This window comes from Lycium barbarum, chromosome 11, assembly GCF_019175385.1.
Source record: "Lycium barbarum isolate Lr01 chromosome 11, ASM1917538v2, whole genome shotgun sequence".
Lineage (NCBI taxonomy): Eukaryota > Viridiplantae > Streptophyta > Magnoliopsida > Solanales > Solanaceae > Lycium > Lycium barbarum.
The window spans coordinates 43835729-43907817 of NC_083347.1; the positions used below are offsets into that span (position 1 = coordinate 43835729).

General features: G+C 36.3%; 3 protein-coding genes and 1 long non-coding RNA gene across 13 annotated transcripts; 2 read left to right on the forward strand and 2 right to left on the reverse strand.

Annotated features, from left to right (window-relative positions):
- Positions 1 to 3764: 3764 nt before the first annotated feature.
- Positions 3765 to 6704, reverse strand: LOC132618259 (uncharacterized). The gene is made up of 3 exons (XR_009574032.1): positions 6549 to 6704; positions 6096 to 6296; positions 3765 to 4005 (listed from the first exon to the last, which is right to left on the reverse strand). It is a non-coding gene; the product is annotated as an uncharacterized LOC132618259 (long non-coding RNA).
- Positions 6705 to 7832: 1128 nt separating this feature from the next.
- On the reverse strand, positions 7833 to 14806 carry LOC132618754 (inositol-pentakisphosphate 2-kinase-like). 10 transcript variants are annotated; one of them, XM_060333763.1, is made up of 10 exons: positions 14581 to 14800; positions 13812 to 13902; positions 12808 to 13011; positions 12222 to 12369; positions 11669 to 11709; positions 11462 to 11572; positions 10632 to 11231; positions 9853 to 10014; positions 9038 to 9100; positions 7837 to 8621 (listed from the first exon to the last, which is right to left on the reverse strand). In XM_060333763.1, exons 2-8 carry the CDS (start codon positions 13884 to 13886, stop codon positions 9871 to 9873), a joined length of 1323 nt encoding a protein of 440 aa, XP_060189746.1. In that variant the 5' UTR covers positions 13887 to 13902; positions 14581 to 14800; the 3' UTR covers positions 7837 to 8621; positions 9038 to 9100; positions 9853 to 9870. The 10 variants fall into 10 exon arrangements, with proteins under 10 accessions (XP_060189740.1, XP_060189739.1, XP_060189737.1 ...); XM_060333762.1 differs by having other exon boundaries at positions 7841 to 8621; positions 13801 to 13902; positions 14667 to 14806; XM_060333761.1 differs by having other exon boundaries at positions 7842 to 8621; positions 13801 to 13902.
- A 28477-nt stretch (positions 14807 to 43283) lies between these two features.
- On the forward strand, positions 43284 to 48422 carry LOC132619781 (uncharacterized). Its single transcript, XM_060334577.1, has 5 exons — positions 43284 to 43787; positions 46308 to 46496; positions 46607 to 46757; positions 46908 to 47193; positions 47312 to 48422. The coding sequence occupies exons 1-5, from the start codon at positions 43284 to 43286 to the stop codon at positions 48420 to 48422; spliced, it is 2241 nt and encodes a 746-aa protein (XP_060190560.1).
- Positions 48423 to 48512: 90 nt separating this feature from the next.
- On the forward strand, positions 48513 to 52657 carry LOC132619782 (uncharacterized). Its single transcript, XM_060334578.1, has 5 exons — positions 48513 to 48644; positions 50616 to 50656; positions 51194 to 51388; positions 51456 to 51735; positions 51959 to 52657. The coding sequence occupies exons 1-5, from the start codon at positions 48513 to 48515 to the stop codon at positions 52655 to 52657; spliced, it is 1347 nt and encodes a 448-aa protein (XP_060190561.1).
- Positions 52658 to 72089: the final 19432 nt, after the last annotated feature.

Sequence of the window (72089 nt, forward strand, 5' to 3'; positions counted from 1 at the left end):
TGATTTCTAGTTTACATACAATTTTATTATTTTTCCTGTAATTTCTATTTCATCTAGTATTTTTATTATATTATCTAGGTCTTTTTTATTTTTTATTACTCCTATTCTTTCTATCCCTGTTTTAAAATTATATAATTTTGTTTCTATATCTATTAAAGTATAATCTTTTTCTATTAGATTTTCATCTTCTAGTATTTCTGCTTTTTCTAGAATTAAATTCTTTGTTTCTGTCTTGTTTTTACAACATGTATTATTTTCATGACAGTCTTTACAGCAACTCTCTTCTTTCTTTTGCAGGGGTCTTCTTATGTCGGATTCTAGTTTCAGTCTTAAGAGCTTGTACTGATGTATGAGTAATATTTTTTATAGAAAAATTATTCCATCTCTTATAATCATCCAACTTCCATTATTATATAACATAAAGTCTACATTTATATTTAAGTCTCTTACCCATATTTTATCCATTTTATAACTTGATTTATAAAATTCTGAACATGTATTTATGAAGCTAATGTATGCTTTATGAACATAATGCCTATATATGTTATGAGTTCCATCCATTTGCATGGCTGCAACTGGTTTTTCTATGATTTTTATTAAATTTGGTGGAACTATCCTTTTATTTATTATACACTTTGTGCATCCCGAATCTGCTAATGCTAATGTTTCTATTTCATAATCGTCTATTTTAATTCTTGCAGGTATCTTTATTGTTCCTAATTTTTTTATCTTCATTACATACTAGTGCTTCATGATCCTCTATACTCATTAGTTCAGCTTGAGAATCTTCTGGTATTGTTTTTAATGGTCGCATTATTGGTTGTATATTGAATAAACTTATTTCTTCATTTTCACTATCTTCATCTAATTCATTTATTCTTGTTTCTAATGTTATTATTCTTAGGTTGATAGTAGGGTCTTCTATCTTCTTATATTTTTTCTCTTTATTGATTTTTGTTTCAAATTCTTTTTCTATACACATTATACATCCTTCTATATAACAATTTTTACATTTAGCTCCCATTTACAAAAGAAACATGCATTACTATCTAGTCCTTTATTTCTTTCGAACTCATGATTACAGTCTTCCGATATATTTGCTAAATTATCTATTTGAATTAATTCTAAATCCACTTTTTTTGATCCTATTTCATTAATTAATTCTTCTACTTCTGAGTCTGATGAATCTGTTTTAATTTTTTCTTCAGTATCTACACTTACTATGGAATATATACTTTCTGTGTCTGACATGTATTCATCTATATTTATTAAAGTTTCTTGAAAATCTTCAATCAACTGTGAATTTCTTGTCTTATTATTTATCCTTTTTTGAGCATGTATTTGCTAAGTGTTCTACACTTCCACAAGTAAAACATTCCAGTTTATTTTTATAATTTCTTTCGGTTCTATATTTTCTTACATGTATATTTCTGTCTAAATAAGGTTTTCTCGCTGCTGACTTTCTGAGATAATATTTCTTTTTATTATATTGAGGATAATTTCTATTATATTGAGGTCTATATTTTCTATGCTTTTTCTTTCTATAATTGTCTTTATCATAGCTCTGAGTAGAGTAAACCACACTTTCATAAAAATTCATTTCATTTTGTTTTAATTGTTTTTGTACTTGTATATAGGTACATTTTTCTTGTAGTATATCCTGATGACCCGTGCAGGTCCATTATATGTTGTATTCTATGTCTTATTGACCATTTTAGGTTGGGGTTTTGTACCACTCCATCTCTCTTATTCTGTCTGTCTTCTATTTCTCTTCCTAAGGCTCCTGGTAATTTATTAAATAATTTTTACCTAAATCTTGATCAAAAGAATTTCCGCTAATAGTACAATAGTAAAAATAATCATTCAAAAACTTCTTAATATGAAACCAACTACTTATACTTAATTGTTGTTCTAATTTTATTATTGCATTTCTTTGTAATAGTAGTAATCCACTATTTGGGTCGGAAATACTAGTTCGAACAGACTGTGACGCAATAGTTAAATTCTATCAAAAAATAAATGATAAAAATAGTAGTAGACGAAGATGGCTAAATTTTATATATACCATTTCAATCTATAACCTAAAGTTTGAACATATAAAAGAAAAAGATAATAATCTAGCAAACCAATTAAGTAGATTAAAGATTACTACTAACTAATAATATGATTTCTTATTTGAACAGCATGAGACTATCAAGTTCTCAGATAGCAGATAAGGGAAAAGGCATAGCCTCAACTCAAGACACTTACAGACAAAAGGTATTAAGTAACCTTCATTTTAGACTCACATCTTCATTAGAAAGAAACGCCTTAGAAAGAATACATTTTGGAGCTAATAATTTAGTATTCTTTCCACCATCCAATTGGGACTTTTAAAGTATTGCCAGAATATGTCATAGACAAACAACAGACATATTTAGTAGACAATTTATGGATGTGAGGAAAGATTCTAAACATTTTATAGCCACCTTAAATGTACTTTGTCAATATTTCACAGACAAAAACTTAGACAAAAAAATTAAATTTTATGTTGTAGTCCATGGTAAGACTAATGGTGTTTTTCAAACTTGGATAGAAGTCTTAGACTCCACTAAAGACATAAGAAAACCTCTTTTTAAAGGATTTAATGATTTCACTGAGGTATTAGACTATGCTAGAGGAATGTTGGGTCCAAAATACTATATTCCTCTAGCACTTAAACAAGATCCAGATAAAATCCATCAATATAACATACAAAAAGACACAGACAAGGTGATTTTTTGCGATCACTGTTCTACCATGACCGAAGCCTTCAAAAGATTACACCAGCAAAAAGAGACACTAGTCCAAGAAAAAATGAAACTCTTGGAACAAGTGAAGCTGTTAGAACACAGACTACAGGTAGTCAAGTTCGACTTAGCACAATCTCAGAGTTTTCCATCTCAGACAAAAATGGATGAGAGGGGTGTGCATTCCCAATTAATGCAGTTAGATCCTCCGTATCGGATAAAGATACAGCTAGTCCGGTTCAAACTGTAGCCGGTAAAGACTTATCAAATCCATTGATGGCTATCACTTTGCCAAGTGAAAATGAGGGATGTTCATCTCTCCAGACAAGACGAAGACTACCAAAGACACTTACGCAAGGAGCTACTTCTATAAAGAAAAGCACACTTATTAAAAAGAAAAAGAATGAAAAAATAAAAAGTAAAGTTAAAGAGACGTTGGGTCTTTTCTGCAATTAAAGTATGTATTTTGTTAGTAAAGTTATATAGGTTTGCTCCCATGGATACTAAATGTTGAAATTCCATTGGGAAATTTTCTTTGTATGCTTCCCGTGAAGCCTTGGCTGATTCTCCTAAAAATGTTTTTAGATATTTATACATTATTTCTGCGTCTGTATCATTATAAGTTTTTATAGTCTGCTACTACTATCCCTTTCCAAAGGTCTATTTACTAAATTTCATCTTTGTGGATCATGAGCTGCTATGTTTAGTATTTTACCCCTATTTCCTCCTCCTCGAAGAATAATAGGTTCTTCTATAAGCATTCCTTTTCCTGATGGTTTTACATTGTCTATGGGTTTGGTGCGATGAATATATATATATATATATATATATATATATATATATATATATATATATATATATACAAACCATCTCAGCTTTAAAAGAGATTATCAAGTTTGAAAAATCATTTGTCGTGTTAAATGCATCATTTATCTTTTTTTTAGTCTATGTTTGAAAATCATTTAGAGGTTTCCTATCCATTCTACGCGATATATCTAAGTTCTAAACAATCGGGTTTCAATATTTACAATCATTCTTACATGCACATATACAAATGTACATAAATGGAAAAAGAAAGAGTTAGGCTGGTGGGCCTACCGAAGACCACCAGTTGCCTTTTTCACCCATGGATGGGCCTTCAATCATTTCTTTTACTCGGACTCGATAGAAAAAAAAAAGATGTTGGGCCTCTGACCTAATAGTGGCTTGCAAAGGACTGGCCCAAATAGCCCACCGACTGCGTTTCCATGCAAAACAAGGGAGGGGGAAAAGAGACTATCAGTTAGAAAGTATCTATACTCAATAACTAACTTAACATGAACTTGAGCAATTAAATATAGATATACATCGAATACACGTATATTCAGCCACATTCTACTGAATCATGCAATATGAATCCAGCAAATTCCAAGAAAAGAACGAGTTCACATGGAATTGAAAAGAAGAGAGGCAACAGGCCCAATATATACTTAAAGAGAAACAAGTAGGCCCAACAGACCCTTATGCACAAGCAATCAGACAGAGTTTAAATCAAATACCCAAGAGATGATATGAAAGGGAAATGGGCCCAGTTTGATTAAGAAACAGTCTCTCTTTACCAATAGTGTCATGATATACCAAGGGTATACGTGATATACGACTCAATATACACCAAGGTATATAAAGGGTATGTATATCTTGTATACCTGATGTATATCTTGGTCAAACATACCAGTTATGAAAGGAAAAGGAGAGGGAAGAGTAATGTAAACAAGCAAAATATAGCATTTCATTTAATCAGTCTAAAAATATCTGGTGCACATACTCATACATAAAGATTATACATCATCATTTAGCATTGTCATGGTATTCTTGAGGTAGGGGGTGTACAGGAGTCAAGGCACGCAATACTATCAATCATACAAAGACAAGGAGACAGGGTACTGATGAATCATTTGGGAAAATACCAACACTTCATCATTTTTAAACATGACTATGCATTCAAACAAGGGTTTAATAATCCAAATACTTGCATATAGAGGACAACTTGGCACAAAATAGAGTAAAATAGGCATGAGAGGTTACTGATTTCATAATAGTCAAGACACAGGCTAACACTGACAACATGTAGGCATATGTGGAAACTCAAATTTGAACTTAGATAAAGACAGTCATTCACATCACACAGATGGACAAACATAGAGGCAAATCATTGGGGATTCAATGCTTGTTAGCATTCAAACCATATAAATGAGGCTACTGAATAGGAATCCATTTATTAGGCACCTAACATGTTTTATAGTCAAACCAAATAAAGCACTTATAAATAAAGTGAAAGCTCAAACTCAAATATTCATGTAGACATGCTCATACCTTTACTGCATAACAAGGCTCAACTAGTAGTGAAAACACCTGGTTATATATCTTCTAATATAGCAAACATATGATTAAACAGAGACTATACTAAACAAGCAATATACAAACCCCACCCCACCCCACCCCCCCCCCCCCACCCCCCAACAAAAAAACTGGATGCTCCAATTACACAGCAGTAATAGCCAGACATTTATTCAATTTTCTATTTGCTGAACTAACAGACATGGGATTGTATAGAAGTCTAAATCTAGATGGGCATATGAGAGTGTTAATGGCACATAATCAGTCAAGGTCAAACAACGGTAGTGTTTAACTACATTAATGAACTTATCAATCCATAATGAGCAGGTAACTAGACCATGTCCAGATTTAAACAAAACTTATAGGCATATTGATAATAAACTTAAATCATCTTGCATTTTTTGATTTAAACAGTAACCAAACTAAACCAAATTCTTAAGGGACTCTTTCATGACTCAACAAAATACCAAGTTCAGCATTATTTGAGACCAAAAGGAAACTGTAACCATGTAAACTTACTTCAAGTAGTCATGTTTATCAAGCAACAATTAAATCAGACATCAAGATGTCTTAATCCCTTCATATCATTGTGTTAAACTACTACTATATTAGGCATAGGTAACATTATAGGAATGCTAAATGCTGATCTAAGCTCACTTACCAAAAAAAAAATGCTAATCTAATCTCAATACATACATAAACAGTGGCTATACTACATGGATATACCAACAATCATACTTATCCTAACAATAACACTAAACACGGTTAAACATTTAACTAAAAAAAGTATATTAATGACTAAATCACTGCATATTTAACTAATTAGCAAGTAAACCTAATTAATTTTGCTAAGTGACCACTAACTAACAACAATAAGAACAAACTAACAACACAGGCAAACAAACAAACAAACAAATGAAACTAAAAACGACTTAAAGGAAAAAGAATTACCTTTTGTAGTGGTAGCCTAGGCCGAGAATGGAGTATTTTGAGAGCCTTTCTTCTCCTCCACACCTCACAGCCACAATAACCACAAGAAATCCAAGATTTCAGCAAACACAAACCGAATTTATACTGAGAAAGGGTTATGAGCGAATCAATACCTTAACTGTACTCGCACAAGATCAGTGTAAAACCAAATAGTGGTTCTTCCTGAAAATGGGCAAGTATATGTAAATGTGTCTGTGTAATGATAGAAATTGGGGTTCTTTATATAGAACCCCCAAATTCTAGGGTTTCAAACCTTATCCGATGTGGGACTAAGGGTTTTGGGGGGGGGGGGGGGGGGGGGGGGGGGGAATCCCTCAATTTCTCAATCATCCGATCACAATCGATCATTTGAAATCAAAACTAAACAAAATCAATTAAAACAAAAGAAGAAAAGCAAAAAAGGGATAACCTCACCTCTTCAACGATTGACTACGGCTGATATGGAAGAGAGAGAAAAACACAAGTACACTGCACCGATGCAATTTTTGGCAAAAATGGAGAGAGAGAGAACAAATGCAGAGGCGGCCAAGGTTTCGGCCATGTTCAAACACAAATTTGTGTTTTATGTATTGTGAAGGGTCGTTTGGCTGATATGCGGATATGGGCCGGGTCTGGCCATATCTTTGGGCTGGACTCGGTCCTAAAAAAAAGGAAATCTGAGGCCCGTACGTTTTTATATATACATATATATACCTGTGTATACTCATGTATATAAGGGGCTAATCGTACAATTGACTAATTTTATTCTGAGGAACACTTACTAGTTACTGCTACTAAATGTTTCCAGCTCAAAGCTGTACCGATAAGACTTCTTTATTGCACATGGTAAACAAACCTGACATCAACTAACCAAGCTCATTCCTCAACTTAATGAAAACTGTTATATTAGCACTCTGAATATCTTGGTAAGGTATTATCTTTGAATTGTTTCACTGCCACTCAAAAGTAATATACTTAAGTATTACCTGTTAACTAAAGAAGGTAGACATTCCATTCAGTAACTAGTCAATTGTCAAAGTAATTGTCGTCTGGTTGAGTCTAGACATTTGAGCTTCATCAGACCTCAAATACAAGATTAGAAGGAACATATCTCCACATTAGTAACCTAATAGTATAATTTGGATAAAAAAGTCTTAGTTAGCACCTATTACAAAATCCGACAATTTTTAAAGTCAGTGGTAATCTTCGTCGTAGAGAGAGAGAGAAAGAGAGCAAATTGATAGCAACAATATTTACCAGGCTGATTCAAATAACACTAACCTTACACCTTTGAACAGTGGACTCCCATATTGAACAGTGGACTCCCATATGATTCAATTCAGAACCATTCTATTATCTGAAAGAGCGCAGGAGCAGTTGAGTAATTTGATCATACCAGTTAGGCGATAGAGACAATCACCTCATAAAACAAGTTCAAGTTCCTTGTTTAATCTCAGTAATATGTTCATCTTATACTAATAACTTATCCTGATTCAATCGGTTAATAAGATGGACAGCGACATTTCTAACACAATTTTCAAAAGAGTATTAACTTTTGTGCGCCACTAAACTGTGCATTGTAAATCTATTGTAGTCACCTGAAAAATAAAGTAAACAACCTGCCATAACTAGTTAATATACACTAACACTACAGTGCTCAAAATTTCTTTACACTATCGTGTTATAAATTAATCCATTTCTAACACGCAAAAAGGAAAGGACCAAACACTTTTTTGAGAGTTGGAACTAAGCAATCCCCATACAACCAGCATCATTGGGATAGCACTATAGAATTCTTCTACAACAGCATGTGCATCACTTATAATGACAATGTCACATTTCGATAGGATATCGACCAAAATAATCTACAGATGTACCATGACCATGTCCATCCTTAGCAATAAAGTAGATTAGGAAAGAGGAAATATGGTACCATTAAACATTACAAGTCACCTCAGATTTCATGCATCATTCTCAAAACTGTCAAAAATGACAAACTACTCTTATGAAGAGCAGAAAACTAATGCAACTGTAAAATGTTTATAGGTTATATTCTGCAAAGTTTTCTTCATGTTCTATGTCATCCTTCAACAAGGTTCGATCAAAAGTAGCATGGACCTTAGAACGAACATAAATACGGGGAATCACGTCTCATCCACTATGTAAAGCGCATTGTAATGCTGTACAATGCAAGGGTTAGCAACCTCTATGGTTGACCTCCAAGGTGAAATGATACAAACAAAGAAATTCAACGATAGATCTGAGATAGTGTCAAAGCTAGAACCTAAACCAGTTGGCTCACCAAGCCGCAGAACATGCCAATTTGCAATTTGCACCAAACTAATCCAAAAACCAGCTGTATGAATAAATAGGTCATGTGGTCGTGGGATGGGAAGGTGCTTATGCGGTTGATATATCACTGTCCTTGTAGGGGAGGGAAATCTTGACTAGTCTCTTTCTCCTGCGCTCAATATACCTCTCCTTCAAGAATGAAATAGATACCTACACCTTTCAGTAAGAATTTAAATAAAGTGAAGATAAAAGAAAGAAACTAAATCATGTAGTTATTAACAGTAATAACTCAAAGAAAATCACAGGCAAATTGCAGTTAAATACATGCACTCACAACCACTTTCTTTTTGACATAGTATTATGGTACCTATCAGCTATATGAAAGAAGTTGGCGTTGCAATCATGAGTTTTAAACAAAGAATAAGTAAATAGCACCTGAGTTTATAGTAGCTGATTAATTTCATTTAAGTGGATAACGAAGAAATCATTTGTTGTTCAGACTGCAGAAATTGAAATTTAATTAAAAATCAATGTGTGAGTGTGTGTTTTAATTCTGCTAATGTCACCTAAAAGAAAAATCCTGCTCACAGCATGTTATAACAAATCTGTCTAATACTGTTCAGATTGCTCACTTCATTTTGCAACCCTTTCTCTCTCTGCTTATGGATATAGTCTTGAGCAGGGACCAATTTCATCTGCAGTGTATGTAAAGTAGTTTCCTTTAGAATTACCAACCATGAAAGAATTATGTTGTATAATCATGAACACACACACACACACACAGAGGGGGGTTTGCAAGTTGAAGCACTGACGTGCCCATAAACTGACACAATGATTATAACCCCTCCAGCTCTCTCCCACAGCAAGACAGACACAATCATTTCAATAAGAAGAGGTAAAAGGGGAAAAGGACTTTTTCTTCCCAAGGTTCTATAAGAAAACTATTCAGATTGGTAAGCATTGAATGAGGCCCGAGGTTGCAGAATAACCCATGATGGATGACAAGAGCAATTCATAACCAAGATTGGACTAGTGCAAGGGAGAGTGAGTGCGACTAAGAGACTTGCAGGTGATATTGCTGACAAGAGGAAGGTCCATACAAGCTGGTCTTTCTTGTTATATTATTTGTTATTATTATTAAGTTCTTTTTCTTTTTCTTTGAGATTTTCTAGTCTCTTCTTCATATCAGATGCGCATACATTGCCTAAGCTGCTGGATGGTTTGATGATTGGACTAGTGAAAACTACGCAGCATGCTTCTACTCCAATTGTATCATCCATTTTATAACAGACAGTAGGGCAATTAGGTTCAATTAAATGTCTCTTCAAACTTGGGTTGTGATCTGCTCTTCATTGAAATTTCAGTCACCAAAAAGGAAGGCGAGAATAAGAAACTTCATTGGGAATCTATCAAAGAGAAATCTCAAAAAGGTCTCCCAATTAATTACCAGAAACTATCCCCATCGTCAAGCTTCCACAGTGCTTCCAGTGTGGTCGAGTTGATGATTGGATTTTACCATCTGAACATAGCAGCTGACAATCTGTTGGTCTAACTTGTAGTAGTATTCCATCCTTTCCAAAGGTTTCAAGTCTAGGTCAATGAAAGATGCCTAGCAATTTGCAACCAAAAAGAATCCATTAGTACACTGGTAGAACCTATGAAGCAAGTCTTGGAGCTAGAGAATCTGTGTCTTTCAGAATTAACTGGATTTCATTAGCATTTACATGTTAACCATTAGTAATGCCGCAGTGTCATCAATCTTGTTCTAGAGAAACTGCATTTCAGAATAAGTGGACTCCAATAGTATTTAACATGTAGACCAGTATTTATGTCACACCATTAGGAGATGGAAACTATTGTGACGTAAAGCCTATGTTGATACAGATTCAAAACTACTAAACAAAGAAGTTGGTTCCGTTTAGGGGAAAAAGTATGATCACAAATAGATGATGTGATCACAAATAGATGACGGGCTTAGGCATCAACTAATGCTATGCTGTCAACAAAATAATAGGTCGCACTACGAGTAAAATCAAATTAATTAAAAGTATTTCAAGATTTTTGACATTAGACCTGAAATGTCACCACATAAAATAAATTGAAGAATGAGTTGGCCATATTACTCTAGAACCCAAAGGCAGATTTGAAAAAAGAATTATTTTTACATGGTATAACATGTTATTCTAGATCCATGGGAGAGTAAGAAAAAGAAGGAAAGAGTAATACCTTGTAGTCAAAACTTTGGTTGGTTGATTCTATGGAGACAATGCTATATGGGGATTCCACATTATCATCTTCTCTAGGTCTAAAACTAATTATCATACTCAGGTCCTTTGCAGTTGCAGCTATCAAGTAGTCCTTCACAATCTTCAAGCTTTCCTCCATCGAGATTGAATGCAGAGAATTATTATTCTTTGATGATTGATCTTTATCTAGTTGTTCACATACCATGCAAGGCTGACAAATAACGTTATAATATGCATGAATTGCACCTTCAATGTCAGTTGTGTTTAACTTCTGGACTTCAAGAAGTCGATCTAGCAACCCCGAACTACACACTGCCTTGGAAATGAGCTCCAGAAAATATTGTGTCCGCATGCCCTCTGGTGCCTGAATTACATACTTGAGCGAATTTTCAAATGCTTCACCAACTTCACAACTGGTAGTGTCTGCGCCACCACCCAAACCCCCAAATATGAGAGAACCATCCAGGAAAACGCGAAAATTATTCTGTGGGGTCCTAAAAAGGTTGTTTATTGCCTTGCGTACTCTGTCTCTGGATCCAGAGAATAAATCCAGAGGATCATATGCACTTACCTCTGATATCTGATATAGGACAAGCACCAAAAAGTAAAAAGAGAAGAGATCTACTATAAGTGGAAAGTGAATATAGTATCAAAAGCCATTATGAATGGTGACAGCAACAGTGTATAAGATTGACGGGAGTTACAGCAAATTGCCAAAATAAACGAGTTCTCCCAGTCCAAGGATGGAATTGAATTAAGAAATCCACCAGCGTATTTCAAGAATAAATTGCAGATGGAAAAAGCTAATACCTTTTCTTCATTCAATTTTAGAGACTGATGCATTTGAAAACGAGTTACACTCCTCTTAATAGCGTTATCTTCTGCGATAAATTCTGAATGCGGAAGGAATCCACACTTAGGCTGGCTTCACCAAAAAGAAAACGGAGATAGCCGTAAGAAAAACATACTATGGAAATGTATAGAAAACAGGAACTAAAGCTTTTAGGATTAAAGTACCTTAATTTCTACAGATATGCTGCATGCCTCTTTACACATACCTGACAGTAGGGGAACATGAGAACCATAATAAACTAATGCAAGTAGATTAAATGTTCACATCTAACCCTGCTTGCTTAGTATGTTAGACCACTATAGAACCAACTATCCACTGCGAGTTTTTCATTGTTGTCTTTTTCAACAAATGAACAGAAACTACAGTTATTTTGTTAACAGCAGCATAGACTCGAAATAGCCACAAAATATCTACATTATCAGGACTTGAATATTAAATTATTTTGCAATCAAACAATCGGAAGTAATATAGGAAGGATTATGATCTCTGTAAACAGGGTTATATACTGAGTTTTACCTTTTATTGGTCTATTAAATGGGCAGCTATGTGATTTACCAGAATAGGACGCCAATTACTATTGTTCTCTTTTTATTTGATAGATACGTGGTAACTGCTTTCCATAATATGATGTTTAGTTGTTTACTATAGGGTATGAAATCTGTGCAAGTTAACATTTTAGTGATGAATCAAGGGATGAAAAGGATTGAAAACTCTTACCAAGAGGGAAAACTGAATGATCGGACATGAGCATTGCAGAATCACATAGGGGATTAACCTTTGCAGCATCAACACGTGAAGAAGGACGTTGCTGAAGGACATTGTTTTCAACGGTTTCCAGAAACTCTCGGGTCACATGAATGCTAATCTGTCAAGCAAAAGGGAAGAAACAAGATGGAGATATTAACCACGGTCCACGCTTCTATATAGGGCATAGGCAACTGAATATATCGAATCAGCTATAAAAAGAAAACATACAACCTTTCACAACTTAATCTTCAAACTCATAGATCAGCATAAATTGACGGTCTAAATTTATTCTATCCAAACAATAAATAACGAATACACATACAAATGATCAACTGCATAGGTCGGTGCTCTAGGATCATAAATGACCGAATTTTGAGTTATATGACCATTTATTAACAAGTACTTATTGAAAAGGTGCAGAATTCCTTATTATTCACTAAAGAAAAGAAGTATCTGGTAAAGGGAAAATGCAATTTTCCTTCTATTCATATATAGGAAATGATGATATATTCAAAACCAGATACGAAATGACAAAGAATCTAGCAGTATAACACACCCCAGCATCAACATGTCCAAAGCCTAACAACGGGCACATCACATGCTGCACAAAATAGTGCTGAGCGATTTCCCTTGTAGGAGCTGATACAATCTCATTATATTCTTTCCACAAGAGGCATTCCTGCTTGGTTAGACCGGAATAACCATTCCCATTTTCAGACACATTCCTTGGTACCTTCTGAATCCGCAATACTTTTCCAACCTAATCAAAAAGGAAGAGGAAATGCACTTAGAATCAAACCCTGTTCATACTTGAACAGAAAACGATACTCCATAACGCTTCCACCAGATCAGTTTTAAATTTTATTTGGTACTATTCTTCAGTGCAAAAAGTTGAAATTGTTCCTGGATCAAAGTAAACTCTCTCTTTTTGCAAGAATATCCACAAGGATTCTAACCCCATTTTTAAGCAAGGAAGGAGATCCAGTTGCTCTTCCGTAGTTTATTTGCAAGGGAATCGCTTCTTTAGCAATAACAGAGCAGATTTGGGGGGTTTGGGGGAGGGGAAATTCCAAATTGAGCAAAATGCATATTGAGGATTCATGTAGCCAACACTGAATAATTTGGAGTTGAAACATAGTATTAGTTGTTGCAGTTTGTTTTCTGATGAGTCACTCATCATGAGTGGGTAAAATATAAAAAGCTTATTGAACTCATTCAAGAAAATGTGCCAACTTTTTACATTACTGGTTATGTAAAAAAAAAAAAAAATCAGGGTGGGGTCTTCCTAAACGACTTTTTGAAATTAAAAATAGAAGATGGAATTCAATATTCATATATACCCTAGAATCTGTTCTTTTCTTTTCAATATGCTGCCAAAAAGAGTTCCTCTATGAATGATTCGGGAAAAAGTAAACAACAACAACAACATACAAATGTAATCCCACAAATCGAGTCTGGGAGGGTAGGATGCACGCAGACTTTATCCCTAATTCCACAGGTGGAGTCGAGAAAAAGTTAACAGAATTAAAAACAAGAAATTGAGACATACAAATTCCGGACGTGTTCCATTATAAGCAAGAACCAGGTTAACTGCTCCTTCTCCTCTGTAACTCCATTCTCCTGCATCCTTCTCATCTAAAACCACCTCCATCTGCTACCCAAAATGTACATATAATTAGACACACTATCACCCATTTATCATCTACATATATAAATTGTACTCCCTCTGTCCCAATTTATGTCGCACAGTTCGAATTTCAAGAGTCAAACAGTTTAATTTTAATCCTGAATTCAGCATGTAATCCTCAAGTTTTGAAATAAAATTTACATATTTGAAAACTAGGTAAAAAATAGTATAAATCACAATAATTGATAATTCAAAATATTTAAAAGATATCTGGAAAAATTATAGTCAAGAAAGACTTGTTTAAATCTTGAAATTCGAAAGGGTCGTCTTCATCAAAAAATTACACTATATATACAAGAATAATTACTATATATACAAGAATAAAATTATTTTATATGTATATAAAGTAGATATTGAATCCTTAACTTCTTGTGTGTTTATTTTTTATATTTTTTTAACTCCCTTAACAAAAATTCCCGCTCCATTGGGTGCCACGTAAATTGAGACAGAGTGCGTAATGAAAAGTGTACTGTGTTCAGGATATTAAGTTAGTAGGTACGTAATACTGACTGAAGGATCAACTCTGATTCGCACTTGGTATCAATATACTGTATATGTATTTCTAAGAAAAATAGATCATATATATAATTCGAGTTAAGAAGAGTGTTGCTACAAATAGAGAATTCTATTAAAGAAATGTACCTGGAAATTGGAAATGCGAATATTGGGGTAAATGCGGGGTTATTTTAAAACTGATTAACGGAAATCCTAGCAATTAGGCGAATTACCAGATCGGAGAATTGCTCTGTGATATAGTTGTGTTTGGGTGACACGTAGTTCTTCTTATAAGCTTTGGAATAGCATGAAAACTATGTGACATTTTTATTATTGGTATTGGTTTTTGGTACACTGCGTGCGAATGTTTTAATTCAAACTTTAGCACAACGAATGAAATAGGCAAAACTTTTTATAGTAATATCTTTTAGTATTGGATTTCATACTTTAGGCAACCAATTAATGAAAATACGACTTTAACACCCTCTGACACACCCGTGTTACCTATTGTTTCGTAATGTATCGTATTATATTGTATTGGATTGTATTGTATTGTACTGTATTGTTTTGGTATCGTTTCTCGTCGTTACATAATGTTAGACATCAACAATTTGAAAGATAAATCTACAGGAAAAGTAGAGTATGGTGTAGAGTTATCATAAAAAGGTAGCATAACGTACAAGATTATTAAATAATAAGTAAAGACAAAATGAGGAAAAAAAATAAGATAACGACGCAATAACACTAAATCGGTCATTACATAAAATGGGATTTTTTGTCATTACGTAACGATGGATTTAACGATATGATACAATAAAATTAAAGTAACAATCAAAACAAACATTGTATTTAAACTAACAACACAATACAATAGGTAACAATCATACAAACAAGCTGTAAAGTGAGATGTAAATTATAATTTTTTCTTGCAAGGAAAAGAATTATTCATACCTGGTGTTTATAGTGAAAATAAGGATAGTAACTGCAATGGTCTTTATAGGGGGCGGACCTGGATTTCTAAAGCATGATGCACTACTAAAAAAAAAGGAGAAAAATTGCATTAAGTGGAAATTGATCCTTATTCCTCTTTGTGAATAACTAAATTTTTAACCGTGCACCATTAAGCAATTTTGTAGCACGGGTGTCAGCAGGTACTATTAGATCAATTCTAGAAAATATGTATATAATATACCTAGTTTTCCGAAAAGAGCATGAGTTCTCGTGCTCAAAAAATTGCACATAAATTTGCCCCTGGTCTCCATGGATTGGTAGGTGGGTCACCTTGGGTGTCTGGAGCTAGAGCGGCGTCTCAATGGTCAATTGCAGTATTGCCATCAACGGTATTTACACATAACAGTAAATGGTGAGTCAAAATGACATAGTAAGATATTCGACCCGCCCCTGTCTTACTCTTGGGACAAGCTTTGAGAGTTATAGTGCATATTTTCCCATATATTTTTTCCTAAATTAACTATTTTGGCAATTATTTTTTCCTAAATTATCTCGGGACAAAATCTTAACACAGATACATTTTTAGCCCATAAGACACAAGCGGTAAGAACTTGGTTCTTAGCATAATTCTTTCACAAATTACATTGTGTTTGTTAATAATCAAGATATTATTTTCAATAAATTTTCTCTTTTTGATGATGACAAACACATGTACTTGTATTCCCTTTTTATCATGTAAAAGTTGTTCATATTCCATACACACTCAAGACTCACATAAGTTGATTCCACTTATTGATAAAACAGTAGGAATATTAAGGTTTTCACAACGTTTTCGCACAAATACATTCCCAATATTGTTTCCCCTTTTGACATTCTTGAAAATCTGCAAAGCTTGAAAACATTAGACAAAAATGGCATAAGCAATGTAAAACTCATGGCTGCTTGAGCTACAATCCAACCACAAAAAAGGCATGTTAATCAACATTAATCTAGTGACCGTCGCACCATACAAATCAAAAGAACGTTTAATAGTAGGTAGTGTCAATTAAGCCACATAGACCCAAATCAAAAGCATTACAAAAATACTTGTTCCAACTAGTAAATTGTTTGCAACTTAGGGACAAGAACAAAATAGAACCTCTAGCCGAGGTTTAGAAGGCTAGGTTTGGATCGTAATGACCAGGTTCAGTGGATGTCATAAGAAGCATGACTTTCAACAAGCTCGTCAACTGCAAAGCAAGTGCAACCCTGTCTCTCATCAACTTTTTATGGAGTTGCCGATTCTCCCTTCTAAGCCTAGCATTATCATCTCTCAAATATTTTTAAATCGAAGTAGGCAACTCCATCCATCTATCATTAAGTTAAAGTGAACCAACTTCCTCCTATGATGAGAGGGAAGATTCACTAGTTTCTTTGAAGATGACGGCTAACATTTTTTGTCATAAGTCCTGAAATTCATATTGGTAAAGTGGAGCTTCATCTTTTGATGCACTTTATTTAGCATCCAGTTCATATTGTCATCCTCAACAAGATCTTCTTGAAAGTCCTCTTTCTCTTGTTTTTTTCCTTTTTAGTTGCATCCTTATTGGCATTTTCATCTTTTACTGCCTTTTCTTGTCAAGTGAGGAATTCAGCTACCGTGACTTGATTATAAGGTTGAGGGCCGATAGAAGTTTGATTTTGAGAACTAGGGTTTTCGTAAAAGTTTTTTCATGGAAGGAGATGAAAGGCTAACAGCTGTCGTTAGGTCTTTTCTGGATTGACCGGTGAATTGAGAAGAAAGAGGGCAGAGATGTTATAGATGTGTGATCTGACAAAGAGGGAAAGACTTTGTTTTTAGAAAGGACTCTTTCCCAGAAATATTTTGTTATCATTTGAAACTCCATTTTAGATTTTTAGGGGAGGATGTGGACATTTTGATTTTATTTCCCACTTAAGTTAGCATATAGTGAACTCTTTGGGATTTTGGACAAACTTTTAGGGTCAATATGGATATTTAGTTGCAAACTAATCACCGCCTTTGCAAATAGATTTTGTACTACACTTGAGATAGAGGAACATGTCTAAAATGGCAATGAGACAAGTTCTTTAAGCGCTTTCTTAGCTTTTGCATGTAATACACTTTAGACAGTAAGGGTAATATCATTAAAATTCATAACTTTAAGACAAATCTGAATACTAATTATGATATAAGACTAAACTTCGTATTAGTCAATAATTCAACTATGCCTCTTCCTATCCAATTGCTAAAGTTCGAACTATTGGAGTATTTGATCAACCCTAGTTCCAGTTTGTTTCTTTCAAAGTGATCCCGTCTTAGTTCCTTAGTGAAATGCCACTTATCTGCTATTTAGTTTTACAGAAGTTAATTGAGATCTTTCTTTATTCAACATTTTCTTGGAGGAAATGGTGCCTTATATCAATGTGCTTTATTCTTTTGTGTTAACAAGAATTCTTTGCTATGTTGATAACACTTGTATTGTCACAAAATATGAACACACAATCAACATAGATACCATAGTCATTCAACTGTTGTTTTTATCTACAGGAGTTGGGAACAAGATGAGGCTGCAACTACATAATCAACTTCAACTATGGATAATGCAACCGAATTTTATTTCTCGGTTCCACATGAGGCTAGGCAAGAACCAAGGAAATGCACTATTCTAGAGGTGTTTTTCCTATCAACCAGGAACTCTGCATAGTCATTATCAACTCCTAATTAGATTGAATTGTACCCTCAGAGATACCATAAGCATAGGTATAAAGTTCCTTTCAAGTATCTGAATATTCTTTTCACATCATTTAGATGAGATTCCTTTGAATTTTCTTGAAACTAGGCACACAGACGTACACTGAAGACAATGTCAGGTCTACTCGCAGTTTATTAGAGGAGTTAACGAACCATCCCTCTATAAATTTTCTGCTCTCTTTCCGTCTTCATCCAAATCCATATTAGTGGCAATTGCAATTAAAGTGTCATTGGACATGGAAGAATCCATGTAGTACTTTTTCAACAATTCCTTCATATATTTTTCTATTGATGGATCATCTTTCCATTTGAGACTTGCTTGATTTGTAATCCCAAAAAGAAGTTGAGTTCACCCATCATGTTCATCTCAAGCTCACTTCTCAATACTGTAGCAATGTCGAACAAAGAATCATTAGTAGCACCAAAGATAATATCATCGACATACGCTTCAACTCTCAAAAGGGTTTTACCTTTAATTTTTAAGAATAATGTATTGTCTACCTTTCCTCTGAAAATTATGTTCTAGTAGATACTTTGAGAGTCTTTCATACCAAGCTCTAGATCTTGTTTCATTCCATATAGAGATTTGTCCAGTCTATAGATCTGATTTGGAAATTACTTATTTTCAAATTCGAGAGGTTGTTTGAAATACACCTCCTCATTTAGGTACCCATTCAATAAGGCACATTTCACATCCATTCGATGAATAGTGAGCTTTATGCGAGCGACAAAAGCAATCAACATTCTGACAGCTTTCATCCCTGAAATTGGAGTAAATGTCTTGTCATAGTCGACTTCCTCTTCCTGATTGTATCCTTGAACAATCATTCATACCTTGTTTCTTGTGATCGTTCCTTGCTCATCTAACTTATTTAGAAATACCCATCTGGTACCAATAATTATCTGTTCACAAGGCGTTGATTTCAGGTGCCAGACTTTGCTTCTTTTAAACTGATTAAGCTCTTCTTGCATGCCAATGACCCAATCCAGATCTTTCAAAGCTTCATTGACATGTTTGAGTTTAATTGTGGATAGAAATATTATGAAAGCACACATATTTATAAGAGCTAATCTTATGTGGACTCTTGAGCTTGGAATAGATATTAGTTATCTGCAAGATAGCCTTTTGTGGTCTCCTCTACACTCTCTAAGTGAATTTATTAAAGGAGTGGGGCAAGGGACCAGGTTTTGTGGATCTAGAACTTTTTGTCGTATTCTCAGTTGCCTTATTTGAGGTACTTTGTGCTCATCTATCTCATCATCAGGACTCAAGTTGCCATCTTTTCCTTGGTTTCTTATTTCTTACAAGATCAAGATCTTGATCATCATCCTACACATTTTTCTTAGCCATGTTGTTAGATTCATCAAACATAACATGAACATTTTCTTCAACATATATAGTTATTTTATTGTATACTTTGTATGTTTTACTATGTCGTAAATAGATCAAGAATACTCCATCATCACGTCTTGCATAAAAAAAAAATCGAGCTTCTTTGCCATTATTGTGTACAAATCACTTGCATCCAAAATCGCAAAGGTGAGAAATATTGGGCTTTCTTCCTTTAAGCTATTCGTAGGGAGTTTTCTCGAGTAAAGGTATGACCATGCATCTATGTAACAAGTAACATGCAATGTTTATTGTCTCCACCAAGAAGCTTCTAGGGAGACCACTAGTTATAAACATTGTTCTCCCCATGTCTTCTAGAGGCCTATTGTTTATCTCCACCACTAGATTTTGTTGAGGAGTTTTAGGAGCTGAGAAATTATGGTCACTGCCATGCATGTTACAATACTCAACAAATTTAGCATTTTCAAGTTTTGTTCCATGATGACCTAATGCTAGCAAATTGACTCCCTAGCTTCTTTTGAATCATTTTTACAAATATACAAAACACATCAAATGCATCATCCTTAGAATATAAAATAGTGTCCATGTATATCTAGAGAAATCATCAACAATAAAAAGCATATATATTTTTTTGCCTCTGCTCATAACCCTCATAGGTCCATGTGAACCAGTTTTAATGGTCTAGAGGAGCTCACAACCTTGTTATAATTTAAGGAGGATTTTACGTGCTTCCTTCTCGCACAATCATTATATACCTTTTCATCCTTGAACTCGATTTTAGGCACGCCTACAATTAAGTTTTTAGATGCTATTTTGTTTAGTTGCGAGAGGCTTGCATATCCTAACTTTCTATGCCACAGTTGAGGATCATTCTCCAACACACTTTGGTAGATTAGTTATTGTCTGGTTGAGACATGATAGATTCCTTGTAGACATTAGTAGTCTCTTTATTTTAAAATAATTTATCTAGTGTCTAGTTTCGACAAAATACATCCGGCAAAGAGTTAAATCTAACTTATTAATTTTGTCGCACATTTGAGATATACACAACATATTGTTCTTGAGGCTATATCAACTTATTATACATCGGTTATGGCGTGTGAGATTGATTTGTCTATCTTATCAATTCCGGTGATGTCATCATTTTTTTCATTTTTGAAGAATACACTCTACCCTTAAACGGTTGTTAGTGAGAGGAAAATGTTTCTTTGCCCAGTCATGTGCCTAGAGCAACCACTGTCTATACACCAGTCTTAATTTCTCCCTAATGTTTTCCTGCAATAAAGTCAGAAGTTAATATTAGGAAGCTAGATAACTTGGATCCCTTCTTATGATCAAAAGGATGGATTAGGTGCTTCGTTGTCCAGCCAGGCAATACACATTTTTAGTTTCGACTTTGTCCTTGATCCATTTAGTTTGAGCAAATCCTCTTTTATTTTGAGCATTATTAGGGCCATGTTGCTACTCTTGAAATGTCTAGTTGCACAAGTTATATGTTTAGGGACTCCTACATATTTATAAATTTTTTTAGCAAAGGCTTTTGATACATTCAAATTACACCGCACGGTATAACGGTCGCTATAAATATAGTGACTCGAATGAGTCAAGATGGAATTCATCGGAAATCTTAGGTGTCTTGTGAAAGATATAATCGTGTGTATATGATCGACTAACTTAACTATTACCCAATAATTTCTTATATTTGGAATAGCCAAATTTCTAAAAGTATGTGTTGTCTATTTCAATGTTACTTTTTACCATTTTTCTATTTTACTTTTACATTTCCCAGACCTATACACACCTATTCCCATGTACTTCTTTTCTTTCAATTTTACTTTTTATCTTTTCCATATATTAAAATAGACTCAACTTTTAGGGAAAAATACTATAGATCACAAAAACTTCTATATATTCACTCTCTGCAAACATGAAACAAGAAACAAAATTACTTGAAAAAACATCACCAAATTTAAAGATTTTGAGTGAACTTTTTTATTTCACTTGAAAGACTGAAAATTACACTATTCAACACTTTGTATAAACTGTTTTAAAAATGTATACATTGATTATACATTAAATATACAATGTTATAGTGAATATACACAACCTGAAGGAAAAAAATTCAAACCGTTCTTTACCATTATATACAGTGTATATCTATGTATATTCATTTATACCCGTGTATAATTGTCATTTTATTCATTGATATACACAGTTGTATATGAATATACAAAAAATATAAATAGAATTTACAAAGTAGAAATATGGTTATATAAGCTTTATACATATTGTAATACACCTTCTTCATCCCTTTAAAATATATTAGCATTGAAAATCATCTCAATCCGAACATCCATTTTAACAAAACATCTACCATTTGCACTAGACAAACATCAATGCAATTTGGAATCGCTTAATGTATTATGTAAGCAAGTAGAGGCAGAAATCATCTACAAAATCGTACGACTTTTGGAAAAACAGATTGCAAGAAAATACATTTTCATCAAAGACTCTTTTAATGAAATCAAGTAAAATTAAGTCAACATTTTTTGTATTTCTATGAAAGAATTTTTTTTGAAGAGATGGAGAGAAAGATTAGAGTTTTTGGTGATAGAGATGATGAGAGAAATTGATTTATGAAAAAGGAAGAGAGAGAGAGAGAGTTTTGGGATAAGCGGATTGGGGAAAGAAGCTGAGGAGCAACCTATAGGAGAATCAATTTTTTGGGATTTTTCTCCACCCTTTTTAATTCAGCTTCTAAATAATGACTCTTTAGGGTTAGCTTCGTTTAGAACCATCCCATGTCTTTGTTTTTCTGCTTATTTCCGTTATAAAATTTCCTTTCATTAGCAAAAAAAAAAAAGAGGATTCGGGAAAGTCCCCCTGGGATGGAGAGAGAAGAAAAATTGGACTACAGTTTTTAAGGAAAATAGGCCATATGGTTAACAAAGTAATAACAGTGCTAAAAATGGTAACAGAAGCCCGAATTATATTGATAGGTAAATTATCTCCAAAAAAAATGTATCAGCAAAAATAATATTATGAGGCTAATCCTAGCAACAACACAGTGACTAGAAGGATTGTAAGCATCTCGAGATCTTTTCATAACTAAGCAACATTAAAAAGCACATTTTATACTTTTAGCATAAATATTAGTATATCCATTTTAGCCAAAGAAAACTTCCTTTTATAGCATATCCAAAACCGATGCCCCCCCCCCCCCCCCCCCCCCCCCTCCAATCATTAACCCAAAATCTCGTCGCTTAGTAACCGAATGATTAATTGCTTAATTCCTTAACTACCTCCTAAGAATTATGAATCCTAAACAAAAACAATTCTTGCCGGTTACCTTCCTTTTCTTCTTTTTGGATAGTACAAATCTTATTTAACATGTACAGATTTGGTCAATATATTTTTTTGGTTTGGGTTTTTATGTTTAGATATTAAAAATCTTTTAATGTTAGAATATCCCAAGTATATATTATTGTAATTAAGTTTTAAAAGGTGGATATATCACAAATATACTATATATGCACATATATCTTTCTTTAAGCTTTTTATATTTATGGTATATGTGAGTATTGAAATTTTAATGGATTTAAGTTCATGAATTAATTTGGGTTATATTAAATTCAAGATAAATTAGCCCAAATAAATAAGTGCGCTAATATAATTGAATTGATTTTAAGTCAAAAGTTCAATTTCATTGGATTAATCCATTTAATTGGGCCACAAGTGATGAGCCCACTGTGCCAAGCCCAAGTTGTCATCTTATTCTAGAGACCCAAATTGGTAACACGTGTCAAATGACGTGGCACGACAAGTCAAATAAAGAGCTAATAGGCTGGTGCCACATGTCAAATGGTGTGGCAATCCAGGTCAAATAAACGAGCCAATGAAATCATGCCAAGTGTGCGGATGATATGCTCCAGCCAATCAAATTGGAGCTTGTCACCAGATGAATGTGATTGGTTAAATCCAAACCAACTAATCAGATCGCAGAGCTACATCCTTCCCTAAAACTATAAATAGGGGTCCTCATAACTCATAAAGCATGAGAAATTAAGAACAAGAAGCTAGAAGAGAGCTCGTGGATCAAATACCACATATTTCTCTATAAGCTACAAGTTCAAGCAATCGAGTTCGAGTTCAAGTTCAAGTTGAAGATTAAGAACGAAGAAAAATAAAGGCGTTCAAGATCAAGTTACTTGTTCGTGCAAAATTACGAAAATTCAAGATAAAGCTACTCAGGCCCTTGAATCTAAATCAAATTCAAGTTTTTTTTTTTTTTTTTACTTGGAATCAAATACTATATTTTGTTACTCCATTTTCCTGTCTTGATTATATATTTTTCTCGACTCGAAATTTGTTGGTTACAAATTTTGGCACGCCCAGTAGGACAATCTTTACCTCTCATCTCTTTACATTAATCATCAAATTTCAAGAATACTGAAATGGTATCCAAGAAGATCAACTCCAAATCTACTACTGCTAAAGCTACTGATTCCAAGTTTTCCTCTGAAGTGGAGAATATACTGGATACTAATACTACTATGGGAAGTTTGGGACCCATCACCGCGAACAAGGCGAACTTGCTAGGACAACAAGCATCTCAAGTGCCATCTGCATTAGTTCCTTTCTTTGAACTTCAATCCTCAAAGGGGGCAAGAGTCTTTCCGAATGGATTGGAAGAAGGAGTGAATATCGCTGAGATCGTTGAAAAGACGTTGGCTCGGCTTATCCCACTTCAAACTAAGAATCTCATCATCCAAAATGATGATGATTCCTTGATCACCAGATCTGTCCCAATCACTCCACGCAATCTTTTCCGCTCGAATTTCAGTTTGAGGGAAAATCCATGTTTTGCTCCATCATCTACAACAGCCATCCAAGCAATGATGACTAACACCCCAACTGTTGAAGAACAACTTGCGAGCTTGACAAAGGCGATTGGTGACTTGACAAAACATGTGCAAGACCAAGATAATCGAATTGTCAAGCTCATAGACAGATTTGACAGCGTGATGGAGGGGGATTCGAGTCATGCACCTGGGAGGCTTCATATGGCACAAGAAAAAGGAGATCCGTCTGCAAAGCAAGTGCATACTACTGAAGAACTACAGGTATCCTCTGAAGGATTAATTCCAATTTATCAACTAAAGGACTTCATTATGGGAACCATTAAAGACAAGTATGATGTTGCTGTCAAGTCTTCTGTTACATACGCCAAGCCATACACTTCAAGGATCGATGGGTTAAAGATGCTTGTAGGTTATTAATCTCCAAAATTTCAACAATTTGATGGTAAAGGAAATCTGAAGCAACATGTTGCACACTACGTAGAAACTTGCAATAATGCTGGAACTCATGGGGATTATCTTGTTAAGCATTTTGTGCGCTCCTTGCAAGGGAATGATTTTGACTGGTATGCAGATCTCGAGGCTGGTTCCATTGATAGCTGGGAGTAAATTGAACATGAATTTCTCAATCGCTTCTATAGCACAAGGCATACTGTAAGAATGGTCGAACTCACAAATATGCATCAATGGAAAGATGAACCTGTCATTGATTTCATCAGTCAATGGAGGAATGCAAGCCTCAATTGCAAAGACAGACTTAGAGAGGCTTCTGGAATTGAAATGTGTATCCAAGGAATGCACTGGGGACTTCTTTATATCATACAAGGAATCAAGCCCAAATTCTTTGAAGAATTAGCTATGCGTGCTCATGATAAGAAGTTAAGCATGTTCTCAAATGGAAATCAAGGCCACCTGTTTATGAACCTCGTAAAGGGAAAGACAAACTAGAAGTGAAGAGAGGGGGAAAGTTTGTGCCAAAGCCAGAGAGCAAAGAGTCGATGAATGTTAATGCTGCACCATTAAAAGTCACCACAAAGCTAAGCAAGAAGCAAAGTGCAAAGACTACGTCTTTCCAAAATAATGTCGGTAGAAAGTTAACTTCGAAGGAAATGTAAGCGAAAGAGTATGCATTCCTAGACTTAGATGTTCCAGCAATATTTGAAGAACTTGTTGCATTGAAACTTATAGAATTACCTGAAATGAAGCGGCCAAATGAAGCTAGGAGGACTAATGATCCAAATTACTGCAAGTATCATCGGTTGATGGGTCACTCTATTGAAAGGTGTTTCATCTTCAAAGAAAAGATCATGGACTTGGCCCGTGAAGGAAAGATATTGCTCGAAGATGAGAAGGAAAGTTCGAATCAAGTCTCCATCATATTTGGCTCGCTGGACCCCTTAGTTCTTTGCAACTTTGCTGAAGTACATGAATGTGGAGATATTCTGACTGAATCACCACCGAAGATGATTAAATTTGGTGATTTTGATCCCATCGATGTTAACACGCCATTGTACCTTCCTATGATGCATGTAGTTATAGTGAAGGAGAAATCTTTAGAGGAAAGTCAATCTCGTGTTGATCACACTGATGATGAAGGATGAACTTTGGTGACTCGGCAGAGACGCTGCAGAATGAGCTCACGAAGAGAGCCAAGTAAGCAAGTGACAAGAGGAAAGATGAAGAAAAGACCCAAGAAGCAGAGGGTAAAGAACAATGTGAAGAAACCAAAGATCAAGGAGACTTACTATCAAAAGCCACTTTATCCGGTAACATTGGAGGAATTTTTGCCAAGCTAGTTTCGAAGAAGATTTCTCATTATGATACCAAGGCCTCATTTTGTAATATTGACGAAGTAGAGATAAAAAAGGAAGATGTAGCATTGTCGGCACTTCCCTTGTCACACCCCAACCTTGGTGAGGCATAATTGGCACCGGACACCTGATTAGGGCCGAGCGAACCAAACTATAACTCGCATCATCTATGTCCCAAAAAACGAGCAAAGCCAACGCGGCCAACCTGTGAGTATAATGTCATACAAAACTAAACATCTGACCACAAGGTCAACATATATCTCTGTAATATCATTTCCAAAAATACGCATACACATATATATAAGGGTCCACGAGACCGACATCACTACTGACAATACGTGACTAAACTGTACACAGGATCTGTCTGCAAAAGCCTCTAAGGACATAACCAAAGTATATAAGTCGGGACAGGGCCCCCGACCTGCCCATAATACAAAATATAATATACAACCTTGACTCAGCAACGCTCCAGAAAGAGATAGAGCTTACCAACCAAAAACTGTACTCTGAAGGTAGTCTATTGAGGATAGTCCTCACCTCGTCTGTCTAAACTTGCGTGGCATGAAACATAGCGCCCCCAGGAAAAGGGACGGTCAGTACGAAGAATGTACTGTGCATGTAAGGCAGAAATATAATACAACAAACATATAGCGTAAAGAGGAAAGGTAAGAGTGTAACCTGGCACTTCTGACCTTATTAATATAAGTCTTAACACATATACTCGTGTACCTCTTTATACTCTCATAACCGTATGTATATCCATGTACCATATCATGGCCTTGATTAGCTTACTAATATAACGCAAACCGAACTTATGTTGTGGCATGTAACCCGACCCAAGTCTCAATACATGTGTTGCGGCGCTCAACACGATCCATATGTAATGCATGTGTTGCGGAACGTTCAACCCGATCCATATGTAATGCATGTGTTGCGGAACATGCAACTCGATCCATATGTAATACATGTGTTGCGGAACGTGCAACCCGATCCATATTTCAATTCACACAACTAGACTACGATTACCATTAGTTCTCCCAATATCGAGTAACTAATAAGTACATAAGAGTTCCCTGGGAAGTGTAACATAAACATTTAAAAAGCTATACCTTGTCAAGAAGTCTACCATCCATATTCGTCTCATTAGCCTCATCCTTTCATTAAAAGCAAGTGTCTGGGTTTTATTGGAATAATATAAAGTAGCTCCGTATTCCACTATTGTCGTATACATTACACTATCACGAAGTATACCAACAACTCATCCGGAGTACATGGGATATGAGCAATAACTGTACCATACTCTTAAAAGTTCTATTGTCAAGAAGTGAATAAGAATCAAGGACATTCTCAACTATCATGAATGGAATCGTGAGCAAGACGTTCACTACGCTTCATTTACATTAAGGACATGCCAAAAGAAGGAAAAGGGATAGCCTTCACATACCTGTCGTTGCTCAACTAGATACAAGCTTGCCTCGATTGACCTTTAACCTATTCAAATATAAGAGTAACACTATCGTTAATGCACGAATGACTTCTTAAGTGTATGGCGGGAGTTACCCTATCCAAGAATGAAACGGACAACATTTCCCCTAATCATCCTACTCCCTCCAACCTCCAAGACATAATACAACCCACAACAACAACAACAATACTCAACAATCACCCAATGAATAACAAACTCTATCTTGAATCAATTCTCGACTAGCCTCTTTAATTATTTTCTTTAACAAATTCTCTAGAACACTTTTAACACCTTAAATCAACTCTTAATAACAATAATCAACAAGATTCATCTACAATAAAGCTCTAAAAATAGTCCACTACGGACGCGCCAACAACAACAACAACAACAACCCCGAGACTAGTGATTTCTAGCTTTCTCGATAAGATTGCAACTCCTATAACTTAATTAAGGAAGGAAAAGATTTAATCATACCTTAATACGCTCAGGACAGCCTACTTCCAATGTTACTCCACCATGAAGCTTCCTGCAAAATCCACCGCAAGAAAGGGAACTAAGAACTAACAAGGAACCCAAGAACTTTTATCACTAAGATTGTACTTTCTATCTTTGTTTTAATCTAAATATCATATAGATATTAAGGGGAGGGTTTGGAGAGGATGTGTAGGTTCTATATGAGTTGATAAAAACGAATAAAAGGATCAATGATCAACATGATATAGGACCAAGAGGTGGCACCGCCTTACTTCGATGAACCGTCGAGTTGCTCGACGAGCCATCGAGTTGCACTATCAAAGTACGTATCAGAACTGCCCCTAGGGTGGTTCTACGGTGGTGCAACAATGGGCCGTCTTTCTTCGACGGTTCATCCAAGCAATCGTCAACTTGTCACCTTATGCGATTTTTTCGACGAAACATATTCTTTCTAGTTCATTTAACTCCTAATCTCTCCAACACCTACTAATCAAAAGCTTAAACTTTCACGTACGTAGAATAGGCAGGGTTACTATCATGAATCCCGAAAATAAAAACCCCGTACCAATACTAAGATAATCAACACTAGACGAATCGTAATGTATGAAAGTACGAGGTGTAACATCCCTTGCATGAAAAGTTCATCGAGACTCACTCTAAAGAAGTGGACACTTGTGACGTAAAAATCAAATTCACTAATGATGATCTTTTGTTAGGTGAAACGTTGCATAATCATCATTTATATATGGTTAGCTTTGTGCGTGAGCATAAAGTAAATAGAATTATGATTGATGATGGGTCTGGAGTCAATATTCTCCCAATTCGCACTGTGAAAGAGCTTGGAAACTCGGTAGATGAACTATCTGAAAGTCGTCTGATGATTCAGGGATTCAATCAAGGGGGGAAAAGAGGCATAGGCGCTGTCAAGTTGGAAATCAATATGGGAGATATGCGTTCAAGTGCACGGATACACGTGATTGATGCAAAGATCTCATATAATATTTTGTTAGAAAGTGGTTTTATCCACCTACCATCAATGCTTTAAATACACGAAAACAAAGTGGTTTTATCCACCTACCATCAATGCTTTAAATACTTTGAAGATGGGTCCAAAAGAAGATAGTTGCTAATGATGAACCTTTTGCTGAGACAGAAGCACGCTTTGCAGATGTGAAATTCTAATTAAAGAACTGTGTCTCAAAGGAGGTTAAAGTTGATAACGCGATGCCAATAAAAAAGGTCGATATTGCATAGAAGGCTGATGTAGCAGCTGGATATGTGGTGAAGAATATAGTTGAAAAGGATCAAACGCTTTCCGACATGAGCAAGGTACCCAAGGTAAACGTGGCATCTTCAAGAAAGAAAGTAACTCCCCCTTTTCACTATCTTCCAAAGGCGAAGAAGGTTGAAGGCCAGTCTTCTGAGTTGCAGGGTAATGTATTAAGTGGGTTGACCTTCCCTATAAAGCAAATTGATGCAATCAAATCATCTTCAAAACTGGTGGAAGGATTTGACAAATCGTCCAACCATAATTCACATGGATCACTTCCTGAAAAGGGCACAGATGAGGGTTTTGACCCAAACGCCTACAAGTTATTAGCGAAAGCTGGATACAATCCCAATGAGCCTTCTAAATTAGGGAAACTCCTGCTAGAAGCTGTTGGAAAGGGAAATCATGGTCTAAACCCTACTCAAAAGATGATGATAGAGATAAGGTATGCTGTTCGCGTGAGGGTTAGGGTTACAAACAACCCTCACCAATCTGCATCTCTATAAGAAGGGCAATCAGCAACTACATTACCACTAAAGAAGAGTCTGCGGCGTTTAACCAAAGGCTTTCTACATTTGATCGGCTTACCAACCGAACTCTAAGAACTTCAGTTGATAGATTGGGACTATAGAAGAAGAAACACAAGCTCCAAGGGAATAATAGAAGGATAGAAACATCTATTTATGCTCAAAGGCAAAACATTTTCGAGGATTGCCCGAGTTTGGTTCCTTCTAGAATGAGGCGAGAAACTAAACTTGTACTTTCATATAAAGAGGTCCTCATAGAAAAACTATAGTCCATACTAAGGAGCGTGATGAAGATGAGGAAAGTGTAGGATCATCATATCCCATCACAATATGGGACGAGCAAAGCAAAGCAACTATAGTCCATCACAAGAGGAAACGTTTGTTGATATTCATGCATGTCATCGCATATCTTTCAAAAATGGTGATCTTCAAGAAGATGAAGACGCCAAAGATGCACCACCTGAGTTTGAGGAAGGGGTAAAAACGACTGTTAATGCATTAAAGGAAGTTAATCTTGGAACTTGTGAAGACCCAAGGCCCACATATGTAAGTGCCTCACTAAATGTTGATGAAGAAAACAAATATGTTGAGCTGCTTATAGAGTTCAGAGACGTTTTTGCTTGGAGTTACAAAGAGATGCCAGGATTAGATCCCAAAGTTGCAGTTCATCATCTTACTGTAAAATGAGGTGTTCGTCCTATTAAGCAAGTTCAATGTCGCTTTAGATCTGAACTCGTTCCGTTGATTGAAATTGAAGTCAACAAGCTCATTGAGGCAAGTTTCATTCGTGAAGTCAAGTATCCCACATGGATTTCAAGCATCGTACCTGTAAGAAAGAAAAATGGCCAAATCCGAGTTTGTTTTGACTTTAAAGATCTTAACAATGCATGCTCTAAGGATGAAGTTCCTCTTCCAATCCCCGAGCTTATGATTGATGCCACGACTAGATATGAGGTAATGTATTTCATTGATGGTTCGTCTGGGTACAATCAGATTCGCATGGCACCAAAGGATGAAGAACTTACTGCCTTCCACACTCCTAAAGGTATATATTTCTACAAGGTGATGCCTTTTGGTTTAAAGAATGTTGGTGCTACTTATCAACGAGCCATGCAGAACATCTTTGATGACATGCTACATAAAAACTCTGAGTTTATGTTGATGACTTGGTGGTGAAATCAAGGAAGAGAGATGACCACTTGAAAGATTTGAGAATGGTGTTCAAACGGCTTCGACGATACCAACTCAAAATGAGTCCTTTGAAGTGTGCCTTTGGAGTTTCTTCTGGAAAGTTTCTCGGGTTTATCGTCCGACAGCGGGGGATCAAAATTGATGAAGCTAAGGTTGATGCTACTTTGAAGATGCCTGAGCCCAAATACATCCATGAGTTAAAAAGCTTTCAAGGAAAGTTGGCATACCTTAGGAGGTTCATTTCAAATCTAGCTGGGATATGTCAACCATTCTGTCATCTTATGAAGAAAGATGTTCCTTTTGAATGGGACCAAGCCTACACAAATGCTTTCTAGAGCATTAAATCTTATTCGATGAAGCCACTAGTACTTGTAGCTCTCATACCTGAAAAATCGTTGATATTATATATTGAGTCTCAAGAAAGGCCAGTAGGAGCACTTCTAGCCCAAAAAAAAAAACAAAGAAGGGAAAGAAAATGCCCTTTATTACTTGAGTAGGACGATGACACCAAATGAGATGAAGTATTCTCCTATCGAGAAGTTATGTCTGGCACTGGTATTCTCAATTCAGAAGATGAAGCATTACTTCCAAGCTCATGTTGTGCGACTTGTCTCGAAAGCAAATCCTATCAAGTTTGTCATGTCCAAACCTGTCCTAAGTGATCGGTAAGGAAAGTGGTACCTCAAATTTCAACAATTTGAAATTGTTTGTATCTCTCAAAAAGCAGTAAAAGGACAAGTGCTAGCAGAATTCTTGTCTAACCATCTAATTATAGATGACTGGGAGTTATCCGATAAGCTACTTGATGCAGATGCAATGCTTGTAGAAATTCAGCCTTCTTGGAAGATGTACTTTAATGGTGCTGCACATTGTGAAGGAGCTGGTGCTGGAGTAGTGTTTGTCACTTCTTATGGGGAAGTCTTGCCATATTCCTTCACTTTAACACAACACTGCTCCAATAATGTTGCTGAATATCAAGCACTCATAGTTGGGCTTGAAATGGCTATTGATATGAAACAATTGCAACTACAAGTTTTTGGAGATTCCAAGTTGGTGATCAATCAAGTTTTGGGTATTTATGAGGTCAAGAAGCTAGAGTTGCTGCCATATCGCAACTATGCTAAAAAATTGATAGGCTGGCTTGGAGAGGTGACTATTCAACATGTTCCTAGAAAGGAAAATAACAAAGCTGATGCATTAGCAACTGTAGCCTCTGCATTAGTATCACCTGATCAAATGCAAGTTACCGTTTGCCAAAGATGGGTAGCGCCACCACCAAAAGAAGATAAATAAAAAGTATAGCATGTCATAACCACTTTGGAGGTTGAAATTAAAGAGTGGCGACAACCAATAATTGATTACTTATTTTATGGGATATTGCCAGAAAATCTTCGAAGGAAGACCGAAATCCGACGGTGAGCCCCTCGTTTCCTCTACTATAAGAACACTCTACAGACGATCATTCGATGGAGTACTCTTACGTTTTTTAGGGGCAGATGAGTCCATTCAAGCCATGTAAAAGTCACATTATGGAGTATGTGAGGGCACATCAATCTGGGCCAAAACTTTATTTTCGTATAAAAAGAATGGGATATTATTGGCAAACTATGGTGAAAGATTGCTTGGATTATGCTTGAAGGTGTAAAGCTTGCCAGTTCCATGCTAATTTTGATACACCAACCACCGAAAGTGTTACACTCGATTGTTGCTTCATGGCCATTTGAAGCTTGGGTTTTGGATGTTGTTGGGCCATTTCCAAAGTATTCTGGGGGACATTTATACATTCTGGCTGTAACTGATTACTTCTCAAAATGGACAGAAGTTGTTCCTCTTAAAGAAGTAAAGAAAGAGAATGTGGCAAACTTCATCCGAGTCAGTATTATCTATTGTTTCAGCATTCCTTGATATATATTGGCAGACAACGGTAAGCCATTTTATAACAACTTGATGACTAAGATTTATGACCTTTTTGGCTTCAAGCAACGTAATTCCTCTATGTATTATACTGCTGCCAATGGCCTTGCTGAAGCATTTAATAAGACACTATGCAAACTTGTTAAAGAAAGTCGTCTCCAAATCTAAGAGAGATTGGTATGAAAGAATGGAAGAAGCTCTTTGGGCATACAGGACTACCTATCGCACACCAACGCAAGAGACTCCTTATTCTCTTGTTTATGGAGTTGAAGCAGTCTTTCTACTTGAGCGTCAAATCCTATCATTGAGGCTTTTCAAGAAGGACTCACCGGCGAAGAAAATGCCAGGTTACGCCTTGAAGAATTGGAGGCTCTCGATGAAAAGAGGCTAGAAGCTCAACAAAGTCTAGAATGCTATCAAGCCTGGCTATTTCGATCTTTCAATAAGAGGGTTCGTCTTAGATGCTTCCAAGTGGGTGACCAAGTTCTTGTTGTGAGAATGCCCATTATTACTTCTCGTTGATCTGGAAGCAGGTTCTCTGCTAAATGGGATGGGCCATATGTTGTGCAAGAAGTATACTCAAGTGGCGCTTACAAGCTTGTTGACTTACAAGGCTTGCGAATTGGCCCCATCAATGGGAAATTCATGAAGAGATACTATCCTTGAAGAAAAAAAATACGCTCCTTAAGGCACGAACATAAACTGCATGTAACTCCTGCCCGCAAGAGTATAAACAGTGTACAGGCCCCCTAAAAAAAATGTTCCCTAGGTTGAAAATCTCGAAAGAGGCAGCCTAGGCAAAAGTTAGGACATACAAAAAAAAACTCACTCTTTCTGAACCACGAAATGACTTGATCCTTTTCACCTAGGTACGTAGGCCGCTTAGAGTTTTCTTCTAAGATCAGTCTCATGACTTTAAAAAAATACATCACTCTATGTGTTGTTCGAGTGAAGTATGATGAAGCCTGACCAGGCACATGTAGATCATATATACAAGCATTCTTTCGTTGAAATTTGAACCTTCACCAAATACTTATGGTTCAATGAGGATAAATCTCCATAGAAATGGGTTTCTCGACGAGATGAATATAATCTCTTGGCTGGTTGAAGTCTTAAAATCCAACAAGTCTTCAAGTTGAAGTTTCAAATCCATTATGTCTGCAAGTTGAAGTCTTCAAATTCGTCAACTCCTCAAGTTAAAGTCCAAAGCCACTGCATCTGCAAGTTAAAGTCTGCAAATTTGTCAGCCCTTCAAGTTGAAGTTTCAAATCCACCATGACTTCAAGTCGAAGTCTTAAAAACTTGGAAAGTCTTCAAATTGAAGTTCCAAATCCACCAAGTGCTGACTTAGACAGTTTAATGGTCTTTGCCTTGGACAAAAAAAAAAAAAAAAAAAAGTCTTTAGCATAGACGGTGTAATGGCCTTGCTTCGGACAAAAAGAAGTCTCTGACTTAGACGGTGTAATGGTCTTTTCCTCGGACAAAAAGAAAAAGTAAAAGTCTTTCGCATATGATTCAGACAAAATAAAATCTTTGGCTCAGACGGTGTAATGATCTTTGCCTCAGACAAAATTAAGAGCCTTCAGCATAGACGGTGTAATGGCCTTGCTTCGGACAAAATAAAGTATTTGGCTCGAACGTAGTAATAAATTCTTCACTTCGGACGGATAAATAAATTCTTTTCCTAAGACGGAGTAATAAATTTTTCGCGTCGAACGGAGTAATAATTTCTTCGCGTCGAATGGGGTAATAAATTCTTCGCCTCGGATGGATAATAAATTCTTCACCTCGAACGGAGTAATATATCCTTCACCTCGAACGGAGTAATAAATTCTTCACTTTGGACGGAGTAATAAATACTTCACGTCAAATAGAGTAATAAGTTCGTCTCGGATGGAGAAATAATTATTTGCCTCGGACGGAGTAATAAATTCTTCACTTCAGTCGGAGTAATAAAATCTTTGCCTCGAAAGAAGTAATAAATTCTCCACTTCGGACGGAGTATTGTTCATCTCGGACTCGGACGGAGTAATAAGTTCTTCACTTAGGACGGGTCAATAAATTCTTCGCCTGAACGGAGTAACATGCCTTCGCCTATAAGGGAGTAAATCTTCGTGTTGAACTTTTAACACACGAAAGTCCCTTCAATCTTCGACGAAGGGAAAAATTAAATTTGCTACCATTTTAAGAGGCTTCTTCGCGAGAAGTTAGTGAATTGGTGCAGCGAGAACTTGTTTCTCTTTCTTAAACCTGAAAATCAGAAACAAGAAAATCCAACCAAAAAAAATAAAAAAAAACAAGAGAAGAAAGTTACCATGGAAGAAGATACATGCCAAGGGAAAATGAAGGTACCAAAGTAAATCAATCACGTATTTTTTCTTGCTTGCTGAAAATTATCTAAGGGAACTGCAGATAAACAAGCGGCAGACCGATTACAATTTTAAGGGTGCGGGAAACTTCAACATGGGCAACCATTATTTTGATGAAACTTTTAGCTTGTTCATGTTTTTTTGAGGCGGTAATGAATTCCAGTATTGATTGTAATTGGCTTAATACTCAGATGGACCCTTAAACTTGGCATGTTTTGTAAGATAAGCATATAAATTTATAAGGTGACCAGATAGACACTTAAACTTACTCAAAGTGTATTTTTCAAGTTTTTCAGTTGTTTTGAAAACAAAAACTATATTTTTCAAACACTCACAATTTTCATGGCCAAACAAGCCCTAAATATATCACAAAATATTTTTTTTAAAATGCAAAAATAAGGCAAACGCATATACATGAGACTATAAATGTGCACTTAAACCAATAAATACTCGCAATTTTGCAGCTTTCAATTAACTCGGTTTTTTTTACACTTGAATAATTAAAAAACAATAACTTTAACCAATAAAAATCCTTAAAAAAAGAAATTTCAAATTAAGAAATTTCTTTTTTTAAGGATTTTCTTCTCGGCTTTACAGTTTTCTTAATTTGAAATTTCTTTTACACTTGAAATGCTGAACTTAGAAATTTCTTAATTTGAAATTTCTTTTTTTAAGGATTTTTATTGGTTAAAGTTATTGTTTTTTAATTATTCAAGTGTAAAAAAAAAATCCGAGTTAATTGAAAGCTGCAAAATTGCGATTAACGAGTATTTATTGGTTTAAGTGCACATTTATAGTCTCATGTATATGCGTTTGCCTTATTTTTGCATTTTAAAAAAAAATATTTTGTGATATATTTAGGGCTTGTTTGGCCATGAAAATTGTGAGTATTTGAAAAATATAGTTTTTGTTTTCAAAACAACTGAAAAACTTGAAAAATACACTTTGAGTAAGTTTAAGTGTCTATCTGGTCACCTTATAAGTTTATATGCCTATCTTACAAAACATGCCAAGTTTAAGGGTCCATCTAGGTATTAAGCCATTGTAATTCAAGCATGGGTCTCCGATACATACTCTGTTTGGATAAGTAACGTCTGAAAATAAGCGGGATCACAGCGAGCATTTACATATGTTCAGCAGCCCCAAACATTCAACGACCGACAACGGCAAACAGAGGTTAATAAGTGATATGAACTACAAACTGGAGCAACAACGACCAAACTAGCGGAAGGAAAATTAACACTTAGTATCTAGAAGAAATAAAAAGTAGATATCACAAAAGTCATACTTGAAGAAATAAAAAGTCGATATCACAAAAGTCATACTTTAAGAAAAAGAAGGGAGAACTTGAAGCGGATCTAGAATTTAAGCGCAACGGGGGCATCATTATCTTTAGTACGCCAATTAATAGTGACAAAGTTAGGCGTGCGACTCTTAAAAAACTTATCGATTACAATAGCAAAGTACAAATTTCAATATTATCAAATATAACTAATTTGATAATAATATAACAAAAGTACATCATCAACTCATACTTAAACTCGACGCGTTTTCATTTGAAAAATAAAAACAAACATGACTTTTCAAGACCTTAAGTTGATTGTACAAAATTCCAAATTTAAGAATATGATAAGATTTTAGGGCTTAGTATAAGATAATGCAATTTTTAATTAAATTAAATCTATAAAGCTATGTATTCCTCAATCCCTAGTAATTAAATACTATTGTATACTTATATAATAAGTAATCTATATTAATCACTAAAAAAGAAGGAAAATTTTTACCGTAAGAGAAGTCCGATCGTTGGCTCGAATTCGATTGCCGAAGAAATTAATGAATATCGACAATAGATTCGACTATGGGTGGCGTTCCTCACTTAGTGATTTGTGAGAAAACTTGATAATGGAAGAAGAGTTTGAGAATGGAAAGAGTCAAAGGAGCTTTTTTTTTGCTTATTACGTTGGGAAAAGATGAGTAGGAAGTGAGAAAAGATCTTATGGAATTTGAGGCTTTTGGAGGGAGGGATTTAATGAAAAAGTAAAATGGGAGGGGGACTAAATAATAAAAAGATTAAAAAAAATTAAAAATCTGCATTAAACGCAAGTTTGTATAGCAGTTTACCGCACAAATTTTTAAAAAATAATAATTGTAGGAGCCGAGATTCAAACTCGGGTCACGACTAGTGAGCATCAATGCATGGACATTTCTATCAACTGAACTACTTTAGCAATTATGTTTGAAGGGTCCTTTTAAAATATATAATAGTTTTTTAAGATATATAAATATATGTATATATGACTTTTTCCGAAGTTACGGGGGACGTGTCCCCCCACTCTTCTGGGTCTGCCCCCGGGGAGAACAGTACAAAAGCAAAACAAGAAGACATCATATTTTCCTATTCAAAAGAAGACGTTGACATGAAGAAGAAAATATATACCTGATCCTTCTTTTGAAAGTAAAGGCATGCTACGGAAAATATAAAAGAAGGATTACCTTCTGGAAAATAGTGGAGGGCTCCTGACTCCTAAAAAGCATGCTAAGAAAAAAAAGAGAAAACTTGTACTGTGAATTTTAATGTTGGTTTGACCTGCTTATATAGAGCCAATAACATTGGGGATTGCACTGTCCTAATTGGAGTAGGGAATTGCTTTGATAAGTCTAATGGGAATCTTATTCCTATCCAATCTCTATGGACAAATTATCTCTGGTTGGTACTTATCGGCTGGATAAATTCAAAGGTAGGAAGCAAAATAATTTTTTTTCGAAACAAGGATATGTTTAAAAAAAAAAAAAAAACGTTCGAATAACCAAGTCGGTGAAAAAATGCTGGAGAAATAATTGGCCCTACCATAATTCAATAGTCACTTGACCAAACATATGGAATTCTAGGTGGATATGAATTTCCCATGAATTTGAAGGAAAATGCTGATTTTTCCACGTGAAATACAATTAGCACTTTTTTTAAGCCTTGCATACTGTGGCAATCTAAAGTGTTCATTTTTGAAGTTATTAAAATCCACATTTTCACAACGGCAAAGAAAATAAAATATTTCAAGACTCAATTGCTTCAAGTAATAGGTATTGCCTTTACTCGTAGTTCAAATCTAGTCTTCCGAAATTTAATGTTGGACAAGCTTTGAAGTATGGGGCATTTGTGAGTATTGAGATTTTAATGGATTTAAGTTCATGAATTAATTTGGGCTATATTAAATTCAAGATATATTAGCCCAAATAAATAAGTACGTTAATATAAGTGAAAGTCACACAAATATAACTTTTTCAAATGGTAATTAAAAAGATTACAACTACTTTCAAAAAATTACATAAATACAACTTATTTAAAATTTGAACTTCTTAATTACAAAAGTACAACTTTTTACATTCCTAAAATATCAATAATACTTAATTTTAGGAGTTACTACCATTAATGCATATCCACTTTTTACTTTCTCTTTCTTTCAAAATCATTAGAATGTAATTTTTCAAATAAACATAACAAAATCAACTTCTAATACCCTATTCTATCTACCGTTTTAAAAAGTTTTTCTTTTCTTTCGTTTCCTCCTTTTTATTCTTTTTTTTTTAATTTCACTTGATGATGATTCAATTATTTTTTTGTGACTAAAAGAAATTATTTGAATATATTAATATTAAGAAAAGTACAAGAAAAAGATATGATATATGGAAATATGGTATAAGAAATGTACATGAAAATATACCTTAGAAAGTATATGGTATATTCAAATCGGTATATTAAACTGAAAAGATGATAACAAAATGTTTGTGATTAAAATAGTAGAAACTAGTATTTAAGTTTGTATATTATATATAGTACATAATATAATAATATTATTTGTGTATATAGTATATAATATTACGATATACCTAATAGATGAATATATTACTCTATGTGCCAACCAATTGTACTCTACAATAACATATAAAGTATACAATATACAATATATAGATAGAATAATATAATTACTTATGGATTACCATTAAAATAGGATCTTAATTAATAATTGACACCCCATCCCATTAAACTTGGCTTCCTTTCTGCCATCACATATTTACTATTCAAATTTTTTCCTCTCTTCCATGAAATAGGAAATTAAATCAATTAAATTTATATTTGTATATATTTAATATAATAAACAATATATGCCTAATATATACAATAATGTATGTGGTCAAAGATATATATCTATATATATATATATATATATATATATATATAATACCTTTTGTTTAATATACATAAGAAATTATTTTATATATAGTATATACTAGTTAATATACATAAAAAATAAAATTATATATAGTATATACTAGTGAAATAATGTATATATAAGTACAAGAATATATATAATTGTTCAAGGAATTGTATAATATATATCATATAAACAATAGTATACTATTTTATGGATTAATGCTAGCTGAGTATATTGGGATGTTTAGAAAAGTAATTAATGTGTTTTGATATGTATTTAATTTGATTATCACTAATATAGGAAACTCCTTATTATTAGCCTTTTTATTCATAGCAACATTTTTTATTTATGGTATAAAATTATACATATACCCTAAATATAGAGTATATATTGTAAATTATGTAATTTAGTTAATAGTTGTATATTATGAAATATTTTACTTATTTACTTGTATTTATGTAACTTCCCCTTAATATAATTGAATTGATTTTAAGTCCAAAGTTTAATTTCATTGGATTAGTCCATTTAATTGGGCCACAAGTGATGAACCCACTGTGCCAAGCCCAAGTTGTCATCTTATTCCAGAAACCCAAATTGGTGACACGTGTCAAATGACGTGGCACGACAAGTCAAATGAAGAGCCAATAGGCTTGCGCCACATGTCAAATGGTGTGGCAATCCAGGTCAAATAAACGAGCCAATGAAATCATGCCAAGTGTGCGGATAACATGCTCTAGCCAATCAAATTGGAGCTTGTCACCAGATGAATGTGATTGGTTAAATCCAAACCGACCAATCAGATCGCAGAGCTACATCCTTCCCTAAAACTATAAATAGGGGTCCTCATAACTCATAAAGCATGAGGAATTAAGAACAAGAAGCTAGAAGAGAGCTCGTGGATCAAATACCACATATTTCTCTATAAGCTACAAGTTCAAGCAATCAAGTTCAAGTTGAAAATTAAGAACAAAGACAAATATCAAGGAGTTCAAGATCAAGTTACTTGTTCGTGAAAAATAATCCACATCAAAGTTCAGATACGAAGATTCAAGATCAAGCTACTCAGGCCCTTGAATCTAAATCAAATTCAAGTTCATATGTTATTGTTGGAGAATTAGAGGATTATATAGAGATTGTAACACTCAACATACTTGAAATCAAATACTACATTTTCTTACTCCATTTTCCTGTCTTGATTATTTATTTTTCGCGACTCGAAATTTGTTGGTTACAGTATGTTTTTTGGTATAAATATTTATATCTTAAACATACCATGAATATACCATATGTTTTGTCTATATTATGTTTATTAATTAATCAGTCATGCATATTCTTACAAAAATTACTTTTTAAGAAAATCAAAAAATAATTACTTATATTAAATTTATACCATCAAAATATGCTTTCTGTGGTGTTCTATCATTCTATCCCTAAGTTTGGGGTGCATTAACGTTTATGGATGAGAGGGAGAGAGAGAGAGAGAGAAAAATATCCTACTATTTAATCCCTAATTTAGTTTTGGGAAGAGAGAGAAGAAAGGAAGTGGGATAAAGGGGGAGAGTATTAAGAATTAATGTGTTTTAAATGTTGTTTGGGACATTAAACATGTTTAATTATTGGCCAGATATGTTATATAATATGTTGTTTTTGAATTTTTTTAGAAGTTCTAATATATTGCAAATAACGTTTTTAAAATGAATTGCAACGTAAAATTCTGAAGCATCTTCCCCTCCAACCCGAAGGTTTTAGGCCAAAGTATGTCTCATTAATATATGTGAAACAATGCTGTTATTTACGATTACCCGTGAGACTTTACAATGGCAATCTGTAGAATGCTAATCTAGTTGGATAGTTTTTCCTTCTTGCTAGTTAACTTCTCTGAATCCAAGTTGAATTTCATTTCTAATCGTAGGTCAACTTTCTCAATATTTTAACTACGGAAAAGGGTCAAATATACCCTTGTACTATTTGAAAAGGGCCAAATATGCCCTTCGTTATACTTTGGGTCCAAATATATCCCTGCCGTTATACTATTGGTTCAAATATACCTCTCCTCCGTTAAAGTTGTCCACCTTGTACATCCTATCCTACGTGGCACTGACACTTGATGAGGTGGATGCCACGTGGCATTGCCACCTCATCACCCCTAACCCATTTACTCCTCCCCTCTTCCACCACTAAAATTTCCATCCCTCCACCACCATTGCCGTCATTACCGCCATATTATCCTTCAATCCCACCTCCGATCCCATTTAAACAGAAGTGATGTTTGTCATCTAGCCATGAATGGTAATTTTAATATGTTTTACTTGTTAAATTTTTTAATTCAAACTAGGATGGGTTGTCATCATGACTAATTGCAGGCTCATCCAACATTTCTTCCTCGAATTTCTTAGGGAGGGGTTTTCTTATTCTATTAAAAAAGGTCCCTTGTCATCGCTCTAAAGTGAATAAATAATTCTAATTTTGAGGCCATGAAACTAGTTGAACCTCTTTGAGAAATATGTTCCCTTCATAGCATTGAAGAAGAAAAAGGGAAGCATCTCTAGAAGATAAATTACCAGTTTTATGGTTGAGGTGCCACAGATTGCTCTTTTCACAGCACAACCACTAAGATGTGCAAGTTAAATTTCCTCTCTTTCCCACTATTAACTTATGCTTCAAGTGAAATTGTCATAATGATTAGATTCCCGTCTGTGCAATTGAGCAGAATTAAGTGGTCTGATGATAATGTAACTTCTGTTTAAATGGGATTAGAGGTGGGATTGACGGATAATATGGCGGTAATGGTGGTGGAGGGGTGAAAATTTTAGTGGTAGAAGAGGGGAGGAGTAAACGGGTTAGAGGTGATGAGGTGGAAATGCCCTCATCAAGTGTCAGTGCCATATAGGATAGGATGTACAAGGTGGATAACTTTAACGTAGGAGGGGTATATTTGAACCAATAGTATAATGGCAGGGGTATATTTGGACCCAAAATATAACAAAGGGTATATTTGACCCTTTTCCAATAGTACAGGGGTATATTTGACCCTTTTCCGTTTTAACTATTATTTCTATAATAAGTTACTGCCTTATTAGAAAACGCTCTCAACAAAAAGAAAAACTTTTTAGAAAAACCCTACTTCTAACCCTGCAGCCGCCGGCCACCATGGCCAATATGGCCGGTGGAATACCTCCACCTGAGCTTGCTCCACCTTTCCCACAACTTACTACCATAGATTCAACCTTTCCACCATTGCCATCAACAAATTCCAACCATAACCCAGAAAACAAGCACCCAAAAAACCCAAATTCAGAAAATCAGAAGCAAAAAGACCATATTTTTCATCAGAACCAAAACGACCCTAAAGATTTGCATATCGAGCAAGTAGCACCCCAACCTAAACAAACCAGTTATGCCCAGTTATTAAAACCTGATACAACACCTCAAGCCCATGTCCAGATTAATATCCCTACCAAAAAGGTCACATATGTTGATGGGGAATCTTATGTAACATGGAATACAAACGAAGTGCAGCAAATGATCTTGAAAGAAAATTTATAGTATGCTATACTTGGGAAATTTTCATATGATGCTATAGATATCAAGGAATTAAGGACAGAAGTCCCAAAACAATGTGGGATAAAAGGCACAACAACAATTGGCCTTATTGAAGAAAGATACATTCTCATAAGGTTAAATCTATTTGAAGACTATGTGAAAATGATGTCCACACCAACATATTACTTGAAAATCCATGTCAAATACTGTCAAATGAGGCCTTTAATCTGGGATCACTGGTTCAAGCTTGAGGAGGAGACATCTATAGCAGTGGCATGGATTAGTTTCCCTGAACTACCCCCAAACTTCTTTGTAAAAGAGGCTGTGTTCTCAATGGCAACTACAGTTGGAAAGCCATTAACAGTAGACTTAGCAACAGCTAATAAAACAAGGCCTAGTTATGCAAAAGTAAAGGTACAAGTTGATTTATTGGCTGAACATCCTAAGAGGATTAATATATCAGAAGTTGATGAGAAAACTGGTATGATGAAGTCTAAGTGGATCAGGATAAAATATGATTATCTTCCCAAGTATTGCAAGCATTGTAAACTACAAGGACACGGGGAAGGGGAATGCAGGGCATTACATCCTGATCTAGAAAAACAATATAGAGAGGATTTGAAAAAAGAAAGCAGTGGTCAAGAGGAGGATGCACAACAAAAGAAGGTAATTAATAAAAGAGGAGGGAACTTGTCACGCCCCAAAACCCACCCTAGACGTGACCGGCATCCGAAGTCATGAACAACATTGGAAGAACCTAATGACACAATAATAACACTTGAACCCGCCAGGTTCAATATTCGCCTTCAACAGTTTATAAAATAAATATAACAAATCATGAATATATGAATTAAATCAGCGGAAGTCTTTATAATTTAAATAAATCACCCAATTCATGATAGTGTGCCCGAAAGAGTCAAACGACAACTCTTCTTCTACCCACATTTGAATGTATACTAAGGAGCTTCTAAGAATAAGGAGTAAATGTCTAACCGATCGGGACGCAGCCGGGAAACTAATATAAATAAATGGAATTAAATAAATAGAGTGTCCCACGAATGAATGTGTGGGCTCACCAAATCAGCAGTCACAGCAAGTCCTTCCTAAACGCCTGGAGTATCAAGAACCTGCTCTTCTCCGTTACCTAACGTACCATAAAAAACAACAATGGTATGCCTGAATACTTCGTACTCAGTGAGTGCCTCGGGGACAATAAGTAATAAGAAAATAGAGTACAGTTATTCAGTTTATGTATCTCAATAATAAGTATCAAAACTGATTATAAAACCTCTTATCAAGTTACAACTTCAAATATGCCTTTTAAATCAATTAAGATAGTCATCAACAATTCCATAAGAGAATAAGAATGTCACACATGCCAATACAGGCCCAAGAATCAAGCATACCGCGCATAGCGCACCATACCGGAACATATAATTCTCGGTGGCTATCCTTCCTCCCCAATAGCTAGGCATAAATCACACCCCGGGTAGCGAACCCAACGGTGGCTATCCTTCCTCCCGAATAGCTAGGCATAAATCACACCCCGGGTAGCGAACCCGGAAGTGGCCACTCTTTCTCCCGAATGGCTAGGCATTAACACACTAGGATCCATAGTTGCTACCCTTCCTCCCGAGTAGCTAGGCCAAACACAACAACAAAGTTCATAGCATAGAAGCTGATTCACAATTTGTCTCAAATTAGTCACACCATCAAATAGCATTAAAGCTCATTATGCCATTACGAAAATCCATAATTTCATAGATAATCATAAAAATGTTTCCACTTCTTTAAACAAGATTACTTTGTCATAGTTCCTTTGTAAAATCATCAATACCAACAATTAACCATCATCACTAAGCATCTCTCATAGAGGGAAATATTCATAATACCTTATACATATATAGGGCTTGTTACAATCTTGGTTTAATGTGGGCTCGTCCCCTCACGCACATTAACCATTAATCAAAACATGTAATAGATTTCAAGAATGTAAAACCAATTCATCATATCATTCAAAACATGCTTTTATAAAGAATCGATCTTTCAAGAGAGTTTGTAAAAGAGACATATGAATTACCTTTATATTCAAAAAGGATTTTATTTTTAAAGAGACATACAAATCACCTTTATAGTCAAAAATGATTTTTAAAAGAGACATACAAATCACAACCAAAGAGTTCATAAAAATCGATCGAAAGAGTATGTTCAAAAGAGACATATCTCAAATCCCGCTCAAACGCACTTTCCAAGACTCAATAATCGCACTACAATGGTTTTAGATGATAAAGATTAGAACTTGAATAGTTTCTTGATGTTTTCTTGGAATTTTGAAAACTATGGTTTTCGCAAGCCTTAAATCTTGTTCTTGAAGCTTATGGAATCATTGGTGGATCCTAACCTCTTTGTTTATTCTATACTAGTTCAAACAACAATAATAATCTCATAAAATCAAGAGTCTTACGTTTTGATGGAATCCCATACGCCTCTCTTCTTCCTCTTCTTGAATATACAAGAACTTAGGGTTTTAGAGAGATGATTTGCTATCAAGAGGGGATGGATATGGTGTGGGAATGGAAAATATTGAGTGAGAACTCACCTTAGTTTTAGAGAGACTTTTCTAGGGTTCTTTTCCTCAGAAATATTGATTTGGAACAAAGTGGGAAATAACACAATGAATTAGGACTTAAAGGAAATTCGAAATCAGAAAATAAGTCCCGATCCGTGCTGAGTCCGCATCGCGGGTTCAACACCTGATCACATTTTTATTTTGGTTTGCAGCTGATTTTTCCGTGCTGTCGCGGGCCCAGCACATTTTTTTTGTTTTTAACAATTGACCTTGGCTCAGTAAAACGATCATAACCTTTTTTACATAACTTTTCTAGGGTTGGGCGACCTACCATTGGAAAGATATTTCAAAGATCTACGACCTTCATCAAGGAAGGTTTTCCAAATTTGCAACACATTTTCATGAAAATCGTCCAGAAGACAGACCTACCAAAACTTAGGCGAATTTAAGAGCCCTTAAGAAATTCAATTGTTGGTTTCGCTTCAAAACGACCATCTTCCACCTGAATTCATCAAGAATGGATTCATATAGGTATAATATCATCTTAACACTAGATTTTTAGACATTCACACCTAACTCGAATTTACGGGATGTTACAAAACTATTATGGGAAACAGGAATGGATGCAGAAAAGAAACAAATATGTGAAAGACAGTTCTGGGATTATTTTGGGAGAAATTGGCAAGATGGATGCAAATAAGGTAACTGGGAAAGTAGAAAAAAGTAATACCTTTGCTATTCTGGATGAGGAAAATGAGGACGAATCAACAACACAAACAGCAAGTCCATCCAACAAATCTGTACAAGTAGTGAAGGACCACCATTAACAACAAAGCAATGGATTGAGGGTAGTTTTCATCCAAACAAGGTAAATAGTCCTAGCCTAACAACACCAAGCAATATTGCAGATGAGCAGGATGGTAATGAAAGGCATACACCGAGGGTGAAGAGTGCAAAAAAGAATGGAAATACAAGCAAGCAAAGTCAGGGTAATAGCAGTCCAACAAATAGGAATAGCAAATCTCAGCAGAATCAAGAGCACAAATCTCAAGGTACAGAAAAGGAAGGTATTCTAGTAAAGAAGAATGGCAGTGCAAAACAATTAATGCTTGAAAAAGTTACAAGTGCAGAAAAGAAATCAAACACAAAGCAAGCCTACTTTAGTTAGGAAGAAGAAGAGGAAAGGATAGAAGATAATAATCTGTATGAGGATACAGGGCAGTCTGGAAAAAAAAGGGAGGATACTGAATATCAGGAGTTATCTGAAAATATGCAGATGGTAACACAATTATTGGCCCCAAGCATGCAGAATCAGACACAGATGGGGCAGGAAACAAATAGAAGAGATATGGATGGGCAATCTATTGAAATGAATATACAAGCAGCTTTGAGGGAGGAAGATGTCTCTCCTAAATTTAACAAAGGGGCAGGCAGAGGGAAAAAGAAATCTCAAAAGGACACAAGTGCCCCACCAGGGAGTGGATATCAAACTAGAAGAGCACTGTATAAATATAATGTTTAATGATGAATGCTTTGATATGGAACATTAGATCTGTGAATACCATAGAAGCTTTTCCAAGGTTGATAAAACTGAAGCACAAGTATAACTTGGTTTTATTAGCTTGTTGGAGCCTTTTCAACAACCTGACAAAATTGAGGAGTACAGAAGAAGATTGGGCATGCAAACTGCTTTGGCTAATGTTTCAGGAAAGATATGGATATTTGTAGATGACATATTTGAGGTGGAGACAGTGACTGATCACATGCAACAGATTACTTTTAAGCTTAAGAGTAATGGTTTGCAGGAAGACATTGTGATAACTGTTGTGTATGCTAGATGTACTCAAAGAGAGAGATTGGAATTATGGGACAGCCTAAAAGATGTAGCAACTAACATGAACATGAATAGGCCCTGGATGATAGGAGGAGATTTTAATGTCATTATGTCTGAGGAAGAGAAATATAGGGGTCTAGCAGTTGGGGCAAATAAAACACAAGACTTTAATTTGTGTATGCAAAATTGTGAGATGCAAGATTTTGGCTTCAAGGGTAGCAAATATACCTGGTGGAATGGGCAGAGTGGGGAAGATTGTATTCTCAAAAGGCTAGACAGATGTTTAGGAAATTTGAGAATTCAACAAATGTATCCAGGAATTGAAGTGAAACATTTAATCAGGACAGGATCAGACCGTGCTCCTTTGTTGATTTCATATGCAGGAAACAATATGCCTATTAAGAAGCCTTTTAAGTTTCTTAATTTTTGGGTGAAGAATGAAACCTTCTTGGATGTTGTTAAAGCACAGTGGACTGCTGATTTCATGGCTAACCCCTTTACTCTTTTCCATCACAAATTGAAAAAAGTAAAGGTAGCTTTGACACAGTGGAGCAAAGTCACATTTGGGAATATATTTCAGGAAATAGAAACTCTGGAAGATGTGATTAAAGTTCATGAAGTGCAATTTGAACTGCAACCTACCCCCTATAATAGGGAAAGATTGCAAAGGGTACAGGCTGACTTGAATAGATACTTACATTTAGAAGAGGAATTTTGGAAGCAAAAAGCAGGAATGCATTGGTTCAATGATGGAGATAGAAACACAAGGTTTTTCCATGCATATGTACAAGGGAGGAGGAAAGGATTGCAGCTGAGAAGAATTCAAGATCAACAGGGAACTTGGCTAGAAGACCCTGATGCAATAGCTACTGAAGCTATTAATTTCTTTACAGCATAGTTCACAAAAGAGGAAGATCCTGATGATTTTGAAATTCTAGATCAAGTACCTACTTTGATCTCAGAAGATCAAAATTATAAGATTTTGGAGATGCCAACAGAACAAGAGGTGAAGAATGTGATTTTTACTTTAAATGGGAAGAGTGCTGGTGGACCTGATGGGTTCACAAGAATTTTTTATCAGAAATGCAGGAATATCACAGGAAAGGATATTATTGATATGGTAAAGGCTTTCTTTTGTGGAGCTGAACTTCCTAAATTTATCACACACACACTAATTTGGTCTTGCTACCTAAAAAGGATGTTGTTGATACATTTTCAGATATGAGACCTATTAGTTTGAGTAACTGTTACACCTCGAAAATTTTCCCGTTAGCGTACAGTGAATAGGCTAACAAAGGACATAGCGTGTGCGATGTTTTGATGAGTAATGACGTCCCTTAGATTGGTATCGAAGTGTTGAATAATTCTTAAGAAGGTTCCATAAGGATCGGAGAGTTAACGAAGTGACAAAAATAAGATTCAGTTAACTGGTGGATTATACGGTCGATTATACGGACCGTATAATGGTTTTACGGCCGTATAATGAACCGTAGAAGTGTCACAGAACGAAGTTGAGAAAAGGTGGGTTTTACGGCAGATTATACGGATCGTATAAAATTATACGGCCCGTAAAATGAACCGTCAAGTTGACACAGAAAAGGGAAGTCACTGGAGCAGTTTTACGGTCGATTATACGGACCGTAAAAATTTATATGGTCCGTATAATGGACCGTATAATGATGTCGGGACAGATTTCAACTTTTAAATAAGGACCCAAGCTCATTTTAATTTATTTCACTCTCTCTCTCCACGACCCAACATCTCTCTAGAACCTTCCCAACTCTTCCAATACAAGAATCCAAGTGAAGAATTAAGATCAAATTCATCAATCCACCAAAACCAAGTGTAAGGAACACATCAAGGATCATTTAAGTCAAGAAATTTCCATAAAAGGTGGAACTAGGGTTTTGTGCAAGTGAAGCATTTCAACTCAAGACTTGTTCAACTATCATCCAAGGTAAGTTTCATGACTTTATCATGTTGTTTAAGGTATTAGAAGACTAAGAAGCTTGAATTGTAGAAAGACATGGGAAATGGGTCTTGAATGGGTGAATAGTGTCACCATTGAATGATAGTGGAATTGAATCATGAATGTTGATGTGTTGTGATTATGAATACGTTATAAATGATGTTTATATCATGAAACAAGTATTAAATGTGCGAAAACACAAAAATGAGTTATAAGGATAAATGTGGGAAAATTGGAGGGAATTGGTGGAATGTGATAAACGTATATAAATGATGGTTGTTGATTGTAATATTGTGAACGTTGGGGAGTTGATATAGACTATGGGAAAGGTAGTATAAATAAAGGAAATGTTGCTCAATTTTCTCTAGAAATAGTGACGTATTCCCTTAAGTCGATTAGCTAACGTTAATACGGATTCCTTCGTGAAGGTAGCGACGTGACGCTAAAGGGGAGCCAGTGGACGATAGCTTAGCTAAACGACAGAGGTATGTGAGGCTAGTCCTTTCCTTCTAATGGCATGAATCCCATAGCATTAATTCCTTTCCTCTTCATGAGTTCCTGTATTCCGGAAAGCTAAAAGCCTATATCCATAAGTTGCCCATATAAGATAAAGAGATATGGTATGATGATGCCATGTTGATAATGATGTTATTTATTGCTCACACTCACCTTATGTAGTATTTCCTTCAAGGTGAGGCAGAATGTTAAATAATTTCTCCATAATGAAATCGGGGGATCATGACCTTACGTCACCCCGATAGAGTATAGTTGATCTTGAGTCTTATGCATGTATGATGACAAGTATATTTTGATAAGCATATTATTATAAGTATTTTATGATGAGCATGCCATGATTGCATCACACCGGGCCTAGTTGTCCGGGCAGTCACCGCTAAGGCGGGCAGCTATACGGATACACCATGACCCTTTTGGCATGGGCAGACACCACTAGTGGGCGGCATGAGATGGTACCCCGGACGCGGGAGGCCTGGACGCGGGCTAATGTTATTGATTATCACACCGTTTCGACATGGACGGGCATCTTATATATTATGCATACATGACATGATAATGAGTACGAGTAAGACAGCATGCATTACTTCTCTTATGATTGTTATTCAGATCCAGATGCTTCATATTGCTGTTCCCATTATATTATTACTGTCTTTCTTCATTGTTTATGCCTCTCATACGCAGTACAATATTCGTACTGACGTTCGTTTATTTTTACGCTGTGTTCATGCCCACAGGTAGACAGGGAGGTGAGCTCGGTCCAGATCCTTAGTAGCTGTCAGCCGATTGAGAGCACTCCATTGTTCGGAGGTGCTTATGATTATTTCTTTTGATGTATATATATATATATGTATATGCATATTTTGGGCACGACGGAGTCTTGTTCCGTCTATGATACAGTATGTCAGTAGAGGCTCGTAGATACGCAGTGTGGGTTAGATGGTCTCACAAGATGTTATCATATGTATATATTATTTTGATGGCCGAGGGGAAAATGTATATAAAGCACTTATGTTTCTATATAAAATACGTTTTTCCTGTAATTGCATGTACAAAGTTGATAAAAAGGGGCATTAAATGAGTAAGATGAGTAGTAGACCAAGCGGTGCTCGGTGGCTAGCTCCGGGTACCCGTCGCGGCCCCTAGGTGGGTCTTGACAGTAACTTTGTGAATAAGATCTTTTCTAGATTGATTCATGAAAGATTGGCTGAGGGGTTGCCTGATATTATCTCCCTAAATCAAGCTGGATTTGTGAAAGGTAGGAGTATAGTGGAAAATGTGCTACTTACTCAAGAAATCATTGCTGACATAAGATTGAGTACTAGAATAGCCAATGTGGTAATGAAATTGGATATGACTAAGGCTTATGATAGGGTTTCATGGTTGTTTCTAACAAAGGTGCTGAGAAGAATGGGTTTTTTCTGAAAGATTGGTTGACATGGTATTCAGGATAATTAGTAATAACTGGTACTCAGTGCTCATTAATGGTCAACAACAAGGTTTTTTCCAGTCTTCAAGAGCGGTCAAGCAAGGGGATCCTTTATCCCCTACTTTGTTTATTTTGGCTGCAGAGGTGTTGACAAGAAATTTGAATAGATTACATCAAATTCCTCAATTTAGAGGTTTTGGAATGCTAAGAAGGAGTCCCAAAATCAATCATTTGGCATATGCAGATGATATGATTATATTCACTTCAGCTGATGTAATGTCATTGCAATTAATCATGGAAGTATGAAAAAACTTCTAGGCAAAAGATTAATAAGGAGAAAAGTGTTGTGTACCTACATCACAATGTAACAGGGGACATCAAGGTAACTATTGAGGTTGTTACAGGTATAGGAAGGAAAGATTTTCCTTTCACATACTTGGGTTGTCCAATATTCTACAGTAGGAGGAGGAAAGAATATTATAACTCTACACTGATGAAGATTATGAATAGACTTCAATCTTAGAAGGGGGAGATGTTATCTTTTGAAGGAAGAGCTGGTCTAATCAAACATGTTTTGCAAGGAATGCGTATTCATCTATTATCTGCAATGAATCCCCCAGATAGTGTGATTAAGAAAATGCATAAAATGTTTGCTCAATTCTTTAGGAGTAACACTATTGGGGGAAAGAGCAGGCATTGGATTTCTTGGATCAAGATGTGCATACCAGAAAAGGAAAGGGGAATTGGATTTAGATCTATGCATGATGTATATATGGCCCTATATTGTAAGATCTGGTGGAATTTTAGGACTCTACCTTATTTATGGAGTTCTTACATGAGTAACAAATATAGCAAAAAGATACATCCTGTGATAGTGCAGTGGAAGTATGGAACACAAACTTGGAAGAAAATGTTGCAAGCAAGGGACCTCATAGAGCGACATATTTGGTGGCAAGTGAAGATGGGAGATGCTCAGTTTTGGTATGACAATTGGACAGGGTTGGGAGCTCTTTACTATGTTATTGGCAATGATTTTTATGATGAAAGGTTTGAAAATGTGAAAGATATGGTGACTGATGGAAGATGGGATGTTGACAAGCTTAGAGAAGTGTTATCTGAAGAGATTGTACAACATGACACAAGCACTATAATCTCTCCTCATGCAGAAAAAAGATGGACAACCCTTGGTGCTTACTTGATACAAGAGGAGAGTTCTCTGTGAAGTCAGCATGGGAATATTTAAGGCTAAGAGGTCAAAAACCGGAGGTGTACAAGCATATTTGGATAAAAGGCCTGCCTTTCAAGATCTCCTTTTTTATTTGGAGATGTTGGAAATTTAAAATTCCAATAGATGATGTGCTGAAAAAGATGAATATTAATTTAGCATCTAGATGCTGGTGTTGCTTAAATCTTGGGGAGGAAACAATACAACATCTTTTTGCTAAATCATATGATGCATACAAGACTTGGGCTTATTTTGGTTCATGTGCAGGGCTGAACTTTGAAGGACTGCAACAGCAGCAAATAATAACCAAATGGTGGAATTTGTCTAGCAATGACAGACTAAAGACAATCTTCCAAGTTATACCAACAGTGGTGATGTGGGAATTGTGGAAAAGGAGGAATGCAATTAAGCATGACAAAGGGAGATCAAGTGAAAGATGCATTTATCAAGTGTTTCTGACTATTCAGAGACTGGTGCAATACATAAATCCTTCTATGACTAATATTCTTAATAGTTGGAGGGAGTTGATTCAAGTTATGGAAGGCTACATGCCAAGGCTGAAAGTTACTAAAGTGTTGTGGAAGCCTCCACCACAGGGTTGGCTCTTATGCAACACTGATGGTGCATCAAGAGGCAATCCTGGTAGAAGGGCATATGGCTTTGGGGTCATAAATGAAAGAGGGGATTTGGTCTATACACAGGCAGAGGAGGTTGGATATACAACAAATACTGAAGCAGAAGCATTGACAATCCTAGAGGCTATTAAATGGTGTCATCATCAACATCTGGACCACAGACTGATTCTCAGATGGTTCAAACGGTACTAAAAGAAGAGTGGAAACCATCATGGAGCATTGTAGGATGGATTGAAACCATGAAAGAGCTGATAGCTGGGAAACAGATTCAATTTGAATATATTCTGAGAGAAGGTAATAAGTTAGCTGACTATTTAGCTAATTTGGCCTTAGATAAGGGACCAGTGCAATGTGGAAGATTCATGGAGTTAGGAGTGGAACAGAGGAGGATTATCAACAGTGATAAGTCTCAAATTCCGTACCTAAGGATTAAAGTTCACTAATGAGGAGGCACAATACAGAACAACTGGAGAAACAAAGGAGATTAATGGGGCAATAGGTTATATCATCATGCTCAAATCCTTAAAGAGAAGAGCATGGTGGTATTTTTCACTAATTTTGTGTTCTTTTTTTGTAGGTATACATTACTAGGAGAAATCAAGTGCATATAAATAATACATGGAAGCATATATGTGTCAAAGCACCAACAACAAGCAACAGAGGAGGTTTCTATACTAGGCATCAAAATAGCAAAGAATAACAAACAGGGTATAGCAGTACAAGGCAACATCAGCAACATAAACTTTGCACTCAAGAACAGGATAACAGTTTTTCCTTCACTGGCACAAACCAAGTAGACAAGAGGGATGTTCGATTGGTGGTATTAGCATCTATGGATGCTCAGCCTAATGGACAGAAATCAAATCTACAAGTTTTGTTCTTTGAGAAGGAATATGGGAAAGGGGTCAGTCGTGCAACGATAAAACAAGATTTTGGAAAAGAGGAGAATACCTGAAGTCGAAGCTGCTTTTAAGCTCAGCTCGACATAGGTACATGGAGTACAGAAAGGAATTCGACACAGAGCGGGTTTCAAATTGGTACATGCATAACAAGGACAAGGAAATTAGGCATCAGTGGCAGCAGGTAACTAAGAAACTGAACAGATTTAGGGATTTGAAATTTTCCCTGAAGAGGGCGAGGCGAGATGATGAAGAACTCCACATCTGGAGGTGTGAATCAGAAATAAACCATCAGACCAACATCATTTGGTATCGTCATCATCTTCACACCAACACCGGCGACAAGGTACAAAGAGCAGCTTGGAGAAAGAGAGAAAGAAGTCATCGAAGAAATAGGGTTCAAATTAGGAAAGTAGACAATTTTTATTTGTTTGGTCATGCGTTATTTTGTTGCTTTTATTTTCGGCCTGACCCGATTTTTGGGTTGGGCTTTTAAGACTTTTTAATTTTCTGCACATTAATAAAAAGCCCGTATGGGCATAATTTAATTTAAAAAAAAAAAGTTACTGTCTTATTCCATCGAGGTATAAAATGGACTCAAATGAGGATACTTATTACTTAGAGCAATAATTATCGAATAATTGCACTATATAATATTAGTTTAAGAGGGTTCTCGATATCTATATTATTAAAGAGTTATGGTAAAGAAGTAAAATTAAAGGCATATACGCAACCATGTCACTAATAAACCAACTGTAGGTAGTTATTTTCATTAAGATTTTTCTTTTGTTGGTTTATGTCATGACCCAACCCCGTAGGCCGTGACTAGTGCCCGAATTGGACACTCATGTCACTTATTAACTATAGTCATTTACAGCTAGCCTATCATGAACTCATTTGTTTAGACAAGACGGGACGTTATTCTAAAGCTGTCACAATTCTGTATGTCATAAGCACATGTCTTCTGAGGAGTTAAAACTTTTCAACAACAACACCTATATATATATATACGCAAGACGTCAAGGCTGCCACTACATGCAACATTCCGAACATACATACATATGCAAGCCGACAAGGCTGCCATCACGAATGGGTACGCCCCAAACATAAGTCATGTTCATACAACGCAACAACAACTATATACAGACCCACACAGATGTCCACAGACCTCTAAGAGTAATGACCGTATCATATGGCGAGACAGGGCCCCGCCGTACCCAAATAAACATATATGAATTCAACATAAGGGAGTTATACCACAAGCTAGGCTCCGGAACAAAGGAGCAGTCAAAAATAGCTGAATAAGTGTCCTAAGCTGGCGGATCTCCGAAACGAGCGTCTGTACCTGCGGGCATGAACGCAGCCCCCCGAAGAAAGGGGGTCAGTACGGAATATGTACTGAGCATGTAAAGCATGAAATGTAGTAATAGACTCATAAGGAGACAAAGTATGTAGGACCCAATGCAACAATCAGAAATTCATAAAACTTGCCTTTGGACATATTTCATCTGTATCATTCTCATATCAATATCGTTATAGAGTTTTGTAATCAAAGTTGCAAAATCATTCTGTATATAACATATATAACGTGTCCCGGCCCTTTAATGAGGGACTCGGTAATTAAAATCATAGCATCATAAACATAAACATAGACGTGTCCCGGCCCTTTAATAAGGGACTCAGTAATAGGGAATATGCCCTCCTGGCCACCATCTCCATATCATCATGTCATCATATCATCATATACATATATATATAACGTGTCCCGGCCCTCTAGTGAGGGACTCAGTGATTAATATAGTAAATATGCGCACGAGAACGTGTCCTGGCCTGGGACTCAGTGAAGGATATAGCGGTAAGCACGAGCAGAATAAATAGCAACCACATATATGCAATTAATTCTTTGAGACTCAATGGAGAAGCACTAACCAGCTCTAAAGTGTCAAAATAATATTCATATTCAGTTCTTTTTAAGTCTCATAACAAACTATAACAAGAAACGTTTCAGATTTCGTGTACATGTACCAACTTAACATGGTGTAGCTTTTGAAAGTCAAGTATGCCTATATTTGTGCAATTCTTTAAGAGTAGGAACTTCTATACATCATTCATTAGTCAATCATATAGTAGGCTTGTGACAATAGCATTAACGAAATATAGAATCATAAGTCATGCATGGAACTAGAGAGTAGAATTTACCCCAAGGTTCATATCGTTCCATACTTACGTCTAGGACATGCCAAAAGAAAGAAAGAATAGGCTTTACATACCTTTAGCGTTTAGTTGTATTCTAACTTGTACTTGCTGCCCAAATACACTTATCCTATATCAAGATATCAAGAGCTACAATTAGTCTACAAGGGAATTCAAAACGTATTTTGACGCTCACAATCCCTTTCAAACATTTAGACCACGTTTCGTTCGCATTCAAACCAACTACATACAACCAATCCAACATCAATAATCATATGTTCAATACCAATCCGGACAGCCCACATAACATTCCAAATGTCCCACATTCACAACATTCCATAACGATTCACATACGGCTACTACATTCTCAAGTTACTCCTAATAATCCGTAGCCTTAACGTTTTCGTGTAACAACTTTACAACAACCCAAACAACGTAAATGCAATATATATTCTTAACTCATTAGTCTTTCCAATTTAAAGAAGACAACATGTCCAAAACAGTTCCTAACAACAACACGCCCAAAACAGTCCCTAACCAATCAACACGCCCAAAACAGTCCCTAACCAACAACATAAAGGTGCGCGGAATTCTTGCAAACGATTACGAACATACCAAGCAAACCACATATGATTCTTACACCTTATTTCATGTCTTCATTTCATATAATTTCAGTAAAATACGACCAGCAGTCACACGATAAATATATCACCAAATTCGTACGCAAATAGCTACATTGTCGACACTAAAACCTCACAACGACAACAACATGTTTAATGACATTAATTTCATGATTTTTGGAACTGTTTTAGCATCATTTCCATTCTTACAACAGCCCACAATTCATCTCAATTTCAACTTGAATCAATGCACTTTACTTTCACTAAACGTTTGCAACAAGAATCAACATTCAACACACACAAATTCACTTCTAACATCAAAACTGTCCACGGTTTTGGACTGCCTATACACTTCATCATAATTCATTTCTTTAACACCTCAATTCACATATTCAACAAGCATACAATACACCATAATGTCCATAACAATAAAAATCCAAATGTGACACAAAACAGTCCCTAAATCTCCCCTAAAACAGCCCCTTTTTCACGGCTACAACACCCTTCCCACAATTTCATGATTTTTATCCGTTTATCCAACTACAACACATTCAATCCATTTCCAATACATGTTCAAGAAGATAAAGCATGACTTCATTAGAACCTTCAACACACGGCTCATTTTCATTTCAAGAAAAACAGTCCAATATCCAACATGCAACATCACAACCAAACTTCTACAATCTTTGTTCATTTACCTATGTTGATACATATTCAATTCATCAACAATACATACAAAATGAAATCAATCATGAATTCACCTCACTCACGGCTCACTCTCTACTTCAACTACAACAACAATACCACAACAACATGCATGAACTATACATTCAAATCATCATACAACACAAGAACAATAAGCATTCTTACCTTTCAATCTTGTTCTTCACCTTGGCCGAAACTTCAACTCTATTTAGGTGCTACACTTTCTTGTTTCTTTTCAACAACTACTACACCTTCTTATACACTAGATGAGGAGTAAAATTGGTGGAGAAAACTGGAATTTTTGAGCAATTTTGACCCCTCACTCTCGGCTAGCTCTAGGCCGAGAGCTTCTCTCTCTAGCTCTATAGTTTCTTGACTTTGTAATGTTGAAATGAGTTGTGTAATGAGGTATGAATCAGAGTTTTACTATATGTATTTACCCCATGATTTGGACATGTGTCCCACTCAAATTTTTGGGTCAAAAACTATTGACCATTTCACTATAATACACGACCAAACATGGCTTATAATAGTGGGCTGATTTTTGTTCCCAATACCACTTAATAATTTAACCATTGTTAATTTAATCCCATTTTGCTGCCCAAGAAGGCCTTACACGTTCCCCCAACTAAGCATGGGAAAAAAATCTGATTTTGTCATGTGTTTGTGGGGCCCACACAGCCACTAGTGAAACATTTGTGAACATTTAAGTCTTAGTACTCAGCCCGACTTGCATTGTCCATATCTCCTTACCCCGATATCATTTTGACGAGCGGTTTGTTGCATTGAAAACTAGACTCGATGAACTTGATTTTAGGCTTTTGAAACATCTTAAAACTCCTCATATACTAGAAGATATGCCTCCTACAATATAGGCTAAAATTCGGGTTCGAGATTTTACTGAAATTGTTCCGATTCATTTCGTTTAACTTCTAATCCTCTTCCAACCTCATATAACCTCTTATACACATATATATACACACTTATATACATCAATAAAATCCATATACACGTCTCAAAGGGTCCGGAGAATCACAATAACCTTAAACATAACTAGAGAACTCACAAAGCTTCAACGAAACTCCAATCGCAAAAGTGTATTCCTATCTTTTGTCCATCTTCTATATCATTACTAATAATCTCAAATACTTTAAAAGGTCACTCACATCACCTCATATACATAATCATAACACGATTTCAAATCCTTTAGGTTACCATGTCACCTCGAGATACTTAAGACAACCATATATATAACGATATTCTTACTAACTCGATTAACTTTCCTTGAACCTTCTTAACTCATTCTTTCTTGTTTTAATACAGTAGCACGGATTATTATGGAGTGTAACAGTTTAATTATCTGATATTTAGTATCCACTGGCCTAATTAATTTGGATTCGCCCCGCATAAGGCTATTAGAGAGAAAAGAGCTCCCCAATAGAAAGATTTTTATTTTAAGGGCTCGAAGTCGAGACCACTTATTAAAGGTGGAGGGAGTCCCACCACATCCCTTGGTGATACTAACATAAACTTAAAAAAGATGGATAACTTGTTAGAGCTTGTAAAATATATAGTACTATAAGCATCAAATATTTCTCACTCGGTAAGTGGCTGAAAGTTTAAGTTAAAAAATAACCTCAGCTTATTCAAATCACATGTAGAGACGTACAAATGTTATGTATTAGAGGTAGTAACTAATGAATTAACATTGATTGCAATTAAAGACATATTATTATCACAAAGTAGTTTCATCTGTAAATAACATTATATTTGTTACTAAGTAGCATATGATAAAATTTCTAATTGCAACGTTAATTTGAGAATAAACTATTACATTTTTGCCTCAGAGATTTGAAATACTTGTGCCTAGAATATAAAAAGACTTATGCAATGGAGAAACCTAGAGATTCATTGAGTTTTTGTAACATTGTGCTAGCGCCTATCAACTCTAAAACTGAAAAAGTATCTTGTACAAGTCTGACGTCAGAGTGAGTATAGGCAAGCTGGCATCCATGGTACTGCGTTCATTGAAATTCTTCTAAACTTAGACTCATATCACGCCATCATATATACATGATGTAATTCTAATATTAGTGGAGTAGTACTGATGCAAGAGTAATGAAACTTGAAATTATGATTGATTCAACTAATTCTATCCATGCATGCAAGGTTCTTTGTCTTGTCTCTCCTATGGAAGAATCATCTCAAAGCACACCAATGTAGAAACACACCACTTAAACGAGACATCTTGATTTACATGTATTTAACTATATAATAGGATTGGGTCTTTTGTCGTCCAGGGGTATTTCCGGTATGTAAATTTCTGTGAAATCTAACGTGTGACTCGATGGTGAAACTGGAATTTTTAACCGAAATGGTGTCCCTTGAGAGATAAATCCAACAAATGGGTTTGTTAGAAATTTCGTAACCTAAATGTGAAAACGCATGCCTTGTAGAGTACCTTCAGTGTGCGACTTTCACGTCTAAAAATAAATGTCCCGTTAAATATATTTACACTTAAGGTGCTTTACTATTCGTAAGCCTTCAGTGAATATTTTAAATTTTGGAAAAAGGCTCATCCCTCGTAAAGCGCTTTCAGTATATATTTCAAGATTCAGAGAATCTGAAAAAAATACATTTTCCTGCTGTGATGTGACGACTGAGGCAACTTTTCCAAACCCTAAAGGCTCTAACATGCTAAGGCAACTTCTCCATAAATGATCTCTTATGTTACTTTTCCAAACCCTAAAGGCTCTAACATGCTAAGGCAACTTCTCCATAAATGATCTCTTATATTCCATTAGCATTATTTTCCAACACATATATGTTTTAATATACATCTCCAACAAATCAAGATTAACCATTTAACGCACAGTATCAGGTGCCACCATAAAACCTTGCGAAGACTTATTGTCAAGTATGAGAATTTCCGAATAAAGAGCATTACCCTGAATAGTGGAAAATGACCATCTACCCGAAATAACAAGCCTTAACTCATTCGGATTAGTTTCATTCTAATATGCAAGTTTCTAACTAATCAATCATACTCAACATTAAATGGAAGTTTAACAACCGCACGAGCACTACAGCTATATCTAACTGTGTAAGATTACATATATTATGTCGCCGCCCCAATAACAATGCAATTCTAAGAGCCTGTTTGGTTGGGCTTTTGGCTTATGACTTATAAGCCAAAAGTTATAAGCTAGAAATCCTAACTTATGATTTTTGGTTTATTTTTGTTATTTTGGCTTAAAAACAAGTGCTTTAAATTATATTTTTTATTTTATCCAAACACTACAAAAGTGCTTAATGCACCTAAAATAAGCCAATGCAAACATGTCACGCCTCAACTCGAGGAACGTGCGGGCACCTACTATTTCCCACCTCAGTAGCCGAATCCGTCCTTTATGCAACCAACCAACAATAAATAAATAAATGAAACCCAAGAATAATATGATAAGTCTAACATAATATATAAATACTAAGTGCGGGAGATAAAAAAATCCCAAAATCTGGTCTAGTCAGTGCAAGAGCTACTAAATACTACTACCAGTCTGAATAGTCAATACATCATCTGAAATACATATTGTCTCGAAATAAAAATGGGACAATAAAGAAAATATAGTCTCGGGCTGCATGGATCATCAGTAGCTCACCCTCAGAACTCTAGGAGCATCGCCTCAGGATCAGTCGTGAGGTGTGGAAGTCTCTCCAGCAGCGAACTCTGCACTCATAAAAAGATTACAATAAGGTAGCATCAGTACAAAACACGTTACTGAGTAAGCATCATAGGCCGACAACATTTAGATCATGCATGCAAACAAGGAAATGGAAAGATAATCATGCTCACAGACAGATACAAGTAAACAAGTCCAAGTAGTACGATCAATTACCAAACGATGTCTCAAATATTACACAAGTCCAAACATAACCGTAATAATCACCCAATAACTCAAATATCACCAAAGATCAATATCGAACCAACTGAGAATAAGCACATGTAATGTGTATGCAAATGGAATGCAATGCAAGGATACACACATGCTCTAGGGGGACGATGTCCACCTCTCGACAGTCATGACCTATGGGGGACCGCTAAGTCCATGTACCGTCATTCCGTATCACACCGCCTAGAATGACTCCTCCATCCAATATCATTGATAACCACTCCGTGTCACACGGCATAGAGATGGCTACGCAAATATAGTAATGTCGCATGAATCATACTTACCTGTGTCATCACCATCTTCCAATATCAAGACCAAGACAGATATATTATGGATATAAGAAAGTATGTCATGCAATGAGAATATCATAAATAACATATGGATTCCAGTCAATTCATATAAGGACAACCATCATAGTACAAGTATCACATGAATCCGTTCCTTCCAACCAGTTTCCCATAATACACAGAAACCACCAATTCTCATAAGAAAGCCAAGCATCAACCTAAGGATTGTACAGGCCACATGCCCGAACACACAAGTCACACAACAGTACCAACCTAAGAGCTCCATCCCAAACTTCATACTCGAAGGTTCACATGATGTCTCCAAAAATTCCCCAGTACTACACACGAGTCGCTAACCGAAGTCTAACAAAAAAGGTAAGCCATAACCTACCTGGAGTGCCGAACAGGAATCCCAAACAAATCACGCGAGCGCCTTGCCCTTCTTCAATGCCTCCAAATACTCAAGGTCTATTTATAACGTAATCTAGATTAGAAATCATAAAGAATGATACCCATATTGCTAGGCTTTCAATTTGGTCAACTTAAGCCTAAGGAATTTGGGGAAAAGGGCCCACAAGGGCAAAATAGGAAATTCAAAAGTGAAACATGCAATTCAAGTTTAAGTGATCAAAACCCATTAGTCAATTCCCAAAACAACTCAATATTAAGGGAAAATCGTATTTAAAGAGAAACCCCCAAGAACGCTCTTTAATCCTTATGTTATAGGAAGACTCTATGTCACGAACCAATCCCCTTAAACAATCATCATTTGATTAATCTTTTAACACATTCAAGGATATAATGATAATAAAATCTTCAAACTGTCTAGTCATGCCATAAATAAATAAAGGTGCGGAAGTCCTAATTATTACAACCCCAAAATCCGAAAGTCATCATATAAGAACTCTAAAACATAACTGTCTAAAGAATGAACAATTATTTGAAATAATCATAAATGTTTGAAATGAAATAGACATCCAAGATAAAAAAAGATCTTCAGGCGGCATGGCATGAATAGGAGCTCACCCTCGGATCTGATCAGGAACTGGCCTCACGCTAAATATGAGGTCTGGTAGATATCTCTGGATCACAATCTGCACTCAAAAGAATGCAGCAATGTATTTCCATTCCACAATCAATAAGGAATGTGCCTTACTGTCCTTATTCTCACCCCCTGTCAAATGTGCCTTTTCATATTTATATTATCTTTCTCATCACAATGTATTTCCATTCCACAATCAATAAGGAATGTGAACAATTAATGAATAAATATAAAGGAATATTAGTCACCATGACACAAGTCATATCAAGACTCAAGAATCATTTCATTAATAACATGAATAAGGGATTACTCCAAGTCAACAAAAAGAGTATTCATTAACTTCGTCTTTATCATATCATAACAATTCATCACATAATAAATCGATCAATGTCAAACTTAGGAATTTTCAACCACACTTTATGTCCGGAGCCCTAATCATGGTTCTCCTATCAATTTCATAACTTATCCAATAAACTAATCAAAGTCTAACTCAAGTAGACCGTAACCTACCTCAAAGCCGAACTGGAACAATGCAATCACTCCGTAATAGCTTTCCCTTTTCGCAAAGCTTCAGAACGTTCAAAGTCTAGCAATTATAATGCTAAGTGAGTAATGGATCATCTACTCAAACAAACAACAGTTGGGGGAAAAAACCCAACTACTTCTACCCTTTTCAAATGGATGAACTATCACTAAGTGTGAATTCATCATACAATCAACCCCAACCATCACACTAATCCCATTCATGGGTTTCTAATCAATTCAACCCTTTTACAAGCAGTTTTTATGCTAAAGTTACCATCTTTATGAAACCCTAAGTCTCAATACATCATTCTCACCATTAATAATCAAATTCTCATCCTAGGAAGTGATAATCTATACTCCTGGATGATTAAACTGCAATAAAATTAATAACCCATCAATTATTCAAGGGTTCACAACTTCTAGGGTTCTATCCTTTTCTTCCACCATTAACGAACCTTAAACTAATCATGGACATCAATGTGATGATGGAATGAACAAAGAAGAGGGTTGAGACTTACCTTTCAAGAGTGTTTTCGCCCTAGCCTTAGAATTTCGCCACAAGAGTTCCTGAGAACTGTTTTGGTGTTATAAGGGGAGTGGGTTCAGAAATAAGAATATAAAACACTGATTCTGCCTCCCGTCGACCTCCTCAGCGGTTAATGTCTCGCTGCAGCGGTCTCACTATAGCAGGAATTGTCCCGCTATGGCGGACCTCATTAATTCCCCCCGCCTTGCGGCGACGACCCTCTACCCGCTATGACGGACCCGCTACAGCGGGCCCACACCCGCTGCAGCGGTCTATTTTGACCAGTAGCTCGGGTTTTTCCACCAGTTTTCACCCAAAGATCCCACCACCCATCCAAGGCCCTACATACACAAACTAAACATGCGCATATGCATAAAAGCACGCTGCGGACTCACCTGTGGCCTCAGAATTCCTAATGGAAGTCTAGTTTTCTAACTCACCCCCTTAACGACCTAGCGGGTCATTACATCAGATACTAATTAAACACCCGTTCATCCCCGAACGGACAAGAAAGAGAAACAAGGGATAAGGTACCTGACTCAGTGAAAAGCTGGGGATAATTCTTTCGCATATCGGATTCGATCTCCCAAGTAGCTTCCTCCACGGGACGGTTCTTCCACTGAACCTTCACTGACATTATTTCTTTCGACCTTAGCTGACGAACCTCTCTATCTAAAATAGCAATAGGCTCTTCCTCATAGGACAATTTCTCATCCAATAAGACAGAATCCCAACGGATGATAAATGAACCATCACCATGATATCTCTTCAACATAGAGACATGGAATACTGGATGAACACCTGACTAACCTAGGGGCAAATCCAACTCATTGGCTACATCCCTCACCCGATTGAGAATCTCAAACGGACCAATGAATCTGGGACTAAGCTTACCCTTTTTTCCAAACCTTATTACACCCTTCATGGGTGAGACCTTCTACAAGATTTATTCTCCAACCATGAACTCAAGATCCCGGACCTTTCGATCTGCATATTCCTTCTGTCTACTCTAAGCTGCCAAGAGCTTTTACTGAATCACGTTAACCTTATCTAATGACTCTCTCAAAAGATCGGTGTCCCATGGACTTACCTCAAATGCATCAAACCACCTGATAGGAGACATACATCTCCTCCCATAAAGAGCCTCAAACCGGGCCATATCAATGATCGAGTGGTAACTATTGTTATACGCAAACTCTGCCAATGGTAAGAACTGATCCCAATGACCACCGAAATCAATCACACAAGCTCGGAGCATATCTTCTAGGAGCTGAATAGTCCGCTCAGACTGGTTGTATGTCTGAGGGTGGAAAACTGTACTAAGGTCCAATCTAGTACCTAATTCTAAATGCAAAGTCTTCCAGAACCGGGATGTAAACGTCATGACTCTATCAGATATGATAGAAATAGGAACCCCATGCAGACGAACAATCTCACGAATATAAATCTGGGCCAACTTCTGAGTAGTATGGGTAATCTGAACCGATATGAAGTGGGCAGACTTGGTCAATCTATCAACAATGACCAAAATCGAATCAAACTTACCTAAGGTCTTCAGAAGACCAACCAAAAAGTCCATCGCTATCCTCTCCCACTTCCACTCAGGAATGGGCATCCTCTGAAGTGTACCCCCGGGTCTCTGGTGCTCGTACTTCACCCGCTGACAATTCAAACACTGTGCAACGAACTCAATAGTATCACGCTTCATCCTAGCCCAGCCATAGCGCTGCCCCAAGTCAAGGTACATCTTGGTAGCACCAGGATGAATGGAATATCTAGAACTATGAGCCTCCGCTAAAATCGTCTTAATCAAATCATCAACACGGGGAACACAAACCCGCCCTTTGATTCTCAAGACACCCTCATTATATATCACATCCTTCTTGGCCTTACCACGTAAGACTTCATCGCAAATCTTACTCAAACTCGCATCCTCGAACTGCCTGGCCTTAATCTTCTCCTGAAACGATGATCTCGCCTCAACACAAGCCAATACTCTGCCCGAACCAAACACATCAAGCCTCATGACACTGTTAGCAAGAATTTGAACCTCCCTGGCCAACGGACGCTCTAACGCAATCAAATGAGCCAAACTTCCCATGCTAGCTGTTTTCCTGCTCAAGGCAACGCCACCGCATTTGCCTTGCCAGGATGATACAAGATAGTAATACTGTAATACTTATGCAACTCCATCCATCTCTGCTGCCTAGAATTAAGATCCCTCTGAGTAAACACATGCTGAATACTGCAATGATCAGTAAATACCTCGCAATGGGCACCATAGAGATAGTGCATCCAAATCTTCAACGCAAAAACCACAACTGCCAACTCTAAGTCATGAGTTGGATAGTTCTTCTCACGGATCTTCAGCTGTCTGGAAGCATACGCAATCACCTTCTTTTCCTGCAACAGGACAGCACCCAAACCAGAATGACAAACATCACAATACACCACAAAGTCCTTGTCCTCCAAGGGGCAAAGATAGAATAAGAGTTGTAGTCAATAAAGTCTTGGGCTTTTGGAAGCTCTCCTTACACTCATCGGACCACTAAAAAGATACCTCTTTCTGAGTCAAACGGGTCAAATGCGAAGCAAACCCCTTCAAGAACAGACAATAGTAACTAGCCAAACCTACGAAATTGCGGATCTCTATCATGGAAGTGGGCCTGGCCCAATCTCTCACTGCATCAATCTTCTTCGGATCTACCATAATCCCCTCTTTCGAAACCACATGTCCCAAGAAGGACACGACGCAAGCAAAAATTCACAATTAGAGAACTTGGCATACAACTCCTTGTCTCTCAGCAACCCAAGAACAACTCTCAAGTGTTTTTCATGGTCTTCTTTACTCTTCGAATAAACCAGGATGTCATCAATAAACACTACAACAAAAGAGTCCAAGTATGGCTTAAAAATGCCATTCATCAAATCCATAGCTCGAAAGACACAACCAGAAACTCATAAGGCGCATACCTAGTCCGAAAAGCTATCTTAGGAATATCATCTGCCCGAATTTTCAATTGATGAAGCCCCAATCTGAAGTTAATTTTTGAAAACACAAAAGCCCCCTGAAGCTGATCAAATAAATCATCAATACGAGGGATAGGGTACTTATTTCGGATGGTGACTTTATTTAACTAACGGTAATCAATGCACATCCGTGTAGCCCCATCTTTCTTTTTCACAAATAGAACAGGAGCGCTCCATAGGGAGACACTCTGACGAATAAAACCCTTACTAAGAAGATCCTAAAATTGTTGTTTCATTTCCCTCAACTCTGCTTGGTGCCATCGAATATAGCGGAATAGAAATAGGATGTGTCCTTGGCTGTAAGTCAATGTAGAAATCAATGTCACGGTCCGGTGGTATATCTGGCAAGTTTGCGGGAAACACCTCCGCAAACTCACGTACCACAGGAACTGACTCAAGGGACGGACCGTCAACACTGGTATCACGAATATGTGCCAAATAAGCTAAACAACCCCTGTCAACTACCTTCTTTGCACGAATAAAGGAAGTAATTTTCTTTGGAGAGGGACTAAGGTTACCCTTTCACTTAAGTTTTGGCACCCCGGGCATAGCTAAGGTCACTGTCTTAGCATGACAGTTCAGAATTGCATGATAAGGAGCTAACCAACTCATACCCAGGATGACATCAAAATCTACCATGTTTAGAATACCTAAATCAACCCAGGTGCCATACCCCATATGTGTGACGGTACAAGATAGAAAACACTCTATCTACAACCACAGAGTCTCTAATTGGAGTAGATACATGAATAGGGGCATCAAGTAAATCACATACCATATCAAGACCCATAGAGAAATATGTAGACACATAAGAAAATGTAGAACCCGAGTCAAACAATATAGAAGCCACCCTGTGATAGACTAAAATGTTACCTGTAATGACTGTATCTGAGCACTCAGCATCTGTCTTGCCAGAAAAGGCATAACAATGAACCCGTCCGCCAGTAGCCTGTGAACCATTGCGATCAACCTGCCCTGTCTGAGCTCCTTCCCTGCCGAGCTGATATCTATCTCTACCATACTGAAATCCGCATCTGTTAGGATGAGGGCCACCTCTTCCAGCTGTGTGACTGCCACTCGAAATCCCAACACGGTTCCCACCATAAGATCCTCCCCCTATACATGATACTGGAGCTCTGGGAGCCTGAAACTGAGTACCCTGGTCACCTTGCCAAAGTCTGGGACAATTTCTCTTAAAATGCCCCGTATCACCACACTCGAAGCATCTGCGGTCTGGCGTCGGAAGCCGAATAACCACCATAATCTGGAGCTCTAGCCTACAAAACCCCCTGGCTGACCGAAATAGTGTTGACTGGCCCCTGATGGGCCTCCAACTGAAGCCTGCATGGCTGACTGAACAGGGCGTCCCAAATAGACTTGGGAACTCTGGCCCTTAGAGAAAGAGCCACTGAAACTACCATTATTTCGGGCCTTCTTCTCCGCGTACTTATTATAACCATCCTGCCTAACACCCTTGACAGTCCTAATATGATCGACCACTTCCTGAAAGGGAGCACCTGTTGCTGCTAGCTAAAGAGCTGACAACTGAAGAGCAGTGTTCAACCCTTTCACGAATCTTTGAACCCTCTCCTCTTTAGTAGGCACAAGCTGGAGGACATATCAAAACAACGAATGGAATCGAGCCTCGAAAGTAGCCACAGATAGATTACCCTGCTCAATATTACTAAACTCATCACGCCTGCTGTCCCTCAAAGTACGAGGGACATACTTGTCTAAGAACATCTGGTAAAACTGAGTCCATGTCAACAGGGGCGACCTCACTGGCTTGCACTCCACAAAAGCCCACTACCATAACTTGGCATCAACCAAGAGCTGGAAGGTCATAAACTCAACACCATACTTCTCCACTGCCCCCATCTTATAGAGCCTCTCATGACAGTAGATAATGAACTCATAAGCATCCTCAACCTTAGTGCCAAAGAATTTTGGAGGCTTCATCTTAGTGAACCTCCAAAATAAATCATGCTCATCCTCTGACCTCCCACTGGTCTAAACAAATGCTTCCAGTCCTGCAACCTCATCCAAATGAGGAGCCGCAGCTGCAGCATGTTGTAACCCCGGAGCACAAACTCCGCCTGGAGCAGGATCACCCATTCTGGTACCCTGAGCACCTGGAACAGCTGGTAACACACCTGGCTCTGTCAACCCATTCAGCAGGTTCAACATTCGAAACATAACATCTGACAACACTGGAGGAGCTATAATATTTGGCTAATTTGGTGCTGCTGCAAACTCTTCCGCCTCATCTGGAATTACCCGAGGCTCAGGGGACTCAGCGCGGCCCTGACCAGCTGCAGGAGCCTCGCCCCTGGCTAGGGCTGCTGCTTCCTTGCCTCTACCACAGCTACAACCTCTGGCCTGGCCTCCTCCACAAACTACGACCCCAGCGGCCTGACCTTCACCGCAAGCTGCGGCCCCAGCGGCCGGCGCGGGTACCTCATGTTGACATCTAATTTCTGACCTCCCATAATTTATTTTAATTACTTAGAGTTCTTGGATGATAAACAAAGTGAACCATGTTTTTTTTAAGGTCAAAATGATTTTATGAAATTATTTAGGTAAGTATTTTACCATTCTTATATGATGAAATAATTTCTATAATGTTATAAATCATTTAGGAATTAATTGGCACATTTTATAACAATGATGAGTTATTTGCTAGAATGAACCTAAGAGAAAAGTAATTTTAAATAATTATTTATTTGATTATTTAAATTTCCAAAATCAATTAGCAAAATAGTTTATTTCATTCAGTCCAAGGAATTTGATTAATTAAAAGAATTGACCATTTTACCCCTCAATCTTCAATTCTGCATACTCAATATGCATGGGATTAATTTGTTAGAATTAATCATAATTAATTCTAGTGTTTGATTATGATAATCATTTGCTTAAATCAATTAAGTTCATTAGTGTAATTTAACTTTAATTGGCTAATTAGGCTAAATATGGTTATAATTGAAATAATCAATTAAACTTAAAATCATTTAAGGTTGTATTTGCAAATTAAGCCCATTTACATAATTGGCCGCAGTTTAAATTAACAGGTTAATGACGTCCTAATTAAAATACTATGGTCAATAATCGATGATTTTAATTTTGGTCCATTTGTTAAAATGTTCTGCCCTTGGTACACGTATAAACGTTAAATATACATATAGGTATACACTATATAAAGGGGCCTGCCTATTTATTTTTAAATTCGGACCGAGTCCAGCCCAAATGGGCGCGACCCAGCCCAAGTTCTTTTCAGTTAAGGGGTAATACCCCTATAATGTTTTCATTTCATACCAAACACACCACTATACTCTTTCCTCTCTCCCCTCTCCCCTCCCTTTTACCCCTAAACCCTAAGCTGTCGCCCCACTTTTCTCTTCTCTTTCATGCCAAAAATGGCAACGCTGCAGGAAGCACAGGGTTTTGCAGTCTTGTACCCCCCATTCCAAGCTAACAATAAATGCTTCCATCCCATTTCCACCTTATATTATCCAAAAACGGTAATACGCCTTTTTCTTTTACTTTTCCTCTTTAATTTTGAGTCAAAGATTTGATTTTCTGTGTTATATTTGTTGTATTGTCACTGTACATCCTCAATCCTCATTGGTCGAGTTTGAACCAACTGGATGGAGAGAGATCAGGCTCAAATCGAGCCATTTGTTGTTAGCAACGGTCAATCTAGACCGTAGAATTCATTTTTTCAAGTTGTTTTCTGAAACATCTCACCTTGTACCACATCGTTGGTTCTAGGGTTTTGATAGTTTTGGTGGCTCTATAAATAGAACCCCAACCCTCACCATTTAAAAAGGTCGGTGAACCATCAAATCTTGAATTTTTAGTTTAACTTGAAATTTAAGCTATTTAATAAAAAATTTAGAATTAAACTTTTTAAAAGGTTGAGTCTCTTAGTTCTAAATTTTATTTCTTTATTTTTGTGTGGCTGAGTTTGGATCGGAAGCACAAGGCTCCAAATTCAATCTTGTTCGCCGCTGCACATCAAAAAGGTAACATTTTATCTTGTTTTTGCTCATTTTCTAGTTTATTTTTGCTCAACTATGATGTAGTTTGCTCTGCTAATGAATGCTTTAGTTTAAATATTAGCTTTTAGTGTGATTACTGCCCTGGTATGTATTTGAGTTTGCTGGAATCAAGATGAGTTGTTCTGGACAGCATGCTTGTCTTAAATCTTGCTTTAGTTGTTTATTACTCAGATAACCAATGTAGTAACATATGTCTTTTGGAATAGCAATTTGGATAATGTGATTTGTCGATAAGGATATTGTAAACCTGAATGTTCTCATGAATGTCACTTGAGTCATTGCCTTACTGCCTAGTCCTTTAGTGTGAGGATACATGACTATGAGATTTAACACTAATGACTTGAAGGAATTTTAATAACATTGTTCGATCCTGTCTGAACCTCTGAAACTACTAATGCATATAACTCATCTAAGTTTAACCTCAAAGATGTTTTAGTCTATTAGTTGAAGCATGAGACTCTAGAAATGAATTAAGAAGTCAACAAAAAATGAAGACCTTATGGTGTTCTCTTTGATAGTGGACTGTTAGAATGAACTAAAGGTTGTTGATAAGAATACTATGGATTTGTATGTGAGTTAGACTTCTAAATGGTTAAGCACATATATATATTTTTTTGAATTGAGAAGAAGTTTTTGAAGTATGGTTTACTATGTAACATAGGATTAAGCTGAATGGCTCTTGGTTAACACCCAGATTACGAAATGGCATCGTTTAGTTGAAAAACTTAAGTGTAACACTGATCACCTAGAATTCTAGACATGTATAACTAAGGGATTTGGCTGGACTTAAGGATTGAACTGACCTGGTAGCAGGTGCTATAAGTGACCAGTTCCTTGGCATATTTAGCTAGCTTTGATCTGATAAACCATAGTGAGCTTATCTTGAATGTTGTTGTGTTTGAAAACCTGCTCCCTTTGGATAGGAAATTAATATTGTTTTGGTTGAACTAAGGAAGATC

Excerpts from the sequence above, each read along its gene's own strand:
- LOC132618754 (XM_060333758.1), bottom strand. The coding sequence starts at position 13,387 with ATGTTTCAACTCCAAATTATTCAGTGTTGGCTACATGAATCCTCAATA. Across the intron at positions 13,012-13,207 it reads CTTCCTTGCTTAAAAATGGG|GTTGGAAAAGTATTGCGGAT; the intron begins GTTAGAATCCTT and ends CTTTTTGATTAG. Across the intron at positions 12,370-12,807 it reads TTGGACATGTTGATGCTGGG|ATTAGCATTCATGTGACCCG; the intron begins GTGTGTTATACT and ends TTTGCTTGACAG.
- LOC132619781 (XM_060334577.1), top strand. The coding sequence starts at position 43,284 with ATGATGTCCACACCAACATATTACTTGAAAATCCATGTCAAATACTGT. Across the intron at positions 46,758-46,907 it reads TCAAGGTACAGAAAAGGAAG|GGCAGTCTGGAAAAAAAAGG; the intron begins GTATTCTAGTAA and ends ATGAGGATACAG. Across the intron at positions 47,194-47,311 it reads TATCAAACTAGAAGAGCACT|CTTGTTGGAGCCTTTTCAAC; the intron begins GTATAAATATAA and ends TGGTTTTATTAG.
- LOC132619782 (XM_060334578.1), top strand. The coding sequence starts at position 48,513 with ATGCCAACAGAACAAGAGGTGAAGAATGTGATTTTTACTTTAAATGGG. Across the intron at positions 50,657-51,193 it reads GTTCCCATTATATTATTACT|ATTGATTCATGAAAGATTGG; the intron begins GTCTTTCTTCAT and ends GATCTTTTCTAG. Across the intron at positions 51,736-51,958 it reads CATTGCAATTAATCATGGAA|AAGGGGGAGATGTTATCTTT; the intron begins GTATGAAAAAAC and ends CTTCAATCTTAG.